At 36.1% G+C, this 72,089-nt stretch overlaps 2 protein-coding genes and 1 long non-coding RNA gene across 3 annotated transcripts; 2 read left to right on the forward strand and 1 right to left on the reverse strand.

Annotated features, from left to right (window-relative positions):
- Window positions 1-36,139: 36,139 nt before the first annotated feature.
- LOC131638680 (uncharacterized) lies at window positions 36,140-36,692 on the reverse strand. Its single transcript, XR_009294743.1, has 2 exons — window positions 36,543-36,692; window positions 36,140-36,435 (listed from the first exon to the last, which is right to left on the reverse strand). It is a non-coding gene; the product is annotated as an uncharacterized LOC131638680 (long non-coding RNA).
- A 4,143-nt stretch (window positions 36,693-40,835) lies between these two features.
- Window positions 40,836-41,513, forward strand: LOC131638677 (uncharacterized). Its single transcript, XM_058909236.1, has one exon. It carries the CDS (start codon window positions 40,836-40,838, stop codon window positions 41,511-41,513), a length of 678 nt encoding a protein of 225 aa, XP_058765219.1.
- A 9,140-nt stretch (window positions 41,514-50,653) lies between these two features.
- On the forward strand, window positions 50,654-51,532 carry LOC131638678 (uncharacterized mitochondrial protein AtMg00810-like). The gene has a single exon (XM_058909237.1). The coding sequence runs from the start codon at window positions 50,654-50,656 to the stop codon at window positions 51,530-51,532; it is 879 nt and encodes a 292-aa protein (XP_058765220.1).
- Window positions 51,533-72,089: the final 20,557 nt, after the last annotated feature.

The following is a 72,089-nucleotide window of genomic DNA, read 5'->3' on the forward strand; positions in this document are numbered from 1 at the left end:
TATATCAGAAAATAATATATTATTTTAGCAACCTAAAAATATTTTTTTTTGTATTTTTTGGATTTTTAAAACTATTTTTAATTAATTTAACCAAGAAATTAAAATAAAATAGAGAATAAAAGGATAATAATCAGGTGTGATGGTTTATGAGGGAACATGGTGTGGTTGCGTGTTGTGATGCGTTGGATTGAAAATTTAATGAGATCTGATGGCTCAGATTTTGAGGCACATGGCATAATGATAGGACTGCACGCACTGAATCAGAGATTTTTTTAAAAAATGCGCGCGCTATATCCAATGAGGTGAAGAAACCTCATCGTCTTCAACCTCCAGCCAGCATCTTTAACAGCGTTTTTGTAATAAAAGCGCTGTAATAGATACTTCCTAAACCTGCAAAATAGCGAATAGGGTCAAACGTGAAAATAAATTTGGCGCGACATGTCCATTTGATTCGTCTAGTCCATACGAATTCAATGGTACCACTTAGAACCTTTGATTTTGCCTATTTCAGAAAGCCCTAATTTTGAAATTATGAACCCTAAAATGGTGGTTCTTCGTATGAGTGTCCAAACTTCAATTAAGTTTCCAGAAATGACTAGGACCTCAATCTAAACACAAATATATGTCTACATCTTGCTAGATATGCGTGTGTTATGAGATATAAGTTGGTTTTAGTTTGAACAAACCGTGGCTTGTGTAGCTCGATTTGTGAGGTTTCAAGACTTAGAAATGATTGGAATATGTTCAGTGATGCTTGAGGAAGGTATTAGAATGTTTAGTTTGTATGGAAAGTGACTGGAATTCAAAATTCGAATTTGAGATTTCTTTGAAAAATTTAAGTGATTACAAGTGTTACAAGCAGAATTCTGGCTATGATTTCGTGTCTTTTTGATTGTGAAGTGTTATAGCCTTTATATAGACTATGTTGTGCTTAGAATTGAAGCCAAGAAGCCTTTAGTTGCCTTTGTTGAATTCTTGATTTTTTTTATATTAAAACCTTTGAATTGTTGACCAAGTCTTGCTTCCCTTCAATGCTCTTGCCTTGTACCTCAATCCTCTGCAGAAAATTGAAGATTCTTGGATGACTCATGCTTAGATTGTAAGCTATCCATTATCCATCCATTTTTCCTTTTTATTTAATCTTAAAATAAGATAAAATTAAGCCAAAAATGGATAAAAATGGTATGGGCTTAGTCTTGGTCGTGGGAGGCCCATAATATTATGGCAAACATGTTTGAACCATGAAAACTTGGCCCCATTTGGAAAAAATGCATTTTTGAGCAATGTTGGTTTTATGCACTTTCCCAAAATTTACCCAACTTCAACAAGGTGTAAATCTCTCAATTTTTTTCATATGAAGGAGATCTTGCACTTTTTGGAAACTAAAAAGAGTCCTCTAACCAATGCCTTTGGTCTCATGTCAAAATTATTTTTGATGCTCCTTGTGTGTCCTTTTGAAAAAAGTGTCTTTTTGTTGACTTTGAAAATGACCTGTAATGTCTTTGTTCATATTTTTCAAATGGTGAATGTGATGACCATGGGATCAATTGCATTTGAAATATAATTGAATTTCCTTCAAAATGAGCTTTGGTGTGAATTTTTTGGATGAAGGATGAGAGAGTTATGACCAGTCAAAGTTGAGTTGACTTTTCAGGCAAAAACCCTAATTTTGAATCTTAGGGTTTTGTTGATTTTTGATCTTTCCTTGATGAATTATGATCATCCAATGATCAAATGATGAATCCTTTGACAAAATATGGACTTTGACAAAAAATTTCATTTTTGACTGTCTGTTGACTTTTTTGGTCAAACGGGTCGTCTGTTGACTATTTGAGCTGCTGACGGTGCGTCTGAGTGAATTGAAGTCTGAAAATTTGTGTGATGGTACTTTGAGATATATGGATGTCCATGAAATCCATTTGAGGTCTCAAAAACTTGTTTCTTCTGTAAAAACAAGAAAACCCTAGTCAGGGACTGTTTGTGTAGGAGACTGTTAAGCGTACCTGATTTTTGTGCAGTGTTGAGTCTCTGCTAATCATGTGATATTCAGAAGACTTCTAGGACAAAAATCTTGGAATTTTTAATTGTGAAAGATTGATTTGATTGATGGTACAAAACACTGAGAATTGTACTGCCAGCAGTTTGACTGTCAACCGACTGTTCAGGTGTTGATGTAGCAGTTAGAGTGAAAAATCAACAGTCAAAGTTAATTTTCTTTTTGTTATTTTTGTTTTATGTGAAAAATGAAAGTTTATTTACATGACTTGTTAAAAAACACAGACATAATAAATAACTAATATTTACTATACGCGAGCAACATTACCGATAATAATCCTGAAAATCATTTAATGCACAGAAAAATGAATATTTAACTGGCAGAAAACACACAAAATATTATCTGAATAATTAAGCAACATTATGAAAAATAGTACAACAATTAATACTGACAGTACAAATATTACATACTATATTGAACAATACGACGAATAAACGGTACATTTAAGAAATAAGAAATACGACAAACTTTAAGAATGACGATTAATAACCCATGCTACAAATAAAAACATGTAGATGATTGGGAGTGCAAGCATCCCAGGTCCACAGTGTTCTGGGCTATGTAGACAGAAAAAAGACATGATCACCGTAGCAATGGTGATGACCATAAGAAAACATGTTTCCCACCACTTCGCCATTTTGTCGGGGAAGAAGAAAGGATGGATATGTAGTAAGAATTTGAGAGATGAATTAGAATTTGATGTGAGATTTTATGGAAAAATGAGAGGTATTTATAGAATGGAAAGAAGGATAGAGACGTTGGGGAATGAAGTGATTCCGTACAAAAGGAAAATTTGAGTGGAAGTAAGATTTGAAAGAAAGTGTATGATAGTGTTGGGAAAAAGGGAGATGTATAGAATAAAGTTAGGATTTGATTTTTGAAAAAGAGATTTGAAAAGATTTTTGAAAATAATGGAATATAGTACAAAAATTAGTGGGAAACAAAAGATAATAATAATCTACTTGTTACCAGTACAGTCTGAGTTTCCTGATTCTGCGCCTGCAAAAAGATTTAACTCTGTACCAATTGTGTCAGTACTATTTATCTGTAAATAAATAAATAGCATGTGTGAAGTAATAAACAGTATTTGGCGTTTGCGTAAGAATAAATTCAACTGCAAGCCAAAATACTGTATAAGAAAAATTCTAAAAACTAAGTATTTCACATGTCAGGATATTTATGAAATAAAAATCCATGATTATATGAGACTCTTAATTTTTAGATTGGAGTTTTCTTGAAAAAAGATGCGGGCAAATTTTGGGGTATAACAGTTGCCCCTATTCAATCTTCTTAAACCTGAAGAGATTGTCTGAAATCTGAAGGTAGAAGATGATTGAATATTTAGATGCCCTGAAAATTTGCACTTACCTTGATCAGAAGAGATGTTGGAAGTTGCATTTGAATGTCGTCTGCGAAATGTTGTTGGCAGATTGAAACATTACCTGAGATGGGCTTTCAGATGCCACCCGACAAATGTGTTGATGGTCTGTTCATCAGAATGAATCTATTGATTATATCTTGATGAAGGATTTGAAAGTCTTTGCGTTGATTGTTTCGGAACCGTCCAAGGTTACCGCTTTAAGTCTTGGAGGATAATCGTTACGGAACCTGTCCAAAGTTTTTTTCCGATCTAGATTTTGGAAGTTGATCATTGTGGAACTGTCTGAGGTATCAGCTTTAGATCTTCGATGTTAGATTGTTCTGGAACCGTCTGAGGTATCAACTTTTAGATCTTCGATGGTAGATCGTTCTGGAACCGTCTGAGGTATCCGCTTTTAGATCTTCTATGGTAGATCGTTCTGGAACCGTCTGAGGTATCGACTTTAGATCTTCGATGTTAGATCGTTCTGGAACCGTCTGAGGTATCAACTTTAGATCTTCGATGTTAGATCGTTCTGGAACCGTCTGAGGTATCAGCTTTTAGATCTTCGATGGTAGATCATTGTGGAACCGTCAGAGGTATCGACTTTAGATCTTCGATGTTAGATCGTTCTGGAACCGTCTGAGGTATCGACTTTAGATCTTCGATGTTAGATCGTTCTGGAACCGTCTGAGGTATCAGCTTTAGATCTTCGATGTTAGATCGTTCTGGAACCGTCTGAGGTATCAGCTTTAGATCTTCGATGCTAGATTGTTCTGGAACCGTCTGAGGTATCAGCTTTAGATCTTCGATGTTAGATCGTTTTGGAACCGTCTGAGGTATCGACTTTAGATCTTTGATGTTAGATCGTTCTGGAACCGTCCGAGGTATCAGCTTTAGATCTTCGATGTTAGATCGTTCTGGAACCGTCTGAGGTATCAGCTTTAGATCTTCGATGCTAGATCGTTCTGGAACCGTCTGAGGTATTAGCTTTAGATCTTCGATGTTAGATCGTTCTAGAACCGTCTGAGGTATTAGCTTTAGATCTTCGATGTTAGATCGTTCTGGAACCGTCTGAGGTATCAGCTTTAGATCTTCGATGCTAGATCGTTCTGGAACCGTCTGAGGTATCAGCTTTAGATCTTCGATGGTAGATCATTCTGTAACCGTCTAAGGTATCGACTTTAGATCTTCGATGTTAGATCGTTCTGGAACCGTCTGAGGTATCAACTTTAGATCTGTGATGTCTGTTTTTGAGTTGGTAAGTGATCAGAATGAATCTTCGGCTTGATTATATCTGAGAGAACCGTTCATGGAATTCAGGTGAACACTGCATGTGATTGAGAACATCTTTGTTGAAGATATCCGTCTGCCTAAAAAAATCAAGTTAGTGATATGCAATGTTTATGATGTATGTAATGTGAGATATTCTCGAGCTAAAGGAGAAATATGCATGTTATGCTGTGTATGAATATGTGTATGAATATGCGCATGATGCATGATGTGTGATATATGATGTATGAAGTGTGATGTATGACTTGTGAATATAATGTATGACTTAAGCGTGTCAAGCTTCTGGTTTGAAGGTAAATCTCCGCTAGCCATCTGGATATGACTATATTGTGATGATCTTTTGTCTTGTTTGAGTACCCTCGACTGGGGGATAAGACTTTTTTGAGGACCATGGTACTCTGTTGAAGGATCTTCGACTACTGCTTGGGAGTGAAAGGTAGTTGGAAGTTCTGATTTGATGCCCTTTTAAGTGGGAATGAGGAAGATGCATAATCCTCCGATGCACTATCTGACCAAGTCCCGGTGTGGAGATCACACCTTCTGAGGATAGTAATCTGGAACAACCCTGTTGGGGGATAAGACTTCTTTTGGAGAGAAAATCTTATTGAGGAATTTGCTGAGAAGTGTGTTTCTCTTAGGGATTTTTCTTCTGATGGGATGATGTCCAGATGATTGGGACATTACCTGAATGCTATTCCTGTTTTTCCTGGTAAACATCAATCATATTCAAATGCATATGTTCATTCAAAATTATCATTGGGACGTTTACGTATTCAAAACAGAAAAAGTGAAAATGGTGATTTTGAGCCTAAGCTGCATTGATTTTTGAAAAAGAGCCATGATAGGCTGATAAGCACAGGGAGACAACAATCCTAGAAGTAGGAAATTGCCATAAAGCTTTGAAAAATATTTATAAAGATGAATAGCTATGTGAAAACGATCCAGTCAAGTTTCAATTCTGCTATTGCCAATCTGTCTTCGAGCATCTCATCCCTCACTTGTTGGAAGAAAGTAATTAGACTGATCGGTATCTTTGATGTGTTGAATCTTGACGGTGAGTAGACAGCTGAACGGAACATAGTTGTACACTTTATTCCCTAACTTTTGCCTAGGCTGCCCTTTCAGGTTTTCAGCCTACCGGGATGATTTTATTTAGTCTCTAATTTTTGCCTGGACCGCCCTTTCGGGTTTTCAATCCACCGAGACGCTCATTTTTTTTCCTAAGTCGCCCTTTCAGGTTTTCAACTTAGCGAGCTGTTTTTTTTTATTTTTTAAGCGAAGTATTTTTTGACTATGTCCGCATTCACAGTGTGTAGGAAATCCTCGCCATCCATGGTAGTAAGCAACATGGCACCGCTGGAGAATATTTTCTTGATTTCGAATGGTCCCTCATAGGTGGGAGTCCATTTGCCTCTGGGATCACCTTGTTGTAAGATGATGCGTTTGACAACCAAGCCACTAGTTTGGTATGCTTGACTTTTGACTTTTTTGTTGAAGGCTTTGATCATACGCTTTTGGTATAGCTGACCATGACAAATAGCTGCGAGCCTCTTTTCATCAATCAAGTTTATCTGGTCCAACCGTGTTTGAATCCAATCGTCTTCGTCTAGATCGGCTTCTTTCATAATCCTTAGGGAAGGAATCTGAATTTCAATTGGAAGAACTGCCTCCATACCATAGACTAAGGAGAATGGAGTTGCCCCTGTTGAAGTACGCGCAGATGTGCGATAACCATGAAGAGCAAAAGGTAACATCTCATGCCAGTCTTTGTAGGTTACTGTCATTTTTTGTATGATTTTCTTGATGTTCTTGTTGGCAGCTTCCACCGCGCCGTTCATCTTTGGTCGATATGGAGAGGAATTATGATGTTTGATCTTGAACTGTGCGCAAAGTTCAGTAATCATTCTGTTGTTTAAATTTGTGCCGTTGTCCGTGATAATTCATTCAGGGATGCCATACCGACAAATGAGATTGTATTTGATGAATCGGGCCACCACATTCTTGGTGACAGAAGCAAATGAGGCTGCTTCTACCCACTTTGTGAAGTAGTCAATAGCGACCAGGATAAAGCGATGTCCGTTGGAAGCAGTGGGTTTGATTTCTGCAATCATATCAATACCCCACATTGCAAAAGGCCAAGGAGCCGTCAGGACGTTTAAAGGAACTGGAGGTACATGTACTTTGTCAGCATATATCTGGCATTTGTGACAGGTTCGGGAGTGGTGATGGCAGTCTGTTTCCATGGTAGACCAGTAATAACCTGCTCTTAGGATGTTTTTAGCCATTGTATGTCCACTTGAATGAGTACCGAAGGCACCATTATGTATGTCTCCCATGATCTGTTCTGCTTCCTTCTTGTTTACACAACAAAGTAAAGTCGAGTCATGGTTGCGTTTGTATAGGGTTCCATTACTTAGAAAGAATTTGGCTGCAAATCTCCTTAGAAATTTTCTGTCGTTAATGGATGCCCCTTCAGGGTAATCCTGAGCTTCGAGATATTTTTTTTACTTCATGGAACCATGGTTTTTCTTCTGTTCCTTCGGCATTGATCTCATTGCAATAGGATGGTTCATCTTGTCTGTAAATGGTGATCATCGGCGCCTCGTTGTCCCACCTGATTTTGAACATGGATGACATGGTAGCTAAGGCATCAGCTAGTGGATTTTCCTCGCGTGGGATGTGTTCAAAAGTGATTTCTTCGAAATAAGGAATCAGACTCAACACATATTCTTTGTAAGGAATTAAATTCGGGTGCTTCGTGTCCCATTCCTCTTTGACTTGGTAGATTACCAAGGCAGAGTCTCCGTAGACCTCGAGGAATTTGATTCTTAGATCGATTGCAGCTTTAAGACCCAGAATACATGCTTCGTATTCAGCTATATTGTTAGTGCAGTTGAAGCATAATCTGGCAGTGAATGGTGTATGACCTCCTGCGGGGGAAATGATCACAGCTCCGATGCCATTGCCAAGTGCATTAGAAGCTCCGTCAAAAACCATAGTCCACCGGGATCCTGGCTCGGGTCCTTCTTCTGGTCCCGGTTGTTTGTAGTCATTGACTAGCATAATGTCTTCGTCTGGGAAGTCAAAGTTCAATGCTTGATAATCATCCACTGCTTGATGAGCCAGATGATCAGCTACCACACTTCCTTTGATTGCTTTTTGTGAAGTGTATTGAATGTCATATTCTGTTAAGATCATTTGCCATATTGCTATTCTTCCAGAGAGAGCAGGTTTTTCAAACACGTATTTGATAGGATCCATCTTGGAGATTAGGAAAGTGGTGTGATTTAGCATGTACTGTCTTAGTCGGCGAGCCGCCCAAGCTAAGGCACATCAAGTTTTTTCGAGTAGTGAGTACCTTGTTTCAAAATCAGTAAACTTTTTGCTAAGATAGTAGATTGCGTGCTCCTTTCGACCGGATTCGTCATGCTGCCCTAGTACACACCCCATTGAGTCTTCTAACACAGTTAGGTACATTATCAGAGGTCTTCCTTCCATAGGTGGCAACAAGATTGGGGTTTTCTGGAGATATTCTTTGATTTTGTCAAAGGCTAACTGGCATTTTTCATTCCACCTTTCCATTTGATCTTTCTTCAACAATTTGAAGATCGGCACACAAGTAGTAGTTATGTGGGCAATAAATCGGGCGATGTAATTCAGACGTCCCAAGAATCCTCTGACTTGTTTCTCGGTACGAGGTATAGGCATTTCTTGAATGGCTTTGACCTTGGCGGGATCAACCTCAATACCTTTGCTGCTGACGATGAAACCTAAGAGTTTGCCGAATCTGACTCCAAAGGTACACTTATTTGGGTTCAGTCGCAGCTTGTATTTCTTGAGTCTGTCAAACAACTTGTGTAAATGACCCAGATGTTCTTCCTCGGTGTTGGATTTTGCAATCATGTCATCGACATACACCTCTATCTCTTGATGAATCATATCATGAAACAGAGCTACCATTGCACGTTGATAGGTTGCTCCTGCGTTCTTTAAACCAAAGGGCATTACTTTGTAACAAAAGGTTCCCCAGGGTGTTGTGAAGGTTGTTTTTTCCATGTCTTCGGGTGCCATCTTGATTTGATTGTACCCTGAGAATCCGTCCATAAAGGAGAATACCTTGCATTGTGCGGTATTGTCAACCAGTACATCGATGTGTGGTAAAGGGAAATCATCTTTGGGGCTTGCCCGGTTCAGATCTCTGTAGTCCACGCACATTCTGACTTTCCCGTCTTTTTTAGGTACATGCACGATGTTAGCTATCCAAGGAGGATAACTTACAACTTTTAGGAATCCGGCATTGAATTGCTTTTCAACCTCGTCTTTGATCTTTTTTGACATATCAGGCATACTCCTTCGTAGTTTCTGTTTGACTGGTGTGCTACCTTCTTTGATCGGCAGGCGATGAACTACAATGTCCGTGTCAAGGCCTGGCATATCTTCATAGGACCAGGCGAATATCTCGACGTAGTCTCGTAGCATTTGAATCAGTTTTTGCTTGATGCTGTGTTCTAAATCAGCCCCTATTTTGACTTCTTTCTTTTCTTCGTTGCTGCCCAAGTTGATAACCTCAATTGGTTCCTCATGAGGCTGTATGGCCTGGTCTTCATGTTCTAGCAACCTTGCGAGTTCTCTTGGTACTTCACAATCTTCCTCACTTTCGTCCTCAGTTTGGTAGATCGGATTTTCAAAGTCACGACGGGTGTAATACGGTGAACTGACTTTTATTTTTATAAGCAACAATGTTGCGGTGAGCAAGATTCGTCACCGACTTTTATTTTATCCAATTAGGAAAGGAATAAAAGAACAGGAAAGACCTTCTTTGAAAAGAGATTGAGTTCAGGGGGTAAATTATACAAAGGGAAGGTGTAAGGCACCCTTTGCATCCATGGTTATCCATGGGCTCTTAATTGCTTAGCTCACTTGTTTGTTTGTTTGAAAAGTTTGAAGTGTCGTGTGTGAATAGTAAAAATATTTCATTAAGGACTTTAGCTTGTAAATAAGCGTAGCCTTGTTTTGAAAGTATTTGAAAGGAGGTGTGAAAAGTATTTTGAAAGTTTGAATATGAGCAAGCAATTAAGAACTAACTACCCTAAGTTTGTCTTTCGTGTTCTTTAAACTTTTCGGGCGAAAGGGTCTATCCATACCATGAGAGGGTAGGAAGTCTTTCAATTGGATGTACGGGTCATCGAAGGGTCATCGTGGGTAATCTTTCTCCACAAGACTGTCCCTTGCCATAAAGAGGGCAGGTAGTCTCGGAGAAGGATATAATAGTCATTAATCTTTTTAGGCAACAGTAAGGATACCTTAGCAATCGAAGGGCCTATCATCATTTATCGAGGCAACATCGAGGGACGAGATCATTCTATCGTAGGCAACTCGACGGGACTATGATCTTTTATTCCGAGGGACTATGATGATTTGAATTTGTAGGCAGCATGTGCTAAGGTATCCCTACGCTCGAAGGGACTTGACTATTTGATCGAAATTGAAGGCAACATGCAACAAGAAGAGTGGTTACCTTAAAGGTGAGTGTGTGTAGCAATCACGTGATTGTATTCGATTATATTTATCTTGAATTAGGTGAGCTATCATTCAATTAATTAATCTTGCCACTCCCTATATTACTAACCACGCAGGCAGAAAAAAATAAGAGTTCCTACGCTATTACAATAAACACCTGCGGGGAAGGGGAAATAAAAAGCAGGAATTAAGGTAGAGAAAAATAAGAGGGAAGAATAATTAGTTTAAATATCTTGAGCCTTCATCGCTCCTTGACCAACCCTCATGGCTAAAAAACCTCAGGGGACCAACCCTGAAAAATAAAAAGGAAAAGAATTGGGCGCGGAAATAAAAGCGGGAAAAGTTGTGAAAAGGCGAATAAAATATAGTTAAGAAAAAGCATGGTTAAAAAACCTTATGGCTAAAAAACTAGCCAAACCCAAAGATTAAAACCCAAGGGTAAAAACTCATAGTTAATAGACAACTCCTGCATTGTTGATATTAGCCTACAGGAATAATTTACATAAAGGTTTCCCTTAGTTATCTAAGATTTGTGAATTCGAGGGTAATTACTAAGCCTATAATTAGGCTAAACTATCTAAACGATTAAAATTGTCGCAAATTAAAATTGATCCTAATTTATTTAACCTAAAGTTAATCTAAATCTTAATTATTAAAATAATTAATTAATTCAAGACTTGCTAAAATTAAAGGGGTTTAGTTATTTTAAATAATTAAATTAAAATTAACCTAAACCAAATGAGTTAACTTAATCCTAAAATTAATTAACTAATTATAATTGTGTTAATCTTAATTAATAAAAAGTTAGAAAAGTTTAATGTAAAAAAACAAAATAAAAGGGATAATAAACAAGAAGAAAAAAAGTCTGGAAAAGAAAAAGTAAAAAGAAGAGATAAAACCTGGATGGGGGCGCTGGATCTAGTATGGCACTCCATTGAGGGTGCATGGTTTACCTTCACATCTGTGTGCGTTGGATTTGGAATTGAGATAGATCTGATGGTGGTCAGTTGATGGCGCGTGGTATACAGGCGTGGGGAGATGCACTGGATTGGTGAGGAAATAATTTGCAAAAACCAAATGTCTGTGCCAGGGTTTGAACACAGGTCCTACACGTTACAAGGTTACACCTCTTTACCATTGCTTCTGCGAGTTTTCCTTGCCAATTAAACCAACAACAAATGATAAATATAAAACAAATCATTAAATAACTAATTCAAATTTTTAGTCAAAGTGGGACTCTCATATGTTGGCCAGCGAATCGGGAGAGGAGAGAAGGACAAGCTATGTTGACCGGCCAATTAAAGCAAACCACACGTGGTCCACCATGCCAAGACACTGTTCATCACCTCCTACCTCTGGACCTGCGAGTTTTATTACGAATTCTGCTTCCGATTTTGTTGCGGATTTCCCTGCAAATTCTGGACGAATCACAACCTGCAAAAACAAAAGCCAAACAACGAAAACAAGCGACCCAGTTCTACTAATTGGATGGCTACGGATGTAATGGTGCACTCGTTTTAGTCTGTAATTGCCTGGATCATGCAAACCGAAGTACAAGGGCTTCATGCCCTAGCCATGGCATCTATGTGTTTACACGTTCAAACCTTCATATGGCCATCAAAACCTTCCATAAACTATCTCAGGATCACGTTAGTAATATGGATATACATTAGAATGCAGTGATAATCAAGATAAAGAAATTTTTAATATGAATGCAAAGTATGATTACAGGATGCGTGTTCTGAGTGCCGTAAACTAAACCTCTCGATCCATACTTACTCTCTGATGTCTGGGGAAGAGAATGGCGTGATTGGTTTGGATTGAAAGTTCCTGCACTTGGAAATTTCGTATGCCCTAGCTTCTCCAAAATTTAGAAAGTTTGGTATCGGTTTATGAGGCAAGGGCTTCTTTTTCGTGCCAATCCTCCTCCCTTCATGCTGAATAAGTTCTGAATATATATGAGGATCAATTAGGTTAATCTTGGGCTTGGACTTTAAGCATTTAGAGAGAAAGATATTTTATTTAAAAAATTGTATTATTTCTTTTTTGTTTTTCCAAATATCTTTCTCTAACCTATAGAAACGTGATTTGGTCCCTCATGAAGTGTTATTTGGGCCATTAAATGGTTGAAAGTGAATCCATGCAATTTATTTCATATTTTTTGTATTTTTACTTAATTTATTTTGAATTTAAATGTATAAATTCCAAATAAATTAAATAAATATCCCAAAATTTTAAAAATGATTTTATGGACTCTTTATCAGGTCACCATTATGTTTAGAATCCAAAACTTAGGCCCATTTGCTTGAAAGTCAAAGATTGGTCAATTAGGGTTTTGAGTATTTCTTGAAGTTTGGCCAACTTGTACACCTCATATCTCTTTCAATTTTCATCATATGAGGGTGTTCTTATACTTTTTAGAAAGCTCAGAGAGTCCTTTAAAAGCTCCTTTTGGTTTCATCTCAATTGAATCTACCATGTTCAAGTTATGAGCTTTGAGAAAAAATGACTTTTTTGCGGTCCTTTAGAAGGACCTGTAATGTTTTGGCTCATATCTCTCAAATGAAGCATTTTTGGCCTTGGCATGTGAGAGATAAAATTGTGGAGAATTAAATTTCCTTCAAATTGAGCTTTGGATGAGAAATTTCTGATGTTCCATGTGGGAGTTATGGTTGGTCAAAGTTCAGTTGACTTTTTTCCTTAAAAACCCTAATTTAGAAACTCAGGTTCTTGATGATTTTGGAGCTTTTCTTGATGAATCATGATCAATCCTTGATCAAATGATGAATGATACTCCATAATGAGGATGTTGACCAAAAATCAGAAGTTTTGACTATAGTTTGTCCCTAGTTTGACTTTTAGGTCAACTAGTCGATTATTGATCGTTTGAGCAGTTGACTGAGTAATCTTTTGAATCAGGGCTTGAAACATGGCATGAGGGCACTTCGAATCATATGAGAGATCATGGAATCCACTTGGGGTATCAGAAGTTCAAATTCCTTTATTAAATCAGAAACCCTAATTCAGAGGCTGTTGTTTAGGAGAGTAAATATGTTGGGCAAATTTTGGGGTATGACAACGGGCAATAGCAGAATCGTTATTGACTGGATTTAAAGTGTATGTGAATCTGCATTTATTTATGTGAGTGTGTGTGAAAAAAAACATAGCTATTTGAAAGCAAAGAAAGAAAGAAAAAGGATCACAAAATTTAAATATGCAAGCGTCCCATGATTTTATTGAATGCACATGATCATGATATGATAAGCCCTTATAAAAGGACCAGTGCGCTTCGGGCAAGACACACGGCTTTCAAGCTTATGGTTCGATAGTTCAGGAACCATTTTTATCTTTGCACAATATACACAAAGAAAACAGGAAATGGCATTTACTCCTGGTCAAAGGAGACCACATCCTCAGCTTTCCAGTTGTTCAATCCATTGTTGTGAGTAGGGAGTATCCAGCTGTTCCATTTGCAGTTGTCTTCTTCATCTTCCACAGCATTGATTTCATTAGTGGGAAAATGAGCCGGTGATCTTTCAGGATAAGCGATATACTCTGCTGGATACGAGAGCCCAGGCTGAGATATCTCTGTTGGCTGAGCAAGATGCTCGATAAGGCCGTCCCATGCAGTCGGGATGATGTTTTGAATAGAGACTTGTGCATCCTGGTGAGGAGTGTATTCTGACAGAAAGCAACCCTCGTTATTTGGTATTTCCCTGGCCTCTTCAAGAGTGAAATTGTCATCGTAACGTTCATCCCATCCAGTTGGGACAATGTCCTTCATATCAATTTGTGAGCTCGGAGGAGCGGAATATTTCACCATATAGTCATATTTGCCGCTGGGTTCTCCTAGCATATCCCATACTTCTTTAGGTGGATTTTGATATTGCTCAGCGATGGGACTTGTGAAACTTTTGTCATTTTCAAATTGATCACCCCATCCAGTTGGGGTAATGTCTTCCATAGCAATATAAGAATTTTGAGGTGCGGTATACTGATAATTATACCCGCCCTTTGGTTCTCCCTCAGCATCCCACATTCCCATGGAAATGGGTGGAATTTCATCTGGATATGGCTGAATGATATGGTTCAAGAACACTCCTTCATCTTCAATGGCGTTTACTTCTTGGCTGACGAAGTGTGACATTAATCCTCCAGAACGAGGACTTTGACCATTCTTTTGATTTCCACTATCATAGCCCAGGCCTAGCTTGTCGGACTTGTAGGGTATATCGGGAAGCTGTCCCCATACTGTGCAATCACCTTGTTCAATCACAGCTTTGGCATCTTTGAGAGAAGCCATAGTTGTAGTTGGAGTAGCAGGAATATGCTTAGTGGTAGAGACATCTGGAGAGACCACCTCAAAAGATTGGCAGGGAGTTTCGATGAATTCGTCCTCCAACTCAACATACTTGGAATTGCTTAGGTGACTAACCACATATTCCTCTTCGCCATAGACTGTGACAATCTTTCCTTTTACTGGATATTTTAACTTCTGATGCAGGGTAGAAGTTACAGCGTTTGCCCCATGTATCCAAGGGCGTCCAAGTAAACAGGAATAGGCGGGGTGAATTTCCATTACGTAAAAGATAGAATCAAAGATCTGAGAACCCACTCTGATTGGGAGATTCACTTTTCCGTATACCGTTCTTGTTGACCCGTCAAAGGCTCTTATCACAACATCACTTGGTTGTAACACAATTCCTTCGAAGTCAAGCTTTTCTAGTACTGTTTTCGGTAACACGTTCAAAGAAGAACCGTTATCTACTAGCACATGAGATAGAGTGGTGCCATTACATTCAATGGAGATATGTAGGGCCTTGTTGTGATTTTTCCCAGCAGGGGTTAGATCCACATCAGAGAAACCGAGGCCATTGCTCACGGTTAAATTGGCAACACAATTCTCAAATTGGTCGACTGAGATCTCATGAGGCACATGCGCAGCTTTCAGGAACTTCATCAGAGCTTTGGCATGAGCTTCTGAATATTTTAGCAGAGATAGCATTGAGATTTTTGAAGCGGTGTGCCCTAGTTGCTCAACAATATTGTAATCACTCTTGCAGATGATTTTCAATATTTCCTCCATTTCTTGCTTTGATGGATCCTCCGCAGTGATCTCCACCTGGGTTTAAACTTGTTCAACTTGTGGCTCTTTGCCTTGAGCGCTGTCATCTTGATTAGGAACTGGGACCCGGACGGGACCAGCAGCAACATTTGGAGAAATTTCTGGTGAAAAGATTCTTCCACTTCTCGTGATCTTGCTGGTACCCACAATATTATCCATAGTTGGAGTAGTTAACTTTGCGGCCTCTTCAGTCGAGGTATTCTGCTTAACTCCATGGACATAAACATTAGTGTCGTAACCCCATGGGACAGCTTTGTCTGAGGAGTATGGAAATGGAGTTGGACTAGCAATGACTACTGATGCCACTTTGAGTGTAGCAGAAATTTTGAACGGAGCCTTGGCAGAGATTTTGAATGGTAAACTGGAGATCATTGAGACATCCTCTATTCTTATCCCGTTTGCAAAGACTTCGCATAGCACGTCCATAGAAGGGAGCCTCTCAAACATAATGGTACGGCGATCCATCCACTTTTGAATTCCCATTCTCAGATTTTCACAACCATTGGGCAGGTATGAGCAATAAAAGCAATCGGGGTCACATCCTGGAAAGTAACCAGCTTGGATTAGCTTTCCTTTGACTTTGTAGAGTGGAGTTGATAATTCGTTCACATCATAGATGTAATCAGTGTCCAGGATAGCGTTAACTTTGGCATAGGTGCAGTGATGACATTTGGAGTTTCTGGAGGATCGAACTCAATTTCCCCAGCATCTATCATATCTTGTATTTTATTTTTCAGGGCCCAGTAGTGATCTGCATCATGTCCTGGACAGTTTGAGTGATAGGCATATGTTGCATCAGGGCGATAACTCGGAGAGGAAGTGTTGACATTCTTTGGAGGATCTTTTAATGTGATCAGATATGCTTTTAGCAAATGTTGCAATGCCTGCGAGATTGGCATGTTGATTCTGGTGAAATTTCTTCCTGGCGCATCTGGTCGACGCGTATAGTTTAGCTGTTGATCTTTTTGAGGCGCAGATGCGGAGATCAGAACTGCCCCTACAGATTGGTGTTGCTCATTTTTGTGACCTTTCTGAATTTGCATTGTATTGACCTCATTTCTCCCGCTGATGGGCCTTTTTGTAGTACCAGAGGAGGAGCCTATTTGAATTTTTCCATTTTGAATGCCACTTTCGACACGTTCTCCGGTCAATATCAAGTCAGTGAAACCTGATGATGAGCTTCCCAGCAAATGACTATAGAAAGGGCCAGTTAAAGTGCCCATGAACATGTCGACTAGCTCGCGATCAGATAAGGGTGGTTGAACCCTTCCATCCATATCTCTCCACTTTTGTGCATATCCTTTGAAACTTTCTTTTGGTGCCATGGACATGCCCCTTAGTTGAGTACGGGTTGGTGCAAGATCAGCATTGTATTGGTACTGTTTGTAAAAAGCAGCAGCTAATTCTTCCCAAGTATGAACCTTGGTATTTTCCAACTGGTAGTACCACTCGAGTTGTGTACTCCATAGACTTTCTTGGAAGAAGTGAATCCACAATTTGCTATCTGCTGTATGAGGTTGTATCTTCCTCACATAGGATCTCAGATGTAGTTTTGGGCAAGACACTCCATCATATTTTGCAAAGACAGGAACTTTGAATTTTGGAGGGATAACAACATCCGAGATGAGTCCCAGATCACTGAAATCTAAGCCAGGTATTTTTTGTATCTCCATAGCTTTCATACGTTCTTCCAGCTGTTGGTACTTGTCATCATCCGGTTCGTCCCCAGAATGATCATCTTCTTCATTGGAAGAGAGAGAGGGTTTAGCAGAACCCTGGTTGCTGTGATTGTCTCCTTGTTCATCATCACGGACTGTTTCAGGGATCGGTGGCTTTTTGGACTTTTTGACTGGGATTTTGATCTTCCTTTTCAGGTGACTCAAGCCTACAGATCCTTTGGGCTTCTTTTTCTTCTTGATTATCAGGGCTTTCAGTTCTTGTTGCCCCTTTGCCAGTTCCAGAATTGCCACTTGAACTTGGGCATTCTGTGCTTCGAGATTCTTGATGCTCATTTCAGATTCCATCTCTTCTAACTGAAATAAACAGCGAGAAGATGAGAAATCCGTCATGTGAACCTTTTATGCAATGTGTATGAATGGATGCAATGTATATGCAATGTATATGAAATGCAATGTATGTGAATGCAATGTATCTGAAATGTTTTCAAGGATCTTAGAGTTTAGATTTGTTAAAACACAGAAGAAACAAACATTAGTTAAACAATTTATTTCTTTTTCTTGCTTTTTTTTTCTTTTTGCCTCATTTGGGCTTACAGAACAGAAATAAAGGAAATAAATGATCCCTCAGGTCTCCCATGGACGCTTTCTCTTTGCCCCCAGGAATGTGTTGATCTGCTGTTCTTCTTGAAGCTGTTCGGTGAGCTCCAATATCCTTCTCTCATAGTCTTGACAGTGTGCTTTGAAGGTGTCTCTTTCCTCTTTGAGTTGAACCCAAGATTTTTGCAACTCTTCTAGGTCAGTTGGCATATCCGGGTGTAGAATAACTTGAGGTTCGTCTCCTTCGACCTCTGGCTCAATAGTCACAGGTAGAACAGTGGGATATGGCATGATGAGTTTATGAGCATGAGTACGGACCCATCTGAGGTAAGATTCCATAGGAATAGAATTCCATTGCCCTAGAGTTTTGCTTTCTATTCTATAGACACTGCCCCATGCATGTATAAACCTTCGTCGGTGTCTATGGGAATCATTCTCGTAATCAAACACAATGCCACGGATAATCATGTCATGAGGACCGTTGCTCCTTGCATATCCGAATTGGCGTAAAGCTAAAGAGGGATTGTAGGTGATGCCCCCTTTGATGCCAAGGAGTGGCACATTAGGGTAGTTTCCACAATGATCAATGATAGTAATGTCTCTTTGAAAGAAGTTGTTCCACCGGATATCTGAATGAGACAAAGACATAATCCTGCGAGACCATTGCATTCTTTGTTTATTTCTCAACACTGATCGGGGAAGATGAAATGTAAACCACCTAGCCAGTAGTGGTATACAGCACATAAGAGTTCCTCGTTTCTTCATGGTACGAGTGTGTAGAGAATGTAAAATGTCTCCCAGCAATGTTGGTACCGGGTTACGGGTTAGGAAAAGGTTGATGATGTGTACACTTATGAACTGGTCGGGATTAGGGAATAAAACCAACCCATAGATCAAAAGGGCCATAACCTCCTCAAAAGCTGGATAACTTTTGTTTTCTAGCAGTAATCGAGCCTTTTCCAATAAGAACTTAGCAAGCAAACCCTTAACTCCACTTTTTGTTTCCCAATTGGACTCGATTTCTGATTTTCGCAAATGTAAAGCAGCAGCAATGACTTCAGGTTTTGGAATCCTTTCTAAACTAGTGAAAGGTAATTGATCTCGAATAGGTAATCCAATTAGCTCAGAGAACTCTTCCAAAGTGGGTACTAACTGGTAATCTGGAAAGGTAAAGCAATGATGTTCAGGGTCAAAGAACTGGAACAGGACCCGTATCATGTCTTCTTCAAATTTTGAGGTAACCAAATGGAGTAGGTGACCACGCCTTTCGGTGAATTGAACATTCCTGGGAAATTCTGATACTAAGTCTTTTAGTTCAGATGGTACCGTTGAGATGCTGATTCGGATGTAATCTCTGGTGGCGGGAGCCATTACTTGTAAAATAAACAAAGGTAAACTCTTTGATCCTTGAAGTGTTTAGTGTGAAAATGATATGCTTATGATGCAAACATGTGGCATACAAAAACAAATCAAACAATAGCCTTAGGTTTAAAGGCTTGCATGCAGCTGATAGGTGATACCCTTCCCACTGAAGTTTAGTTGGTTAAAACCTGTCCTGGAATAGCATTCGGGTTCTATGATCCTTGGAGGTAACATCTCAATACGGCGCTCGAACGGCCGATCAAAATATTCCTCGAGGATAACTAACTTCGATCAATTTCAAAGCTAGCCACTTAATAGGCCACAAGTCAAGTTCAACTAAAAAGGTTCTAAGAAAAATTAGTGTTTAATGACATTTCGGAAGCCTAATATACTCCTTGATCGTTTTCAAGGGATATCAGTATAAACCAAAGTATCGCACTAACGATGACTACCAGATCAACCGTATCGGTACATGCCGTACAGTTTCCTTGGTCTATTGTCATATACTTAAGGTATCTCGAGATTCGGGTTAGAATCTTTCACACAAGCAAAATACCTAAACAAACCTTTGAAAAATAGAGAAATCAAGTCAAACAATTGAAAACATCGAAGTGACCTATTCTCTTAAGGTAACCCCTTTTGAAAACATTTTGTTTTTTGAAAGTATTTGAATTCCCCAGCAGAGTCGCCAGTTCTGTGGACCTCCGTTTTCGGCCATACCTCTCGCGGAGAGATACGTGAACTGACTGTTTTTATTGTTTCTGCTTTCGCATTTTTGAAAATTCAGAGAGTCGCCACCGACCTTTTATTTTATCCAATTAAGGAAAGGTTTATAAAAGACACAGAAAAAAGACCTTTAAGAAATTCTGGGTAAGGGGGTAGGTTATACAAAGGGAAGGTGTTAGCACCCTTTGTATCCATGGTTATCCATGGGCTCTTAATTTGCTTAGCTCACTTGTTTTCAATTGCTCTGAAATACTTGCATGTGAATTGAAATACCTTTGTAAATTGAATTTGTAATGATCCTTGCGCGGATGTATACAAAGTGTTTTTTTTTATCTTTCGAAAGATGTTTTTTTGAAAAAAGAACGTTAACCCCGTAATGATCCTTGTTTGGATATATACAAAGTATTGTCTTTTTGGAAAGTTTATTTTGAAAAACAATAGTGTATGAGAATTTTGTTTGTTTTGATTTGAGCAAGCAAATTAGGAGGTCTACCCTGAGTTGTAAGGTCTTTATCCTATTTCCTTTAAAAATCTATCCTTTCACCGGATATAAACAAAAGGTTCGATTTTGTACTCGAAACAGCAGAATTTGATTTTGATTTCGAAAAGAATGAGAAAGGGGTTACCTTAAGAGGTGCAAGTGTGATTGTGTTTGAATTCAGATATTTTATCTTTTGAAGTTAGTGATCTAACGGTTCAATTTTATCTCTGACATACACGCAGTTTATATGTGCTGGAATTTAAAATGCGGAAATGTAAAATGCGGAAAGTAAATCTACGCTATTACATCGATTTGCAGGAAATGTAAACTATGCCTATTTACATGAATTTAGCAACCTATACATTTATCTAGGAATTTTAAATAGCAAGAAAATAAAGACATGTTTTTGGATTTTTTATGATTTATTTTAATTATGATTAATGCATGATTAATTAAAATAAAATGAGGAAAAAGGATGAAAATAAAATTTAAACCTAAAATTTAAGTTCAAAATATGTTCAAAATGTTTGTTAATTAATTTTAAAAAAACAAAACTAATTTTTTTTGAGTTTTTGAAATTGATTAGAAATTTATTAAGTTAATTAATATATAATTATACAAATAATTACACAAAAAATTAAAACTTGAAGAGAAAATTATTCAAAATATGTACAAAAATTAGTTTATAATATATAAACAATATTTAATATAAAGAACAATTTTTTTATGATTTTTTGATTGGTTGAAATAATTAAAAAGCAAATATATAAATATATACCAATTAATTATGCAAAATATTTAAATTATGAAGAAAAATAAAATATTTTTATATCAGAAAATAATATATTATTTTAGCAACCTAAAAATATTTTTTTGTATTTTTTGGATTTTTAAAACTATTTTTAATTAATTTAACCAAGAAATTAAAATAAAATAGAAAATAAAAGGATAATAATCAGGTGTGATGGTTTATGAGGGAACATGGTGTGGTTGCGTGTTGTGATGCGTTGGATTGAAAATTTAATGAGATCTGATGGCTCAGATTTTGAGGCACATGGCATAATGATAGGACTGCACGCACTGAATCAGAGATTTTTTTAAAAAACGCGCGCGCTATATCCAATGAGGTGAAGACACCTCATCGTCTTCAACCTCCAGCCAGCATCTTTAACAGCGTTTTTGTAATAAAAGCGCTGTAATAGATACTTCCTAAACCTGCAAAATAGCGAATAGGGTCAAACGTGAAAATAAATTTGGCGCGACATGTTCATTTGATTCGTCTAGTCCATACGAATTCAATGGTACCACTTAGAACCTTTGATTTTGCCTATTTCATAAAGCCCTAATTTTAAAATTATGAACCCTAAAATGGTGGTTCTTCGTATGAGTGTCCAAACTTCAATTAAGTTTCCAGAAATGACTAGGACCTCAATCTAAACACAAATATATGTCTACATCTTGCTAGATATGCGTGTGTTATGAGATATAAGTTGGTTTTAGTTTGAACAAACCGTGGCTTGTGTAGCTCGATTTGTGAGGTTTCAAGACTTAGAAATGATTGGAATATGTTCAGTGATGCTTGAGGAAGGTATTAGAATGTTTAGTTTGTATGGAAAGTGACTGGAATTCAAAATTCGAATTTGAGATTTCTTTGAAAAATTTAAGTGATTACAAGTGTGTTACAAGCAGAATTCTGGCTATGATTTCGTGTCTTTTTGATTGTGAAGTGTTATAGCCTTTATATAGACTATGTTATGCTTAGAATTGAAGCCAAGAAGCCTTTAGTTGCCTTTATTGAATTCTTGATTTTTTTATATTAAAACCTTTGAATTGTTGACCAAGTCTTGCTTCCCTTCAATGCTCTTGCCTTGTACCTCAATCCTCTGCAGAAAATTGAAGATTCTTGGATGACTCATGCTTAGATTGTAAGCTATCCATTATCCATCCATTTTTCCTTTTTATCTAATCTTAAAATAAGATAAAATTAAGCCAAAAATGGATAAAAATGGTATGGGCTTAGTCTTAGTCGTGGGAGGCCCATAATATTATGGCAAACATTTTTGAACCATGAAAACTTGGCCCCATTTGGAAAAAATGCATTTTTGAGCAATGTTGGTTTTATGCACTTTCCCAAAATTTACCCAACTTCAACAAGGTGTAAATCCCTCAATTTTTTTTTATATGAAGGAGATCTTGCACTTTTTGGAAACCAAAAAGAGTCCTCTAACCAATGCCTTTGGTCTCATGTCAAAATGATTTTTGATGCTCCTTGTGTGTCCTTTTGAAAAAAGTGTCTTTTTGTTGACTTTGAAAATGACCTGTAATGTCTTTGTTCATATTTTTCGAATGGTGAATGTGATGACCATGGGATCAATTGCATTTGAAAGATAATTGAATTTCCTTCAAAATGAGCTTTGGTTTGAATTTTTTGGATGAAGGATGAGAGAGTTATGACCAGTCAAAGTTGAGTTGACTTTTCAGGCAAAAACCCTAATTTTGAATCTTAGGGTTTTGTTGATTTTTGATCTTTCCTTGATGAATTATGATCATCCAATGATCAAATGATGAATCCTTTGACAAAATATGGACTTTGACAAAAAATTTCATTTTTGACTGTCTGTTGACTTTTTTGGTCAAACGGGTCGTCTGTTGACTATTTGAGCTGCTGACGGTGCGTCTGAGTGAATTGAAGTCTGAAAATTTGTGTGATGGTACTTTGAGATATATGGATGTCCATGAAATCCATTTGAGGTCTCAAAAACTTGTTTCTCCTGTAAAAACAAGAAAACCCTAGTCAGGGACTGTTTGTGTAGGAGACAGTTAAGCGTACCTGATTTTTGTGCAGTGTTGAGTCTCTGCTAATCATGTGATATTCAGAAGACTTCTAGGACAAAAATCTTGGAATTTTGAATTGTGAAAGATTGATTTGATTGATGGTACAAAACACTGAGAATTGTACTGCCAGCAGTTTGACTGTCAACCGACTGTTCAGGTGTTGATGTAGCAGTTAGAGTGAAAAATCAATAGTCAAAGTTAATTTTCTTTTTGTTTTTTTTGTTTTATGTGAAAAATGAAAGTTTATTTACATGACTTGTTAAAAAACACAGACATAATAAATAACTAATATTTACTATACGCGAGCAACATTACCGATAATAATCCTGAAAATCATTTAATGCACAGAAAAATGAATATTTAACTGGCAGAAAACACACAAAATATTATCTGAATAATTAAGCAACATTATGACAAATAGTAAAACATTTAATACTGACAGTACAAATATTACATACTATATTGAACAGTACGACGAATAAACGGTACATTTAAGAAAAAGAAATACGACAAACTTTAAGAATGACGATTAATAACCCATGCTACAAATAATAACATGTAGATGATTGGGAGTGCAAGCATCCCAGATCCATAGTGTTCCTGGCTATGTAGACAGAAAAAAGACATGATCACCGTAGCAATGGTGATGACCATAAGAAAACACGTTTCCCACCACTTTGCCATTTTGTCGGGGAAGAAGAAAGGATGGATATGTAGTAAGAATTTGAGAGATGAATTAGAATTTGATGTGAGATTTTATGGAAAAATGAGAGGTATTTATAGAATGGAAAGAAGGATAGAGACGTTGGGGAATGAAGTGATTCCGTACAAAAGGAAAATTTGAGTGGAAGTAAGATTTGAAAGAAAGTGTATGATAGTGTTGGGAAAAAGGGAGATGTATAGAATAAAGTTAGGATTTGATTTTTGAAAAAGAGATTTGAATTTTTTTTTGAAAATAATGGAATATAGTACAAAAATTAATGGGAAACAATAGATAATAATAATCTACTTGTTACCAGTACAGTCTGAGTTTCCTGATTCTGCGCCTGCAAAAGATTTAACTCTGTACCAATTGTGTCAGTACTATTTATCTGTAAATAAATAAATAACATGTGTGAAGTAATAAATAGTATTTGGCGTTTGCGTAAGAATAAATTCAACTGCAAGCCAAAATACTGTATAAGAAAAATTCTAAAAACTAAGTATTTCACATGTCAGGATATTTATGAAATAAAAATCCATGATTATATGAGACTCTTAATTTTTAGATTGGAGTTTTCTTGAAAAAAGATGCGGGCAAATTTTGGGGTATAACACGGTGACACCACTATTTTGCATAGTACTTTTATCATCTTGTTCTTTGGTATAAAATGTGTATCCATTTATTGCGTATGCGCTGTGAGAAAACACATGCAAACTTGAACCATATGCCAAACATCTCAACCTTTCTGTTATTGAAGTGGGATCTGAAGAACGCTTTGAATAAATATGATCCTTAAACCATTGTATAAAACTTTGATTGTGCTCTCGTACTATCCAATTTTCATTTCTGTTCTGATTTAACCCTCGGAGTACAACCTTGTGCATTTCAACATATGGCTCAACCTCACTGTCATTGTGCAGAACATACAGATGCACTTGCTCCCGTTCATCTCTTGATACTGTCACAATTTTATTTCCAATTAATTTTTTACCTTCCTTTTTTTCAAAAATATGAGTTTTGGGGAGCCCAACGGATTGAACCTTGAACAAATACTTAATACAAAACTCAACCGCTTCTCAACAATGTATCGTTCAACAATACAACCCTCTGGGCGACTCCGGTTTTTCACGTACCCTTTTAATATTTTCATATTACGTTCAGCAAGGTACATCCATCTCATATAAGCTGGTCCACAAAACTGTGTCTCTTTCACAAGATGAACAACTAGATGTACCATTATGTCAATAAAAGAGGGAGGAAAATACATCTCAAGCTAACATAAGGTAATAACTATTTCATTTTGCAGTGTTGGTAAGACCTCAGGATCGATCACCTTACTACAGATTGACCTAAATAAAAAACACAATTTAGTTATGGCGCTTATTACTTTTTCTGGCAAAATGGAACATATACCTATTGGTAGAAAATGCTCCATTATAACATGACAATCATGTGTCTTTAAACTCTTCAACTTGAGGTCTTTCATCGACACGAGTCTTCTAATATCTAAAGAGTATCCTTCTGGAACTTTTACTTCACTTAGAAACTTGCACAATATTTTTTTCTCCTTTCTAGATAGAGTAAAAGCAGCAGGTGGTAGATATGTTCGTCTTCCTTTCTTCATTGGTCCCAATTCAGTTCTTATTCCCATCTTTAACATGTCCTCTCTTGCATTAACACCATCCTTAGACTTTCCTTTTATATTGAGTAACGTACCAATAACACTTTCGAATACATTTTTTCAATATGCATAACATCGAGAAAATGTCTCACATACAAAGACTTCCAATATGGAAATTCAAAAAAAATCGACCTCTTCTTCCACCCACCTTTGACAACCTTATGTGCAAAAGGCTTGCCAAACTGAGTACTCACATCTTTCACCTTTTCAAAAATTTGATCACCTGTCAATATAGGTGGAGCTCTATGTTGTTCTTCCTTTCCATTGAATGCTTGTCTCCACCCACGGTAGTAATGTTTAGAATGTAAGAATCTACGATGATCGAGAAACAAATTCTTCTGACAAAGGTCCAGTTGCGTCGTATCGGTTCCATCTTCACAAATAGGACACGCTTTTTTACCTTTAATGATGTACCCTGATAGATTTCCGTATGTTGGAAAATCATTAATTGTGCCAAATAACATCGCCCTCAAATTAAAACATTCTTTCCTATATCCATCATAAACCTCCACACCGTTCTCCCACAAAATCTTTAAATCTTCGATCAAAGGTGTCAAGTATACGTCTATGTCATTCCCTAGTTGTTTAGGCCCAAAAATTAACATAGATAACATCATGTACTTACGCTTCATACATAGCCATGGGGGTAGGTTATAAATCATAAGAATCACAGGCCACGTGGTATGTGAGATACTTTGAAGACCATGTGGGTTCATTCCATCAGTAGATAATGCCAATCGAAGGTTTCTTGCTTCTTCTCCAAATTCAAGATAATCACCATCAATTTTCAACCACTATTGTGAATCTTCCGGATGTCGATACTTTCCATCAATAATTATTTCATCTGCATGCCAAGTCAAATGTCTTGCATCGGTTTCACTACGAAACATGCGCCTAAATCTCGGAGTTATAGGAAAATACCATAAGACTTTTGCTGGAGACAATTTTTTCTTATATCGAGATAAACCGCATTTAGGGCACTCATTTAACGATGCATATTTGTTTCGAAACAAAATGCAATCATTTGGACAAGCATGTATCTTATCATAGCTCATGCCAATAGAGCACAACATTTTTTTGGCCTCATAGGTACGATTAGGAAGAACATTACCCTCCGGAAGCATATCTCTCATGAGGGCTAATAACTCTGTGAAACTTTTATCCGACCATCCATTGCTCGCTTTTAAGTTGTACAACTTTAATACCGCAGACAGATTTGTGAATTTACTGCAACCTTTATACACCGATTTCTCTGCATCGCTTACCAACCTCTCAAACATTTTGGGACACTCCTTAAGATCTTTTTAAGTGCTTCTGCAATCTCTTCGACTCGATCACAATCATATGTATCTGTGTCATTATCGTCTGGAGCATAGGTCGTCGTATTACTTTTCTCCCCCGGTTCAACATTCTCGCTAATTTCCTTACCATGATATATCCAACACTTATAACTTTGATCAATCCCATGCGTCAGTAAATGCGATTTCAATCCATCTGCGTCAACCCGACCCCCATAACAACAACCCAAACAAGGACATTTCATTTGACCGGCGTCTTTGACGTGTTCAACAGCAAACTTAACAATTTCCAATACCCCATTCTCGTACTCTTTTGAAAATCGATCGACATTCATCCATTTTTTATCCATGGAATTATCACTAATTAAGGTAAACAAAAACACTAATTAGTACATGCATAAACACATGAAATTTCTATAAACACATGCACATTTGTATGCATGGATAATTAGTACTCACATAATACATGAACAAGACTTTAGCTAACTAGGAAGTGTAGAATACCATAATAGCTAATGCTAACTAACTATACCATAATAGCTAACTAACTATGCCATAATAGCTAACTAGGAAGTGTAGAATCTTTTCAAAGCATCTAGACAATTGTACCAGCTGAATGCTCTACTAGAAGCCTAGACCAAAAGTTTGACAGGTTTCTCATAAACATACTTTTCTCCCCCGTTTCAACATTCTCGCTAATTTCCTCACCATGATATATCCGACACTTATAACTTTGATCAATCCCATGCGTCAATAAATGCGATTTCAATCCATCTGCGTCAACCCGACCCCCATAACAACAACCCAAACAAGGACATTTCATTCGACCGGCGTCTTTGACGTGTTCAACAGCAAACTTAACGAATTCCAATACCCCATTCTCGTACTCTTTTGACAATCGATCGACATTCATCCATTTTTTATCCATGGAATTATCACTAATTAAGGTAAACAAAAATACTAATTAGTACATGCATAAACACATGCATATTTGTATGCATGGATAATTAGTACTCACATAATACATGAACATGACTTTAGCTAACTAGGAAGTGTAGAATACCATAATAGCTAATGCTAACTAACTATACCATAATAGCTAACTAACTATGCCATAATAGCTAACTAGGAAGTGTAGAATCTTTTCAAAGCATCTAGACAACTGTACCAGCTGAATGCTCTACTAGAAGCCTAGACCAAAAGTTTGACAGGTTTCTCATAAACATACTTTTTTCTAACATACTATCAGTGAGAGTTGCCATTTTTGCTAGTCAACCATTGTTTAGCTTTTAATGATTATCATGTGGTGAGGGCTTCCATATAACATAGTCCTTAAGTTTGTCTTTAACATCTTAATATCATGATTGTCAGAAAATTAATCCGAAAATAAATTTAGGGGAGAAAACATATGCTAAAGAATTTTTATTTAGGGGTAAAATGTATATGAGACAAGTTAAAGCAACCAAAATAGAACTAACACATGTTTTTTTTAAGTCATTTGAAAAGAATGAATGAGAAATAATCAAGTCTGTAGAAACAGAGAGGATCGTATATATGTTCATTTCTTCAATTAAGGCCTTGTACCCCAAACATTTGAAACTGAATATTGATTCTAAAGACAAAAAGAGGACCAAAACAAGCCTTTTCACATATGCTGTCTTCAGTAACCATCATTCTTCGAACTCAAACCTTCGAAGGTTAACTTCTTAAACGAAATCTCCAGCCAACACAGTGCTAACAGTGCCAACATAATCAAACCATATAACTAACCTAACAGAATTTCAACTGTTTCCAACTCACTCTTAACAGTCCTAAACTTTTTTTTATTGTTTTGAGAGAGTTTATAAAACAATTTTCATTTTATTTCTACAAAATTTCAAGAATAGTTTATGAATGAACCTGTTCGTAAGGCAATGCAACAACAGAGAGATTCTTCAAAGAAACACCAAAAATACCGGACGAGGAGAATGGAGAACGATAGTAGGAGGAGGACAGCCGGAGGAGGGCGATGGTGGAGGAAGCGAAAAGTTAAATGAAAAAAAACTGAAAATAGAGAAGTTGAAGTTAGCTTCAATATATAAATTTAGTCATTATTTAAAAACCCATAGTCATTGCAAACTAAATATTTTAATATTCATGTTCTTGTAAGTGCTGATGGAGAAGTTAATCCCAACCAGCTCTTACCCTTTTTTGGGTTATAAAAACTTAGAAAGCCCTGGAGCACTTTCAGGAGACCGTATCTTTTATTTAGAACTAACACGCAAAGAATAACAAGAATTTTGAAACGCTGAATAAACAAATTATAATAAGTAAATATAAATGCAAGAGATACTTGTGAAACTCCAATAATAAGTACTGTTATTTTACAAAACAAGTTTGCTTCAACCTAGAGTCAATAAAAGACTTTAGTGTTTGTGTATAAAAAAAATGACTTACTTGAGTATCAATGTAGAGTAGGACAACTGCAATTTTTTTTGTAGATGAACTACAGCTTGAGAAGGCATCAAGAATATGCAACTTAGACAAAGCACAAGTAAATGACCAAACTCCACCACCTGAATTAACCAAAAAGAGATGGAAAAATTCAATTCATATAAACACACAAAAAATCCAAGGATCAAGCGGAACTGAAAAACAAACAGCTAATAACCGAACTGAAAATTCAAAATAAATTAATAGAAGGAAGAGAGAACATTTAATTGTTTAGTGTATTGGATTCTTATGAGGAAATCACATTAAGACAGAACACTAACTTAACAAAAGTGATAAAATTAATGTTGCTTAATGCCTATTTTGAGTCTTAAATAAAAGTGATAAAAATTCGGAAAAAATTGCTATATATACTTGCCTGTCACTACTATGATGCACTAAAATAAGATAAGCAGGATCCTGATAAGGGCGGAAACAGAGATGCAGGGTCATATATTCATATACGAATATGATGCGACAGTGACCTATTAACATTCAATTTCATCATAAATTCAAATTATTAAACCACAACAAACATTCAATCGAAAAAACAGATAAACACTTTCTAACCATGACAATAACAATAAGATTAGAACAAGAACAAAACTCAAAACTCAGAAAAGAACAAAGATAAAACTCAGAACAAGAACAAAACTCAAAACTCAGAAAAGAACACAGATAAAACTCAAAACTCTATGTATCTATGACAATAACAATAAGCAGAAAAGAACAAGAACAAAACTCAAAACAAAGATACCTCTAATGCCGAAGAAGAAGTGAGGGGAGAACGAAGCCAAGCCAAGTCATGTATGAATTTGGGGTTTTTCAAGGATTCAAAAGCTATTTCGTGAGATTCAGAAGGGTTTTTCAATGCTTCGGAACTGGGGTTTATCGTTTGGGAGAAGAAACGGCGAAATCAATGGGAGAACTGTTGAAAGGGTTTTTCGTTTTGGGAGAAGATGAAGATGAAGAACAAAAATGCTTTCTCAGGAGATTTTTGGTTGTGGAGAAGGGGTTTCATTTTGGGAGAAAGGGTTTTTCGTTTTGGAAGAAAGGGTTTCGTTTTGGGAGAATAAAGAAAGAACGAGAAAGGGTTTGGTTTCTGAGATATAATTTTCAATTTCAATTTTAAAAAACCTAGGGCAACACTTTTTTAGTAAGCGCTTTCTAATGTTACACTAAGGCAGCGCTTCTCAAAAGCGATTTTTAAGGTGAACCTAAGGCAACGCTTTCAAATTATTATTTTTTAATTTATTTGAGTTTACACAACGCTTACATAAAAAGTGCTGGCTAATGTTACCCTTTTGGCAGCGTTTTCAGAAGCGCTGTCTAAAGTCGACCTATACCAGCGCTTTTTTCATATAATTTCCGTGTTTTTTTATTTAACCTATAGCAGCGCTTTTGTACAAAAGCGCTGTCTAAAGTGCGCTGTCTAAAATGCTTTTTGCCGTAGTGAATTAACTCTTTTGATTTTCTAGTCGAAATGAATTCTAATCTAATTGTAATTTATTATAATAATGAGATTCTCAATTTGCTTTGATCAATATCAATGATATACAATGTGATTTAAAAGACTAATCGGACAAGGTATATGGTCATTTCAACTATGGCTAAGTAAGAAGGGTGACAATGTTGAGTATGGTCGTCCTTGAATAAGCTCGAGGGGATGTGTTTTATTTACCAACACACAATTTTAAAACAACGATTATATGATAACCTTCTTCTAAATATTTGGTCAATATAGTTCCAAGGACTAATTGAACTAGGTGCTATCTTGGTCGTATTTGTTATGATATCTATCCAAAGAAATCAGTTTGTTTCATCAATAATCATGTCTGTGGTTCATTGATATTTTAATTTATATTGATGCATTTTTATTGTTGTAAATACGCAAATTTTAATTTATTTTATTTAACATCACAAAAAAATAATTAAATACACATATCACATTCTTATATTTCATAATCTATAGAACATGAAGCATAAAAAACTTAAGCAGGGCAACTAATTGAAATAATTCAAAAATAGCTAACAAGTAATCATTATATTCAAACTCTATAATATAAGTAAGGTTAATAATCAGAAAGTTGTTTTGCTATGATTAATGGAAAATAAAATAGAGCATGCAATCTTATATAAAAACACATGGTTGCAAATATACTTAAAACAACTTGGAAATATGCTATAAAAATTATCCTTAGTAACTTTTACAATAATTCAAAGTTTATATTAAAAGGAAAGAAAAAAAACATGTATACAAAATATTCATATGACACATTTGTCTTATTTTAAAAACTTATAAGATATACACACATAATAGATTAGTTGATTCAATCACATTCAACATTCACTTAAAATCTAGACAACAACCCCTAACCAAGGGCCAAACCCTAAGATTGTGCTCTAGGCTAGAACAAATGTTAAAACTCCAAATTTTGGGAATAAGAACGAGAGACAGTGACATAAATTATGATAAAATCCAATCCAAAAACGCATACTTTATATACTTGCATTGCATGTAATGATCAATACTTTGTACATGGGAAAATTATTTAATTATGCATTCAAGAACATGTTTGATGGCAACTTTAGCAAATGTACTAAATTTATTGTAACTAATATTTAAATGGTAAAACGAGTATTAAACACGAGAAATGTATCATATAATTAAATTATATTTTTATAACTTAACTGAACAAATGGGCATTGGTTTTGAGTGATAGCAACAATAAATGATAACTCATTTATCGTGGATACTTAAACCCAAATGCTTGAATTATTTATTAAAGTTTTTCTTAATTAGGTTTACATCAGTAGATTTTATAGTCATATGGCTTACTTAGTATGAGAATATTTGGTGATCTTTCTTTTAGTTTTTATGTTGATTTTGATACGCAAAAGTTGACATGTTACAAGTTCTTTCACGTACGTAAGAGTTATAAGACCTATACCTAGAAGGCTTTAAGTTCTATCACACCAATAAATTTTATAGTAAATATATTCTAAAACAAGAGTAAATAAATAACTTTAATTATGGCAAACTGTGGGTCTTATAGTTATCATTAAAAGATTAAAGGTACTTATTTCACTTGTCTTGATAAGTCGGCAATTTTGTTGGTGGGATAGTATTACTCATTTCATACCCAAAAAATTTAGTAGCAACATATTAGCCACATTCTACTACAAGTTTCACTGATTTAATTTTTGAGTTTTGTTTAAATTCTCTAATTTTTATTAATATATTTTTTATGGTATTAAAAACAATTTTTTCACATTGATGTTTTTGCATTTTCAGTCTTTTAGTCTAATAAGCCCTAGTTCAAATAAATTTTAATACACCCTCGCTAAATTTGTCTTGTGTAGTTTGTTCATTTTCACTTTATCTTTTTATAAAGCTCCGGTGAAGATATAGAGGGATATTGATAGAATTCAAAGTAGGTTTCTTTGGGGTGGTTCGGAGGAGAAAGTGTGCATCCATTTATTAGGGTGGAGTCAGGTTTGTAAACCCTTTCGAGCTAGAGGTTTAGGGGTGAGAAGTATCGAGAAATTCAACTTAGCTATTCTTCAAAAATGGAAGTGGTGGATTCTGGAGGGAAAATAGGCTTTATGGTTGGTGATTCTGAAGGCTCGATACGGAAACGTTAACAATATAATTATGTTTGGAAAGGAGAGCATTATAGCAGGTACCACGCTTTTTCATGGTGGAAGGATTTAATAAATTTGGACAAGAAGAATGACGTTGATTTTTTTATTTTCGCAGGTAACATTTCTTTCATTCACTACAACGCGCAAGGCTTTTAAAAGCGCTTTTTTTGGCCTTTAACAGCGCTGCCAAAGCCAGCGCTGGCATAGGCTACGAAAGCGCTTTTAAAAGCGCTCTGGTAGGCCCCCCCTATAAGAGCGCTTTTCTGGAAAAAGCGCTCTTGTAGGCCCCCCTTTAAGAGCGCTTTTCAGGAAAAAGCGCTCTGGTAGGCACCCCTATAAGAGCGCTTTTTTCAAAAGCGCTTTCGTATGTTGCGTTTTTTTTTTATGCTTTTTATTATTTCTAAACCTGCATTTTTGGCAGCAATATTTTAGAACCTGTAATTTACTATTTTTTGGCAGTATTTTTTCATGAACCTATAATTTATCATTTCAAATCGATATATACCATTATAATCGATATCGATTATATACAAAAAAAGTATTATATTATATACCATTAATGTAAATCAAAATACATATATACATATTTCTAAACCAAAACAACTAAACCAATTCACATATTTCTAAACCAAAACAACTAAATGGGAAACAACTTCCGAGTTCTTATGCAACCAATGTACGCTTCCTGTATTATCTGGAGCTATGTTGTATTGATGCTTTAGTGGAGAACCAGTAGTCACCTGAGCTATGTTGTATTGTGTCACAGAATATGAATCAAATAACTGTACCCCGAACGATCCTGCCACAGAAGACTTCGGGGTACATTACTTGATTCATATTCTGTGGAACATAATCGGCAGGGGCACATTGTGTTCTATCCTTTACCAGTCCATCCACTGTTTGAAGCTCAACCTACAATAGAAAAACGTGATTATTTACACAACATTCACATTCTCAATATTTTCTCTATCAACCAAAAATTTCCTCATCTCCGAACAAAAGACAAAATAGTTAATAAAAATAGTGCTATACCAGAACAGAAACCAATTTATAAGAAATCAATTAACAACCACATGCACATAAAAATAGTTTTTGATAAAAGAACAAGTCAATTGAGCCAACAACCAAAAACCCTAAAAAAAATCAGCCGTAGAGCCGTAGAGCCAACAACCAAAAACCCTAAAAAAAATTTTGTTCATCATCTTCGAAAAACCTCTCCAGAAACTGTAAATACATTGTTCATATTCATCCAACAACAATCACAATACACAGCCGCAAACACTAACCAAAACCCTAATTGTTCATCTTTCTCATACACGCAAACCATTCATCAGAAACAAAACCATTCACAAATCATCATCAAACATAACCAGACAAACATTCATCAAACCCAAACATTTGTTCATCACTTTCCTAATCAAACAAACCCTTCAGAAATTTGAGAGAGGAAGAGAGAATAAGAAATAAACTCAGAAAGGTCTCACCCGGTTTTGGTTTGTAGATTCAGAATCGAAACCGAACTCAGCAACAACACGAACCTCAACTCACCATAAACTCGTGTGTTTTGGATCTGAAAGGAAGAAGAACGGCGGAGGTTGCTAGGGTTTCGGAGAGAGGACGGCGGAGCAACGAAGGAAGAAGAAAGATCTGAAACAAAACGCGTGTGTTTGTAAAATATATAATTTTTTAAATGGGCTACCAGAGCGCTTTTCAAAAGCGCTTTAATAACACCCCCTACCAGAGCGCTTTTATCCCAAAAGCGCTTTCGTAGCACCCACCCTATAAGAGCGCTTTTAAAAGCGCTTTCATAACCCCCCTACCAGAGCGCTTTTTAAAAGCGCTCTCATACCCCCCCTACCAGAGCGCTTTTTAAAAGCGCTCTCATAACTCCCCCTACCAGAGCGCTTTTTTTGCATCATTTTTCCTTGTTTATTAATTTTGTTTTTAGCGAGCCCTACGAGAGCGCTTTTGCTAAAAGCGCTTTAGTAGCTGCGCTGCTACAGCTTAAATTTGGCGTAGTGATTATTGGAAGTGGGAAACTGTTATGTTTTGGATGGAAACATGGCATCGTGATTCATGTCTGTGCGACTTGTTTCCAGATCTTGTTAGCATCAATTTGGGTAAGAAGGCGATGGTGGAACATATGAGAAGGTTCAATAACAATGTTTGGCAATGGGGAAATTTTGGTATCTAGTTTCCTTTAGGAGGTTTGTTGCAAAGTAAGTTGAATCTTTTATTGGATTTTTTATAGCGGTAGGTCTGGCTATTGAAGCCTTAGACAGAGTTGTGTGGAAGTCGGACCTGGCTTATGGCTACACAATTAGTATAGCTTAGAGCTTCTTGCAGCTGATCAGCGTTCTGGGAGATTTCAATGAGGCAAAGTCTGATTTTTTCTTCTTCTTTGGAAAGTTCAGGCTTCTTTCAAAGTTAGAGCTTTCAGGCGTAGGTGTTTCCATCATAGAATTTAAAGTAAGGATCAATTGCGTAAGAGAGGTATCCTTAATTCTCCTCTCAAACTCTCTTGTAATTTCTGTTTTCAAGAAGAGAAGCGTTTGGACCATAGTTTTTTTGGTGTAAATTGATTGAGTTGTTTGGTAGAAAGTGGAGATGAATCGGTTTCAACAAGGGAGGTGGGAGGGTTAATAAACTGGAGGAAGGTGTTATTTGGTTGACTGTTGTTTGGAGTATTTGGAAGCTCAGGACTGATATTTTGTTTAATAGAGCTTGTTTCAACGTAGAGGATTTAATTTGGTTGATCAATTTGTTAGCATGGAAGTGGTCTTTTGTAGGAGATATTACTCATTTCAAATATAACTTTTACGAGTTTTGTAAGAATCCTATTTCATGTTTAAAATAAGGTACAGTAGGTGTGGAATCTCTCTTTTGTAATGGAAAGAGTACCCCTAGTACTCTTTTTATAAAATACTTGTTTCAAAAGAAGAAAAAACATGCAAGGTGAATTTAAGCCGTTAAATTACTTGTAAAAAAAATCTAACACAACTTAATTGTCTATATGATTCACTCAAACATTAATGTTATTTATGTGACATGAGCTATAGCTCATGATTAGTAAATAGGCTTTTAAGTGTGTAATAACATTGTTCATAACTTTAAAGGATGAGCTAGTGTTACAATACTTGTATAATATTATAAGGGTAATGCTAACGAGTGCCCCAGGGGCACTGGTTAAGAGATTAAAAAGGTAAGTTGAACATTATTTAATAAAGTAAAAAGATATGTTTTTACCTAAAATATATGTATTAAATGAACTGAAAATATAAATAACTAGCTATTTTAAAGAAGATTAGGTGTATTCAATGCATTGAATCTAAAATATTTTCTTAATTTGAAATGCTTAACCAGTGCCCCTGGGGCACCCGTTAGCATGACCCATATTATAATATACATTTGATTAAACTGTGAGAGAAATTATAACTTTAAATACAAACATAATCTTAAAAAACACATAAAATTATTTTTCAAACAACTTTTCTATCCATCCACACAATGACAAATCATCCTTACACATTTTGTGACTTCATTTGGAAGACAAATAGTTTTAGGGCAATCTTTATCCTCATCGCAAAAATTAGCTAAATAAGCTCCTGCGATGTCAAAAAATAAAAGAAAAAAAATGAATTCTTATAATATGGAATGAAAACTTGTGAATAAGGTAAAATAAAAATTATATTTAAAAAATAAATAAACATACCATCCATCAGATCGATACATATGAAAAGAAAAATAACCATAATATAAACAAATTTTAAAATTCCAGACATTGTTTTCTCTTGAATGAGGATACAAAATTCTACGATTACTTTTATAGAATGAAAAATCTGATTTTTAAATTAAAATTACTTTGAAATGTCTTCTAGGTAAATTTATGTGTTATATGTCTTTAAAGCTCTTCGACTTGATTACTTGACCTTATTTAAAATCAAATATAAAAATATTGATGGTCATTAGTAATTATTTTTATTTTTACTAATCTTTTAATTTTACGATTTATTTATAGTTTATCTTTTTATGATGGATATGAGAAAAGTTACAAATAAAAACTTAATATTCAATGATAACAAAACTAGATGTAGGAATAATGCATAAAAATATGTAAACATATATTTATTTATTAATTAAAATTTTCAGGGCATCATATTAGTCAAGTAATATATTTAAAAATTGTATACGTTTAACAAAAGGTTTTTTTTTTTAAATAAAAAATAAAGTAAATTAGTTGTGGGAAATAGAATGTGACCCTGTTTTGGCATATAAGATGAAATTTGGAGTAGAATTCAATGAGATTTATTAACAAGTCATGTTCTTGAAAAAAAAAATTTAGAATTCATGTCATAAATTTTTAAAGATTTAAATCAAATCAATTTATTGTAAATTAGTATACTAAAAATTTCTTATGTCGTCCTTAGTACTTTATATAAATTTATTTAAATACTTGACTACGTAAAAACAACTTTCTATTATAGAAAATGGTATGTTTATTTTATTTGGAATTATAGAATTTGAGGGAGAATGGAGTGTATTTTCTTCCTCGTGTGCATCAGTTGACTGTATGTATGAAGGTTGAAAAAGCAACATTATTGTCTAGAGTGGCAGTTTTGACATAATGTGGATGAGAATGGGTAGATTCCAATCTAGGTGTTAGTGGTATGTTCTGGCAATACGTTACTACTATCATGGGAAAGTCTTCAACTAATGCTGATGAATGTCTGAACAAAAGTTTAAGGCCAAGTGATCACCTACATTGTTTGATCATATCAAGGGAAGATGGGTTGATCTAAATGTGAGGAGCTTACGTGTCTTGTCAGATTCCTCAGGAGGGTGTGAAGAGCATCTATGGTTAATAGGGGCAGTTATTAGTTTTTTGGCGATCATTTATTTGGATAGTTCTCTCAAGGGTAGTTGAAGAAGCTTGGCTTGTGTGCATATAAAAGGTGACAATGTCTGACAGGATGTCATGACATGTTTAAATACATAGTATCTGCTGAGTCAAACTAGAAATTTTTCTTGATACTATCTATACACATCAATGGACGGTGTAAAGTGTAATTGCTGACTATGCATGCGTTGGTTTTAAAAGATAACTCCTTCAGAACAAACTGTCAAAAATCGACCTAGAAAAAGTAATTGCTTTTGGGAATGTTTTCTAATTTCGTCTTTGACCATGGACCAAGACCAAGACCAGCGTTAATTTATAAGAATTCAAGTGGCTACATAATAGTATCATCTCTGCTCTTCAGTCTCAGCATATCTCGATTAATATCCGATCAGTATGAGTTTCATTTGTCTCCAAATAGGTTGTGTCTGGGTTTGGTATTGTCATGGGTTACTATGCCAAATTTTGTCCAGAACAAGAGATAAGAGGGTTGGGGATACTGTGTGTTTCTATCATGAATTCTTGTGTGAGACATCCAAAAAGTGTTCGTTCCCTGTATGGTCATACCTACTAAAAGGATTTTGTTATCTGTGTTCTGAGTTACAGGAAGTAAGAGATTCCTCCCCTGTCTTCTTCCTCATGTACACCACAGTGTGTGTACTTCACAGAGGAAGTTGGTGGTGATGTTCAACTGGGTGTTATGACATTGATCTTCTTTTTTATATTATGGCTAAAAAGGGGGAGAGTTATCCAAACGTCTTCTAAAGTCCACTACTATCAAAAGAAACAAAGGATTTTGTAGACACAGTATGGACCTAAAGATGTTATGATGTGGTTCAAAACTTGAAGAACAGAAGAGCCCAATTCTGAGAATGTAAAAATTTGTTCTTCTTTGTTGTCTTGAAAGTTGAAGCTTTTATGTTTTGCTGCATTTTAATGTATGTATAGTTTTAGCCAAAATAAGCCAAAGGGGGAGATTGTTGATGTTTTTATTGGCTGATTGGCATCTATGTTTGGCTAAAATATAATAGCAGCAAAATGTAATACAATGTATAAGTCTTGCAAATATAAAAGAACAAAACAGGTACAAACAAGAGGTTATACGGAATGTCATGACATCAACTCATAACATCACGCCTATAGAACTGGAATGAAGATTCAGTATAATACTCAACAGATATAGAATATTCTATGGAATATTATGTAATCATATGTGGCGCAGATTTAAAGGTCAATAGAATCAACTCAGAATATTGAAGAATCAAATCAGAGAATTGAAGATTCAACAATTTCTAATTTAGGAGATAAATTAGGAAACTTGTGATTGAAGGCCTTTCTTTTTGCAGAAGATATCTGCATATTTGTAACAGCCAATAGTGCTGCAATTTGTAAGCCCAAGTCCAATTGGGAATACGTTATAAATAGAAACCTTTCTAACCTAGTTTTAATATAGAAAACCGTGTTTAGAAAAGATGTAGTCATTAGGATTTCTATAGGTAGACCACCCAGGTTGTGGGATGGCGGCTATGTCCTTCTCGAAACCTGTAGGTAAGAGAAGTTATTGTTCTCACTCGAAACCTGTAGGTAAGAGTTGAGTATTATGTTCTTGATTGAAGTTGTGAAGCAAGATCAAGTTAGTGTGTATTGTTAATTGTTTAAATAGTTGTTGCAGAATTTGTAGCAGTTAGGTATCACTAGGGAGCGAGCAGAGGTTCTCTTGTCTTAGATGGAGTTCTAAGATAAAGGTTGCATTGGGTAGTGACTAGGTAAACTAGAGGTTGTTTATCTGTAAATCAGAGGTTGTTTACATAAAATAGTACTACTGATAGTGAAATCTTCTTCCTGGCTTGATAGCCCCCATAGTAGGTAGTTAAACTGAATTAGGTTAACAATTCACTGTGTTATTTATCTTCTGCATTGTATTGTTTGTGTTGTCTTGGATGTTGTAACATCATGTATAACATCAGGTTTAGGTTTGATAGCTTGTCCAATTACAGAACCAATAAAGTTGACAATCTGGTTATGTTGACTAAACTAACACGATCCCAGTACTCAATGGACTCCGTCTTCTTAGGGGTAATAAAAAATTGGGGATCTTTCTGTTCTGCCTTTACTAAACTGATAACAGATCAGATGTATTGACATCATGAGTAACATCCTGAGTCTGTCATACCAGAATTTCAAATTCAAACTTGACAAATGAGAGTGAAAAGCGTGTAATCTGAATCTAGACGGGACTCGTGCAATAGCACGACTTTTTTAAAATCACACGAGTTTTTTACTAATACTTGTATAATGCAATAGTATATTTTTGAGTAAAAAATAAAATTAACGACGTCACAAACAAAAATTAAACTATAAGAGAAATTATAATAATACCACCATTATAATTTTAAATACAAACGTAATTTCAGAATAAAAATACATAAAAATATTTTTCAAACACTTTTTCTATCCTACCACGCAATGACAAATCATCCTTACACACTTTGAAACTTCATTTGGAAGACAAACAGTTCTAGGGAAAACTTTATCCTCTTCACAAATAGCTCCTGAAATGTCAAAAAATAAAAGAAAAAATAAATGTTAATAATATGGAATGGAAACTTGTGAATAAGGTAAAATAAAATATTAGTTAAAAAAAATGAGCATACCATCGGTCACAAAGATATGAGAAGAAAAATAACTATAATGTAAACTGTTATAAACATTTATACTAGTGGATGTCCATCCCTCTTCTTATTCTTCATCTTCCTATTCCACTTTAATGTACTTAATTTTCTACCTTCCTTGGGTCCTATAAATAAGACTCATGTTACAATGTAAAGTTCACCCTTGAGAAGAATATAATACTATGTTGCTTGTTCTCTTCTCTTCCTATCTTTTAATCTCTATATAGTTTCAATTAGTTTATAACACGTTATCAGCACGACGCTCTCAGAACTACTAAGTATGTCAAATCTTACAAAATTGGATTTTGGGGCTCTTGATATTTCGAGAAAGAACTATTTGACATGGGCCCTAGACGCCCAAATTCATTTAAGCGCATAAGGTCACAGTGACACTATTAAAGAAGGAACTAAATCATCTGATCAACAAAAGGCAAAAGCCATGATATTCCTTCGTCGTCACCTTCACGAGGATCTTAAAAATGATTATCTTACCGTAACTGACCCACATGTCTTGTGGAAAAATTTTAAAGATAGATATGATCATCAAAAAACGGTTATCCTACCAAAAGCTCGATATGAATGGATGCATTTACGTTTGCAGGATTTTAAAAGTGTAAGTGATTATAATTCTGCAATGTTTAGAATAACTTCTAAGTTATTATTATGTGGAGAAAAAGTAACTGATGAAGATATGCTAGAAAAAACATTTTCCACTTTTCATGCATCCAATGTGCTCCTGCAGCAGCAGTATCGAGAAAAGGGGTTTATTAAATATTCTGACCTAATATCTTGTCTTCTTGTGGCTGAGCAAAATAATGAACTATTGATGAAAAATCACGAGGCCTGTCCCACTGGTACAACTCCATTCCCAGAAGTGAATGTGGCAAGGCACGACCACTATAGGAAAAATCGTGGTCGCGGTCGTGCATACGCACGTGGTCGTGGTCGTGGTCGTAATTATGCTCATGGTCTTGGTTTTGATCGTGGTCGCAATGGGAATCATAAAAACACATATTTCCACCCGAAGTGGAAAAATGTTGAAAAGAATGAAAAAGAGGGTCAGAGTAGCAAAACAAATGAAAATATTTGCTATCGTTGTGGAGGAAAAGGTCATTGAAGTCGCACTTGTCGTACTCCAAAACACCTTGTTGATCTTTATCAAAAATCACTGAAAAATAAAAAGGAAAGGATCGAGACTCACTTTGCTAATGAAGATGATGATTCAGATTAGGGTAATATGGATGTTACCCATTTAGATATTGGTGACTTCTTTGCTGATCAAGAAGGAAAAATTGATCACCTTATTGGAGATGGAAGCGTCAAGAAATAAAATTTGTGGAAATTTTCTTTTTATGTTTTATGGATGTTTTGAATTTTATTTTCTAATAATAATAGAGTGTGTTTTCTACTTGTTTGTTTACATAATTTACTATTTAAATAATTTGTGTTTTAAATGTGCGCTTATAACTTATTGTTAAAAAATATTATTATTGTTCTTAGAATGAATATGGACGCTAGCTCCAGTAATGAAGATATATGCCTTGCTGACAGTGCAACAACCCACACAATTCTCAAGCATAAAACATATTTTTCTAATTTAGTGAATCGAAAAACTGATGTCAGTACTATTTCTGGCACCTCAAAAATAATTGAAGGCTCTGGAAGAGCCCATATGTTGTTACGTGGTGGAACAATATTGCACATTGATAATGCATTATATTCCCCCAAGTCCCATAGAAATTTATTAAGTTTCAAAGATATCCGCCTAAATGGATACCATATTGAAACAGGAGATGATGGAGGGATTGAACATCTGTGTATTACAAAACACAATTCAGACACAAAATGTGTAATGGAAAAGCTATCAGCTTTATCCTCTGGCCTGTACTACACTTATATTAGTACAACTGAAGCACATGCAACTGTAAACCAGAAGTTTACAAATAATGATAAATTTCTAATTTGGCATGACCGGTTGGGCCATCCCGGTTATATAATGATGCGAAAAATAATTGAAAATTCATGTAGTCATCAATTAATGAGTAGGGAAATTATTCAATCGAATAAGTTCTCATGCAGCTCTTGCTCACAGGGGAAGTTGATAATTCGGCCATCACCAACAAAAATTGGAAATGAATCTATCAATTTTTTAGAGCGTATACATGGTGATATTTGTGGGCCAATACACCCATCATGTGGACTATTTAGATATTTTATGGTTTTAATTGATGCATCAACTAGATGGTCACATGTTTGTTTGTTGTCAACTCGTAACCAGGCGTTTGCGAGATTGCTAGCTCAATTGATTCGAATAAGAGCTCATTTCCCTGATTATCCTGTCAAGAAAATTCGTCTTGATAATGCTGCAGAATTTTCATCTCAAGCATTTAATGAGTATTGTATGTCTATTGGGATTGACATTGAACACCCAGTGGCACATGTTCATACACAAAATGGACTTGCAGAATCATTTATTAAACGAATAAAATTAATTGCAAGACCACTGATTATGAGATGCAAGCTCCCAGTTTCTGCTTGGGGACATGCAATTATGCATGCTGCAACATTAATTCGCATCAGGCCAACGAGTTACCACACCTCTTCCCCTTTACAATTAGTTTTTGGTAAAGAACCTAATATTTCCCATCTAAGAATTTTTGGATGTGCGGTGTATGTTCCAATTTCTCTACCACATCGCAATAAGATGGGTCCTCAAAGGAGGATGGGAATATATGTTGGATATGAATCTCCGTCTATTATAAAGTACCTTGAACCAACAATAGGAGATTTATTCACTGCTCGTTTTGCTGATTGTCATTTTGATGAATCAAATTTTCCAGCATTAGGGGGAGAGAATAAGAAGCTGGAAAAAGATATCAGTTGGAATGAATTATCATTATCTCATCTTGATCCTCGAACAAAACAATGTGAACTAGAAGTTCAAAAGATAATTCACCTGCAAAACTTAGCAAATCAATTGCCAAATGCGTTCACTGATCCAAAAGGTGTGACCAAATCATATATACCAGCTACAAATGCTCCAATAAAAATTGATATCCCTGTTGGACAATCTAATGAGTCTCAACCACGCCTGAAACGTGGTAGACCAATCGGTTCCAAAGATAAAAATCCTCGAACAAGAAAGGGAGCTAAGAATAAAGATGGCCCAAGTGAGGATATAGAAAATCTAAAAGAATCGTCAGACATAATAGACATTTCATCTCTAGAAGAGATTGATCAGGTACCTGAAACTCATGAAAATAAAGAGATCTCAATAAATTATGTCCAAAATGGAATACAATGGAACCGAAACGAAGTCGACATTGATGATGTTTTTGCATAAAATATAGCGCTAAATGAGATAAATGGCAAAGAGGATGAGGAACCAACGTCTATCAAAATTTGTAGACAAAGTGAGGACTGGCCAAAATGGAAGGATGCAATTGAAGCAGAATTAAACTCACTCTACAAAAGACAAGTTTTTGGACTTATAGTCCGAACACCTGAAGGTGTGAAGCCAGTTGGATACAGGTGGGTTTTCGTACGAAAACGAAATGAAAAAGGTGAAATCGTGAGATACAAAGCTCGACTTGTCGCTCAAGGATTTTCCCAAAGACCTGGAATCGATTTTGATAAGACATATTCACCTGTAATGGATGCAAGCACTTTTCGATATCTAATAAGCCTAGTAGCACATGAAGGTCTTAATTTACACATGATGGATGTTGTAACAGCTTATCTGTATGGTTCACTTGATAGTGAAATTTACATGAAACTCCCTGAAGGGTTCAATGTACCAGATGCACACAACTCCGAATCTCGAGAACGCTACTCCATAAGATTGAACAAGTCTCTCTATGGGCTGAAACAATCTGGACGAATGTGGTATAATCGCCTCAGTGAATATTTGCTTAGAGAAGGATATACAAATAACTCCATTTGTCCTTGTATTTTTATAAAAAGATCAGGAAAGGAATTCGCAATAATAGCTGTCTATGTGGATGACATAAATATCATTGGAACTCCTGAAGAGCTCCCAAAAGCTATGAGTTGTTTAAAGAAAGAGTTTGAGATGAAGGACCTAGGAAAGACAAAATTATGTCTAGGTTTGCAAATTGAACATTTGGACAAAGGAATATTTGTACATCAAGAAGGCTATATAGAAAAAGTGTTAAAACGCTTCTATATGGACAAAAGTCACCCGTTGTCTACTCCAATGGTTGTTAGATCAATAGATGTGGAGAAAGATCCTTTCAGACCTCGAGAAAAGGATGAAGAATTGCTTGGTCCTGAAGTACCATATCTCAGTGCAATTGGAGCACTAATGTACCTTGCTAATTATACACGTCCTGATATATCATTTGCGGTAAATCTATTAGCAAGATACAGTTCTTCACCTACACGAAGACATTGGAACGGAGTCAAACATATACTTCGTTACCTTAGAGGTACAATAGACATGGGTTTGTTTTATACAAAGGTATCCCAATTCGAATTAACAGGTTATGCAGATGCAGGTTACTTGTCAAATCCTCAGAATGGTAGATCACAAACTGGTTATTTGTTTACATGTGGAGGTACAGCTATTTCATGGAGATCGGTGAAACAAACCATAGCAGCAACATCCTCTAATCATGCAGAACTTTTAGCATTACATGAGGCAAGTCGAGAATGCGTTTGGTTGAGATCCTTAATTCAGCACATCAAGAATACTTGTGGTTTATCTTTTGAAAAATTAAATACAACGATCATATATGAAGATAATACCGCATGTATCGCTCAATTGAAAGATGGTTACATTAAAGGAGACCGGACAAAACACATTTCCCCAAAGTTCTTCTTTACTTATGATCTCCAAAAGAACGGTGATATAAGCATCCAACAAATCTGTTCATGTGATAACCTTGCAGACCTTTTCACAAAGTCACTCCCAAGCAGAATTTTTAATCAACTAGTACACAAGATTGGTCTTCATCGAAGAAATGACTGTTCAACTGAGGGGGAGAAATGAAAGGATATTGTACTCTTTTTCCTTCACTAGATTTTTTCCCACTGGGTTTTTTCTAGTAAGGTTTTAACGAGGCATATCCTCAATGGACATCTAAGGGGGAGTGTTATAAACATTTATACTAGTGGATGTCCATCCCTCTTCTTATTCTTCATCTTCCTATTCCACTTTAATGTACTTAATTTTCTACCTTCCTTGAGTCCTATAAATAAGACTCATGTTACAATGTAAAGTTCACCCTTGAGAAGAATATAATACTATGTTGCTTGTTCTCTTCTCTTCCTATCTTTTAATCTCTATATAGTTTCATTTAGTTTATAACATAAACAAAATTTAACATTTTTTCTCCTGAATATTAGTTTATAGATTGAAAAATCTTATTTTTAAAATAGATTTACTATTAAATGTCACTTAGGTAATTGTATGTGTTATAAGTCTTTATAGCTCATCGATTTAATCAATTGACCTTATTTAAAATCAAATATAAAATATTGATGATCATTAGAGATTATTCTCATTTTTACCAATCTTTTAATATTATGATTTATTTATGGTTTATCTACTTATGATAGATATGAGAAAATATTAAATAAAAATTATAAAGTTGAATGATCACAAAATTAGATGTAGGAATATGTAAATATATTTTTACGTAGGAATACATAAAAATATGAAATATATATTTATTAATTAATTAAAATTTTCATTTCATTGTACTAATTTACAAATATATTTAAAAAATTTATGCCGTTTAACAAGACATATTTTGCAGAAAAATAAAGTAAATTAGTTATGGGAAATAGAACGTGACTTTGTTTGGGCCCATAAGGTGAAATTTGGAGTAGAATTCAATGAGATTTATTAACAATTATGTTCTTATTTTTTTTTTAAAGTTAATTTTTAAATTCATGTCATAAATCTCTAAAGATTTTAATCAAATTAATTTATTATAAATTAGTATACTATAAATTTCTTAAGTCATTCTTACAATTTAGTACTTTATATAATTTTTTTAAAGATATTTTACTACGATAAAAAAAATGTTTCTATTATAAAATCCAAAAACAGAGGAAATGGTATGTTTGTTTTATTTCAAATTATAAAATATAAATATATAAATTATGTTAATTATACATTTTAATTATAGAATCTGCCCTCTTCAACATAATAATATCTAATGAATGGTTGTATTGATAATTTCTTATACTACAATGCATAAGAATTTACAGAAATTGTTGTGTATAGTTTTTTAGTTTACAACACATAACAATTTACTCTTATTAAACGTACCCAGCTATCCTTTGACAGCAATTGCATTAATTATGGGACACAAACAATAGTCAAAGAGAATCCCTATAATTATGGCACAACAAATGGAGAGACGTTGGAGGATTAATGCTAGTAAATCAATGTAGCAAAATAACCAGATTATGTCTCTACATAATAGGAAATTTAGCTATGTTTTAGGGATTCATCAAACTGCAATTATGTATAACCGTTACACACTGCTGGCTGCTACTATATATTTGCTCCACCTCTATTGTATTATGTAGTGTTCACATTTCACAATTCTAATAAAATAACATCAATCCATTCTTGTCCTTATTTTCTTCTTGGTATCTAGAGCCTTTGTGAACACTACCTACAAAATCATGACTTCTTTATCCCTCAATGTCAGCAACTTTATCAACCTAAAACTAAGCCCTACAAATTATCCACTATGGCGTGAACAAGCCTTAGCGCTTGCAGAGAGCCAAGACTTGGTCGGTCATCTTACAAATAAAGACCCATCACCCACTCAATACACCACCAATACCACAAACTCAGAACAATTTGTTCCAAAATTAACCGGTGAATTCGTCACTTGGCGCAAGTCCGATCGTCTTCTTCGAGGTTGGATAATCGGAACCCTCTCTGAGGAAGCACTTGGATTGGTCGTCGGCATCGATACTGCCCACGCCGTTTGGGTCGCACTCAAAGATGCATATGTAGAAGATTCACAAAAACGTGAATTCACAATCCGTCAACAAATCACATACCTCCGCAAAGAAGAGGACCAAACTATTGGTGAACATATTCGCATTTTCAAAAGTTTAGGCGACAACCTTGCTGCAATTGGGAAACCTGTCCCTGACAAAGAAAAGGTATTTTACCTCGTCACAAGCCTCGGACCTGAATATGAAACATTCGCAACAACCATGCTAAAACCTCCAAGACCATCATACTCTGAGGTAATCTCGCAACTCCAGAGCCTTGATCAACGACGCAATTGGTTTTCCAACTGTGCTAAAATGCAAAACACCTTTGCTCCTCAAATGGCTTTCTATGGCCAACAACAAAAAACTCATCAATCTTTCTCTAGAAACCGTGGGAACTCTCAAACCTTCACATCGACAGGGCGAGGGTTCTAGGCTCAACAACCAAGTAGCCAAAGTAAGAATCAACACATCTTGACCACCCGACAAAGACGCCCTCCACCACCGGGACAACGTCGTATGACTCCTGCAGAACGGGATCTCTATCGGGATGAAAAATGTCAATACTGCGGCACAGAAGGACATATAGCAAAGATATGTTGGTGGGTGCTTAATAAACCAACTCAATCTGATGATATACCTCAAGCACTTGCAACACTTACCTTGGATAATACAATTGCTGAAACAGAATGGATCTCGGACACCGGAGCTTCCAATCACATGACAGGTAAAACTAATATGTTAAGCAACATTCGACAATGTTCAGGTGTAGATTCTGTGCTTATTGGTGATGGTTCTCCTCTACCAATTCATGGTATTGATGATTCCTTCATTAAGCAAAATAATATCACACTGCCCCTCCAGGATGTCTTACTTGTTCCTGATTTAACAAAAAATTTGCTCTCTGTAAGTCAACTAACCAAACATTTTCCTGTTAATTGTGAGTTTTCTAATGTTGATTTTTGTGTAAAAGAACGAGAAACTGGGGAACCAATGATCACAGGGAAACGCAAGGGTGATCTATATATTCTTTCTTCTTTTCCTGAATTGTATTTCTCACATCGCTTCAAATCTGGCTCAGCAGATATTTGGCATCAGCGACTAGGACATCCTCAAACTGCGGCTTTACAATTACTAAAGAATAAACAGTTAATTGATGTAGTTGGAACTGTTAAACCTGAACATCTTTGTGATAGTTGTCAATTAGGAAAGCTTAATAAATTACCTTTCCCTTCTTCTGAGCATTCTAGCTCTATTATATTTGAAAAAATACATTGCGATTTATGGGGACCTTCTCCCGTTTTATCTATATCTAAATTCAAATATTATGCATGTTTGGTTGATGATTTCTCCAAGTATACATGGATTATTCCTTTACAACACAAATCTGATTTTGTTAATGCTTACTTATCCTTTGAGCAGTATGTTAAAAAACAATTTAACAAAGAAATTAAGATCTTTCATTCTGACGGAGGAGGTGAGTTCATCAACTCCAAACTTTCAACTCATTTTCGTTTAACAGGTACTGTACATCAGGTATCATGTCCATATACACCAGAACAAACAGGTATGGTCGAAAGACGACATAGAATAATACGAGAACTAGGTATGACTATGTTATTCCATAGCGGTGCCCCTTTATTTCTATGAGTAGAAGCTTTTACTACAGCTGTTTATCTTATTAATAGACTCCCATCCTCTTCTCTTAAATTTGAAACTCCTTATTTTTTCGTGCATGGGACACATCCTAACTATTCTTCAATGCGAGTCTTTGGCTCTAAATGCTTCCCTTACACATGGGACACACGACGCAACAAATTTGATCCAAAAACTCTTCCATGTGTCTTTGTTGGATATAGTGATACACATAAAGGATATAAATGCTTTCATCCTTCTACTAAGAAATTTTTTATCTCACGGCATGTTGTTTTCGATGAATTATTTTTTCCATATAAAACTAATCATCATAATATAATTCCCCCTCCTACACAACATGTAGTTAGCATATTTGATTCTTGGCTACCCCATACTAATTCTAAATCTTGTGCAGATTTGACAACAACAACTTCCACTTCATCACCATGCTCCAGTCCGCTACCCACAAATTTAGCGCACTCTCTTGCCTTACAACTCCCTATTCCACCTATTGATCAACCATAACAATCCTCACATATTGAAACTGAGCAGCCTGAACACTCCTCACGCTATTTACATACTGAAAATGAGGTTGATCCTGTGACTCCTACTCCGCCTATTGATCAACCAGACCAATCCTCACAAATTGAACCTCAACAATCTAGCATCTCACCACACCATTTACATACTGAAAATGAGTTTGAGATCGTGACTCCTACTTCGAATTAGCAATCTGAGCCTATTATTACTGTACCGGTTCAACTACCACATGATGTCCCTGTACATTCAATGGTTACTCGCTCACAACACGGGATTATAAAGCCTAATCCTAAGTATGCCTTGATTACCATGTCTTGTTCCGACATTCCACGTAACCCGCATAACATTCGTTCGGCATTATCTCACCCCGGATGGAAAGCCGCAATGGGCGAAGAAATCGAAGCCTTGCATAAGAATCAAACTTGGGAGCTTGTTCCTCGCACCCCTAGCTTGCATGTTATTGGCTCTAAATGGGTATTCAAATCAAAACTCAAACCTGATGGGACTCTAGCTCGCCTTGTTGCAAAGGGATATCACCAAGTTGATGGAGTGGACTATACTGAAACCTTCTCTCCTGTAATCAAGCCGGGAACTATACGGTTAATTATCACTATAGCTCTTGTTAAAAAATGGTCCATTCGACAACTTGACGTAAAAAATGCCTTCTTGCATGGTGTGCTGGCTGAAAACATATACATGGAGCAACCTCCCGGCATGACTGATCCTCAATATCCAAACCATGTTTGCAAACTACAAAAGGCTCTCTATGGTCTTAAACAAGCGCCTCGAGCATGGTTTGACCGTTTTAGTTCTTATCTTATTAACTATGGTTTTTTCTGTAGCTTGGCTGACCCATCTTTATTTATTTTGCACTCTGATGTAGGATCCTTAATTCTTCTTCTTTATGTAGATGATATACTCCTTACAGGATCCACTTCCTCTCTAGTCGCTGACTTCATTCAACTGTTGTAATCTGAATTTTCCATGAAGGACTTAGGACCTCTCCACCATTTTCTTGGAATTGAGATACTCCCGACAATTGATGGCCTCCATCTATCTCAAACACATTATGCCATTACTATCCTCGAACGAGCTAACATGACTGATTGTAAGCCAATGAGCACACCACTCGAAGCCAAGACCAAGATTGAGTCAAATGACACTCCCCTTGATGATCCAAGTTACTATCGTGGAATTGTTGGAGCCTTACAATACCTTACTCTTACTCGTCCCGATCTTTCTTATAGTGTTAACTATGTCTCCCAATTCATGCATTCTCCCACAATTATCCATTTAAAAATGGTTCGACGTATCTTACGATATGTTAAAGGAACTATTGATGTAGGCCTCCATTTTACTTCCAACACTACCCTTGATCTTTTTGCCTTTTCTGATGCAGATTGGGCAGGTTGTCCTACCACTCGACGCTCTACCACTGGCTATTGTACCTTCCTTGGAGGAAATCTCATCTCATGGTGCGCAAAGAAACAACACACAGTCTCCCGCTCTAGCACTGAAGCGGAATATAGGGCCATGGCAAACACTACAGCTGAACTCACATGGTTGACATTCATCTTAAAAGACCTTCGCATTTCCCTTCCATCCCCTCCAATACTCTATTGTGACAACATTAGTGCTCTTCACATGACCATCAATCCAGTGTTTCATGCTCGCAGCAAACACATTGAATTGGATTATCATTTTGTTCGCGAACGAGTTTCACTTGGGCTTCTGATTACTCACTACATCCCCACTAATGATCAAGTTGCCGACCTCTTCACTAAACCAGTGTCAAAGTCTATTCTCATGCACTTCCAGGACAAACTCTGCCTTCAACCTCGGCCTCGTTTGAGGGAGGGTATTAAACGTACCCAGCTGTCCTTTGACAGCAATTGCATTAATTATGGGACACAAACAATAGTCAAAGAGAATCCCTATAATTATGGCACAACAAATGGAGAGACGTTGGAGGATTAATGCTAGTAAATCAATGCAGCAAAATAACCTTTTTGGCGTAGATCTACATAATAGGAAATTTAGCTATGTTTTAGGGATTCCTCAAACTGCAATTATGTATAACCGTTACACACTGCTGGCTGTTACTATATATTTGCTCCACCTTTATTGTATTATGTAATGTTCACGTTTCACAATTCTAATAAAATAACATCAATCCATTCTTGTCCTTATTTTCTTCTACTCTTAGGCATACTAAGTCGAAATGGACTTTAACATACTTGTAATTTACTATAAGAAAGTCAGATATCCAATTTATTTAATATCAATATCAATGTTACATGGTGTGATTTGAAAGTCCGAGGTGGATCTGTTTTGTTCACCAACACAGAATTTAAAAGTAATGATGATGTGAAAATCTTCTTCTCAATATTTGGTCAATATTTAATGAAAAAAATTTAATTTGTCTCACCATTTACTAAAATTTGTATAGTTTTTAACCTGGGATGGTTTAAATGTAAATAGAAATCAAGTTTTTAGTTTTTATTTATTTTTAGAGAAAAATATTATAATAGTTTAAACATGTTTTCATTAAAAAAAACAATTCAAAAATCCACAATGTGTATGAAATTTTATAGAACTAATACGCAATAAATTTAAATAAGAGTTAAACTTAATAAGTTCTTATTTTAATGAGATGATAACAAGATTAAATTTTATATTTTCTTTCTTATAATAAGTATAATATTATAAATATTATTCGTATCTTTAAATGCATTTTTAAATAATGTATTACTGCAATGAATTAAACCAAGAGCTATTGAAAGAAACGTTATTAAATATCAATGATATTTTTCCTAGTTTTGAAATAAAAATTAGATAATTGTTAGATCACTAAATAATGTATAACGACCATGCTCTATTATCTCCAATAACATTAATTTGATCCTTATAGTATTAGAATAAATCATTTCATAAAACAAAAATGATTATTAATGTCTCTTGTACCAATGTGTTGAATTCCTCTCTTTAGTTCACCTAATTGATCTTCAGGAAAGTTCAAACATAAAAATTTTAATGGTTAATTATCTCTCTGATTCCTTTAAATATCTCAAATTTTATTTTTAATTTTTTACAAATTTTCCGTCAAAGAATGATATTCTTAATATTTTTCGTCCACACTTTTGATCCCTCATATCAATGTCCGTTAACAGAATCTGACGTGGCACGCTACGTGGCAGTGCCAACATGGCAAGATGCTGACGTGTCATGCCACATGGCTAAAATTAACATCATACATGAATCCATCAAATTTCGTAGCTGATTGGTATCTAAAATCGTAGCTAATCTATAACAAATTTATTGTACGAATTCTGTTTCTAGAAAAATACAGTCTGTTCATGTTAATGCAGAGAACTTAAGTGCAAAGAATTTTCCAGTCTCTATCGCATGGGTGTTTAACATGGATGATACTTGGGTGTTTACCTCTGCAGGAAATCATGTTGTATGATAGTCTGTGAAACAATTTTGATGCCGAATTTATTTGTACTTTAAATGATAATTAATGTTTTTCCAAAGATGGGTACATGGATCTTAGAAGACATCAACTGTACGGTTATTATTGTTGCAAAAATAAAAGTAGCAGTATTTTTGTTTCTTGACTTGTTTTTTAGTTGTCTTTTTATTTTATTTTTAAGAGTTAAGAAATTTTAAATAAGTTGATCATTTGGAAGTTCCTATTTTTGTTGGAAGGCCTAAACCTTGCCATTTTATGTTTATTGCAGATAATATCAAGATTAGGCTTGCTGCTTGGAAGACAAAAATTCTATCCATGGCTGGCAGGGTGCAATTGGTGAAGTCAGTGATTCTCAGCATGTTAATACACTGCCTTTCCATCTATAACTGGCCTGGAAGTTTACTTAAGAGGTTGGAGAGTTGGTTGAGAAACTTCATTTGGAGTGGTAGTATTGACAAGAAGAAACTTGTTACCATTGCTTGGAAATCTTATTGCAAGAAAACTAATGAAGGAGGCCTGGGCATTCCCTCTCTTAAAGTGTACAACTCTGCCACCAATCTGCATTTGTGTTGGAAGTTTATGAACAACAATCAATGCTGGTCCAATGTTCTTAAAGCAAGAGTTGACAGGAATGGAAAACTCATAAAATATCATCTCAAGTCTTCCATTTGGCATGGCATAAAAGAGGCATATGGTACTGTTTTAGAGAATTGTGTGTGGAGCATTGGTAATGGTTGCAAGGTGAACTTTTGGCTTGATAATTGGATTGGTGAGTCTTTGGCTAGCAAGTTCAATATCCCTGATAAATTCCACTATGCTCTAACTTCAAAAGTGAAATATTGGTGGATTAATAACTCTTGGTCCATAAATCAGAATATTCAAACAGCCTTGCCAAGCCTTTTGAATGAGATCTCCACCGTGCACATTTCTGAATCTCTTGTGGAGGATCTTTTCGTGTGGAAGGATGCTGATGATGGAAAATTAACTCTCAAATTAGCTTATGAATATATTCAAAAACCTTGTCCTTCTGGTTTGTGGAAATCTTTCCCTTGGGACATTGATTCTCTTCCTTCACACTCTATGTTAGCTTGGAAACTGTTGCACAATAAAGTCCCTACTGATGATCAACTTTGCTTGCGTGGCTTTTTATTCCCTTCCATGTGCAGTCCTTGTCTGTGTGGCAATGAAACCTCCAAGCACTTATTCTTTGACTGCGTGTTTGCGAAGAAAATCTGGAATTGGTTCGTTGCTACTACTAATCTAAACTTGGTAGTTACTAACATCGAGGATTGCTTTTGGATCATCAACCAAAACTGGTCTGCCCAAGCTAAGTCTGTTATCCAGTCCAGCATTGTTTGCATCCTTTTTCAAATTTGGACTGCTAGGAATAAAGCCCGTTTTGAAGACAAGATTTGGAGCTGGAAAACCTGTACCTCTGCTGTCTCTGCCCATGCTAAGTTAGTTGGCAACAACTCTAAAAAGGCCTCCAATTCTGACATAAACAACTTCAACTTCCTGAAAAAGTTTGACATCAATATGAATCCTAGAAGGCAGTTAGCTACTTTGGATATATATTGGTCCCCTCCTCTTGATGGGTGGATCAAATGCAACACCGATGGTGTTGCTATTGGCAACCCGAGTGTAGCTGCGTATGGTGGCATCTTCCGGAACCATTTGGCGGAGCATGTCTTGAGTTTTTGTGATTTTGTTGGCATTGAGTCTTCTAAGAATGCTGAGTTTTTGGCTGCATTAAAAGCCATTGAGTTAGCTAAGCAACATAACTTCTCGAAATTATGGATAGAAACCGATTGTACCTTTGTTGTTAACGTTTTTAAGAATCATGACTTGGTGCCTTGGAAATTCCGATCTCGTTGGCTCTCGTGTTGGAACTACACGCTTGGTATGGATTTTATGATCTCTCACCACTATAGAGAGGCCAATTTTTGTGCGGATTCTTTGGCTACTCTTGGATTCAAAAGCAAGAATTTTAAGTTGTTTCATTTTGTTCATGAGAATATCAAGAGAGATTACTTATTAGACAAGGAAGGCTCTCCTAGACATAGAATTTGTAATTAAGGGGTTTTTGGCTTGGTCCCCCTTGTGCTTTGTAATCTCTTTTTTATTTATTGATATCTTCTTTTGTTTAAAAAAAAAGAAGGTAATAAATTAGCAATAAATATATCCTTGTAATTGTAATTATTTGCAAACAAAGTTTAAAATTTGACGTCACCAATTATTTCCTTTATTTCTTCAAAAAATGTAAGAACTGTAATGAAACATGCATTAAACCATGAGTTTTTATATTGTTGTTTCATTGGGTACCACACATCAGAGGCAGGAGCTTTAAGGCTTTTAACATTTATGTAACTACTTAATCATACAGTTCAGAAATCTCTTCCTCAGGCCGTCAAGGTACCTAATTTTCAAGCATGAAAATTAATGAAAATACAATGGAGGTGTTAATAGTGCCATTTAGTATATTTATGTATACTAGAAAAATTCAAGAACCACATAATACATAAATTCATCCTATACAATTTATAGAAAACACTAGTGTTCAACGGATTAGCTGGTTCTTGAAGTAAATAAAACGGGATAAATTTTTTGAATCTTCATTTTGCTACAGATTAGCTACAATTTTGACTAACAATTAGTTATTATATTTTGTAGATTCAAGTATGATGTTGAATTTAGTCATGTGACATGACACATCAGCATCTTGCCAAACTAGCACTGCCACGTGGCGTGCCATGTTAGTTTTGGTTAACGGTTGTTGACATCAGAGACCAAAGTGTTGACGGAAAATATTAAGAGGTTCATTACTTAAAGAAAATTTTGTAAGGTACTAAAAACGAAGTCTAAGATATTTAAAGGGATCATAAACATATTTAACCTAAATTTTAATGGTCAAGTTTTTAAAAAAAATTAATGGTCATTAGTTTTTTTTTTTACTAATTTTAATTTTAAGTTTAGTTTATTGAAAATTGAAAGGGAAAATCTCAAATGAGAAATTTGGTATTGAATGATGATATATTCAATGTTATATACGGGGTTCCCACTAGTAGACGGTGTGATTGGTCTCTCTTAAATTAGTTGGTCCCAAAATTGGATAGTAAGATTTATAAAAAAAAATGTTATATGCAATGTGTCATACCTCAAAATTTTCCCATACTATTTCTCTTGTTCAAATTCAAATCAAGGTACAAAGCTCAAAGACACCTCTCCTAAACAAGGCTCAAAGATTTAGGGTTTTGTTGTTCTGAAGGAAAATCAATGAACCAAAGGCTCCAAAGCATCCCATATGGTCTATGATACCCCACATTATCTCCATGACAAATTTCAGGTCTCAATTCAAAAGACCGATCACTCAATTTCTCAGAAAATCAACAGTCGACTAGGTTGACCTAAAAGTCAACTGTGGTCAAAGTACAGTCAAAACTCCTGATATTTTGTCAAAATCCTCATATTGAAGTATCATTCACCATTTGATCAAGAATTGATCATGGTTCATCAAGGGAAGATCGGAAATCAACAATTCCAAAAGTTTCTAAATTAGGGTTTTCATAGGAGAAAGTCAACTGAACTTTGATCAGCCATAACTCCTACATGGAACATCAGATATTTTCCATCAAAAGCTCATTTTGAAGGAAATTGGATTCTCTACAAGAAATCTCAAACTCCAAGAAATCTCAAACTTCAATTCTTTGTTACAATGTGATTCAAGGCATTTGATTGATACCAATTCATTCCCTGGACGATCTTGAAGGTGTCCCAATCATTCACACTGCATCATACACTCAGAATACTCCCTAATTGTTCAAGGTTTGTCTAACTTTAATTGGAATCGATTCCATAAATTCATGCATCAATACTCAAAACCAATTGCATATTTATGTTTAGTATATTGTATTGATCGATTCTGGAAAGTTTTGGATGTTATGATGCTGTTATAAACATATTGCCACGCTAGGGTTCGAAGCTCCAAATTGGGGTTTTTTACTACAGGTAAAATCAGGGCATATGGTTGCCATGGATAGATTCGTGAGGTCAAGGCGAATTTTACCATGGCCTCGCGAAAAATTTCTTTGCTCTCTAGGTGCTATTCGCTATTTTTCAGGTGTGGAAAGATAGGCCTTTTGTAGCGCTTCACAAAAAAAAAGCGTTGTAAAAGCGCGTATGCAGAAATCCAGAGGTTGAAGATGATGCGTGTCACCTCCCCATTCGTCCAATTTGCGCGCGCGTTTGTTTTTCAAACAGACGAATACGGTGCATTAAGACGTACATCCTTGTGGTGTTCCTTCTCACATCCAACCATCAAATCATGCTAGCAACAAATTCAACGCACCTAGGAACGAGGGTGCATCATGGACCATCAGGGATGAGCTGCACAGGATCGAAAGTTAAGTTTTTCACAAATTTTTTTATTTTTAATTATACAACCTTTTATTTTATTTTTATTATATATATATATATATATATATATATATATATATATATATATATATATGTTTTAATAATAGTTTTTAGTAATAAACTTGTTTTTTTTTATTGAATTCTTGTTTTCATAAGTGTAAATTTTTTTTTATTATTATTATTTTCTATTTTTATTTAATTATTTGTTTTAAATTATTTTTTTATTGAAATAATCCTATGAAATCATAATTAATTTCTTTTAATTAATAAAAATTATGGAAAGGTCGTATATTTAATCGACATTTATTTTTCCATCGATTTAATTAATTAGGTTGGAAAACCAATAATTAATTAAATCGATTATTATTCTGTTAATTATATTTGATTCGTGCCCAAATCAGGGTTAAGAAGATCACGCCTACACTAAAATTTTGCCCTTTTTTTGTGCAGTTTCAGAGTTACCATCAGGTTTTGTCCGACTATGCGCCATGCCTACTACGAAGCTAAGTCCCAGTTTACCCTTATTTAAATATTTGTTATTTTATTTAAAATCAGGGTTTGCCTTCAAGTATAATGAACTCCGCCTACGCTCACCTTCTTTTTCTATTTGGCTTTGCCAATTTTTTAGGGTTAACCTCGAGGCTACTCCCGACTACAAACCATATCAGATCAAATCAAAAAGCTAAGTCTTACTTCCTATTTATTAAAATGTTCATTCTATTTTATTTTTGCTCTTTTTTTCAAAATTAGGGTTAGCCCTGGCAGTCATTGAATTAGCCATACACTCACTACTCTCTGTTTATTTATGTTTTCCTAATTTTGAGGGTTTGCCAACCGCGAAAGCTCGATAGTCGGTAACCCTAAAACTTATATGATTTATTTTCTTTAATTATTACTTGTTCAGACCTATTTTGCATTATTCCTCCGCTAGTTTCTTTTCCCCTCCCCATATTTTGTAACTGTTTCGAGGCTGTATTGTTTGGCCTTGAAGGCACTTAATATTATTAATATTATTGTGTGGTTAGTAATCCTAGGGAGTGCAAGCCTCTAAAATAATTTAGAATCACCTAAAATTACAAGATAATATATTCGAATACAATCACGTGATTGATGCACCCACACACCTTTGGGGTAACCTCTCTTGTTGCCTGGTGCCTGTTGCCTGTTGCCTTGTGTTTTTTGCAGAATAGCCTTTCCCCTCGAATACGAGGATACCTCAGCAATGTTGCCCTCGATTCATTCAAAGGTCATAAGTACCTAATGATGCTGCCTTCGATTCGCCAAATATGACCTCGTCCCTCGAAGTTGCCTACGAAGTGCTGAGGTATTCTCTGGTTGCCTAAACGAAAAAGGCTGTTCTGATCCTTCCCTTAGACTACCTGCCTCCTGTATGGCAAGGGACAGTCTTATGGCGAACAAACTCTCGATGACCCTTCAACCTCCAAATGAAAGGACTTCCTTACCCTCTTATGGTAGGGATAGCCCTGAAAGGCCAAAAGAACTCTTCTACAAACATTAAGGTAATTGCTCCTAATTGCCTTGCTCTGGCTAAAATCTTTTTCAACTCCATTTTCTTAAAACATTCTCAAGGCTACACTCATTTACGAGCTAAAGTCCTTGTTTTCTTCTTCTTCTACATTTCTTCAAAGAGCAAAGCAATTAAGAGCCCATGGAAAACCATGGATGCAAAGGGTGCCTTACACCTTCCCTTTGCATAATTACCCCCCGAACTGAGTTTTCTTTAAAAGGTTCTTTTCTGTTCTTTTAGCCTTTTTGATATTTGGATAAAATAAAAGTTGGTGGCGACTCTTGCTATCCGCAACATTTCAAATAAAGTCATTTCACCGTATTACAGAACTGGCGACTCTGCTGGGGATTTTTTGATTAAAAGAGGTGTTACCTTAAAAGTTTAGGATTCACTTTAAAAATGTTTTCTATTGTTTTCTTTGCTTGTTTTATTTTTCAGGGTTGTTTTGGGAAATAAATGAAGGAAGAATCCTACTCCCGGATTCAAGAACACTTAAGATTAGGAGCGACATAGTCATGGAGACCCCCCTTGTGCACGCTTGGGGTTAGTCAAAATGAAGTTCGCGCTTGAGTTAGGCCTCCATTGGTTATTGTGTACCTCTTTTGCATGAGAGAGGTTTATGCATGTATCTTTGGGTGCGTCGGAGCTCAGGGACCTTTAGTCACCTTCAACCCATCTTAACTTTTAGGAACGCAGTGGGAGGGCTATTCTTGGTGCATGCCAAGTTATGGTCGCGACCCGATACTACAACTAATATATGTTTCTTCCTAAAGTATCATTGCGTGGTATGCATGTATCACGTTCGAGGGTGCTTTAGAGGGGGCTGACAATTTTGGGTCACTAGTATAACCCGTTGCTAAAATCTCTTTATCCATAGAAGTACCTTTGGGAAGGGTATCTCCCTCGGTCAAACTCCATGTAAGCCAAGCCTAAGGAAATTGTGTGATTTGCATGGACTTATCCGTGTTTGTGGCTCATGCATCCATGCATCATTCATACATATTATGACTAACTCTTTCCAAGGAGTTAAAGGATTGTTAACCATAATTTGTTTTGTAGGTCATGGAAATCAAAATTCGTAAACCTTTCTGCCTCAATTTCAAGGGGGTACCTACATCTCTGAAGATTCTTTGTGATAATGTTTCTGGTGCTTTTGTGCTTTCCGAGTCTCTTAACAGATTAATCAGCCTGGTACGAACTAAAGTGGATGAAACTCTCCTCAACATAATGATCTGGTTTTATGATCCTCTCCTTCATTGCTTTACTTATAGGGACTTTTAGTTGGTTCCCACATTAGAGGAATTTTCCTCCATCCTAGGATTACCCGTGATTGATCAGATGCCCCACACTAGCGAAGAAGAGATTCCTAAGCTGGAAGATGATGCTGCTGCATTGCATTTGCCTCGATCAGAAATAAAAAAGGTTTGGTTGAATAGAGGAGACTACACTGGTTTGCCTATTGACTCCTTGTATAGTCAAGCTGAAATCTTGATTAATGCTGCAAGCATGGATGATCTTGAGAAAGTCCTCTCTCTCCTGATCTATGGGCAAGTCTTGTTTCCTCGTTATGACAAAATTATAGATGTGATTGCCATTAAGATCTTCATCAGCAATAATCTGGTTCCTACCTTATTGGGTGACTTGTCGCATTCCATCCATCAGCGATCGTCTAAAGGGAAATGCTGCCTTCTTGGGTGTGCACCTCTTCTTCATAAGTGGTTTATTTCTCACATACTCCCGTTCTGTCATAAAGAATGAAGAAGGTGGGACTTGGGTTCATAGAGTCATGAGGCTTTCATACGACGATATCATTTGTGAAGGATAGAAAAACACTTAGAAAGGGGGGGTTTGAATAAGTGTAGTTTAAAAACTTGAACGATAAAAACAATTTTCACAGTTATTTTTATCCTGGTTCGTTGTTAACTAAACTACTCCAGTCCACCCCCACAGAGTGATTTACCTCACCTGAGGATTTAATCCACTAATCGCAACAGATTACAATGGTTTTCCACTTAGCCCACGACTAAGTCTTCTAGAGTATTCTGATCACAACTTGATCACTCTAGGAACAAATGCTTAGACACACTCTAAGACTTTCTAGAGTATCCTGACCACCACGTGATCACTCTAGTTACAACTGCTTAGACACAAGCTAAGACTTCCTAGAGTTTCCTGATCAACACGATCACTCTAGTTCCTTACAAATTAATGTAATCAATTCTAAGAGTATTACAATGCTTCTTAAAAGCGATAATCACAACTGTGATATTTCTCTTACAGTTTGTAGCTTAATCTCACTAATATATTACAACAGCAATGTAGTGAGCTTTGATGAAGATGAAGTCTGTGAGCTTTGATTTGAATAGCGTTTCAGCAAGTTTGTATTCACAGAAATTAGTCAGAATTTCGCTAACCTTGCTTCTCATCAGAACTTCATATTTATAGGCGTTTGAGAAGATGACCGTTGGGAGCATTTAATGCTTTGCGTATTCCGTACATCATTGCATTTAATGTTTCCCTTTTTTGTCAACTACCTCGAGCCTTGTTCACGCTGTGTCTACTGACGTTGCCTTTAATAGTTTCTAACGTTTCTTTTGTCAGTCAGTGTAGCCTGCCATCTTGTACTTGCTTCTGATCTGATGTTTGTGTATACAATGTTTGAATATCATCATAGTCAAACAGCTTGGTGCAGAGCATCTTCTTGTCTTCTGACCTTGAAGTGCTTCTGAGCATGATACCATGACTTCGGCAACTTCTGCTTCTGATCTCTAGTTCCTTCTGATGTTTCCATAGACCCATGTTCTGATTCTGCTTGACCATCTTCTGATGTCTTGCTAGACCATGTTCTGATGTTGCATGCTGAACCTTCTGAGTCAAAGCTTCTGAGAGCTGATTTGTGCATACTCTTTATATATTTCCTGAAAGGGAAATTGCAATGTATTAGAGTACCACATTATCTTATGCAAAATTCATATCCTTGTTATCATCAAAACTAAGAATATTGATCAGAACAAATCTTGTTCTAACACTCTCCCCCTTTTTGATGATGATAAAAACATACATAAATGATATGAATTTGCAATCAGAAAAGAACAGACGGCAAAGGACAATTACACAGCTATAGCATAAGCATATAGACAACGTATGAATATGTCTCACCCTGAGATTGATAATCTCCCCCTGAGATAGATAATCTCCCCCTGATATAGATACTCGAAGAATTTTAATAATAAAAGACTTCCCTGATTATTTCAGTAGAGACGTTCACATAAGCTTATGTCTTCAGAACATTCATAGCTTCTGATTCTTGCTTCCGTAGGACAGCTTCAGAACTTGAATTTCTTTAGATCCCTAGAACACTCACAGCTTCTGATTCCTGCTTCCATCGGACAGCTTCAGAACTTGAATTTCTTTGATCTTCAGAACATTCACAGCTTCTGATTTCTGCTTCCATTAGGACAGCTTCAGAACTTGAACTTCTTTGATCTTCAAAACATTCACAGCTTCTGATTCCTGCTTCCATCGGACAGCTTCAGAACTTGAATTTCCTAGATCTTTTAGAACATTCACAGCTTCTGATTTCTGCTTCCCTCAGATAGCTTTAGAGCTTGAATTTCTTCTTGTCTTCACTTCATGCTAGATTGTATCAGAACATCGTTGAATGTACCAGAGCATCATCAGAGCATCTCTACATCCTGAAATGTTACAGAACAAATCTATACGACAAAAGTCAGCATGAATGAATCAGAACATGAAATATGAATCAGAGCATATGGACTGCTTCTGATCATATACAACGTGTTTCATTAAATATATCAATTTTTCAGAACACACATAAAATGTTTTCAGAGCATATAAAAATATTCATCAAAACATATAAAGCGTTAGAGAGGAAGGAATATTCTAGCATCAGAATATCATAGCATTCTTCCTTCTTGCTTCTTGCTTCTGATTCTGAAGCTTCTTAGCACTCAGCTTGCTTCAAGAATCCAAAAGCTTGATTCTTTAGAGTTGCTTCTCCTCATGATTTTGCTTCTGGTGTTGAGCCTTTGAGATTGTCTTCAATCCTGCAAAACACTTAGAAACACAAATCTTGCAAATTATGTTAGTGGTGTAGGGACTTTCTTCCCGGTAACTGATAATATTAATCAGATCATTTATCACCATTTTCTCCCCCTTTTTGTCATAACATCAAAAAGAATATAAAAGATTCAGATGTAAAGCAAGAGACAAAAGGAATAAAACAGAATTAAACTTTTCATTGATTTGAAGGAGAATTACAAGAGAGGTATGCAGGTAAAACATTTATGCAACAAGCAAAGAAAACTACAAGGACTCAAGGACTACAACCCTAGCTTAGACATAATCTTAGCTAACATATCATGAATCCCTGCATTGTTCTCAGTTTGTCTAGCCATGAAAGCCTGAAACTCTGCATGCCTGTCCAGACGAGAAGCTCTACGGGAAGAGGATACATGAATACAAGGAGGATCTGAAAAACCGTTCCCAGGAAGAGAGCTAATGTCTCAAACGGGGCTTTCCCTTAACATAGAAGTTAAGAACATCATGCTTAACTTCATCCAATATCTCAAGAAAGTCTTCTTCCTTTGGGTTAATGTTGATAACATCATCAAAGAAGAGATCTGACTTGAGACTTCTTGGAATCTTGAGAGATCCGTCTTGAAATCAATGTCGGCAACCCCTGATATTTGTTTCTCAACCTGGAACCAAACAGCTCTTCCAACCGTCTTGTTCAAAAAGTTCGACCACCCTTGAGCTTTAGACTTCGCATCTGGTTTGAAACCAAAAGCGCCCAAGTCATCAACGTCCACCGGATTCATGATGAATGCTAGGTTGAAGATGAGTAAACTAGGGTTTATGCGAAATGCAGATAATGAGAGAGAGAGAGAGAGAGAGAGAGAGAGAGATAGAGAGAGAGAGAGATAGAAGAGGAGATGAAACGTATGAAGAATATAAAGGAAAGGAAATAAAAAGAAATGATGGATAGCATTTAATGTTACGTGACGTGAGGAGAGATAATTATGACAAAGGAAGGGATTAGCCCAGTTACCTAAGTAAGCGTCCCCTCAACTGCACGCACGCTTGTCCAAAAAAGTGAACACGTGTTTACCATCTGGAAAGCCAGTTACAGCTGTTTTGCTTTAACGAGATTCTGAATCAACTTAGATAATGAAATGTTAGTAATAACAGAGTCACTACTTCTAATTGATTAGTATCAGAACTTCTTATGGCTGCCTAGTCTTAACCCATATAAGAAGATACTCATACAAAGATCTTCTCATCTTCTCATTCTGGGCACAAGTCCATACTGATATTCTTCAGAATTAACTTAAACCTATCTTCAGCAAGGGGTTTTGTAAATATATCAGCCCATTGATGGTCTGTATCCACAAAGTTTAAAGATATAACACCCTTCTGAACATAGTCCCTTATGAAGTGATGTTTAATCTTAATATGTTTAGCTTTTGAGTGTAGGATAGGATTCTTTGATAAACATATAGCAGAAGTATTGTCACAGAAGATAGGAATGTTACTCTCATATATCTGATAATCTTCTAACTGACTTCTCATCCAGAGCATTTGTGTGCTACAACCAGCAGCAGCAACATATTCTACTTCTGTTGTTGAGAGGGCAATAGTAGCTTGCTTCTTGTTGTACCATGAGATCAGATGACTTCCAAGAAATTGACAACTTCCAGAAGTGCTCTTTCTTTCAAAATTAGGGTTAGCCCTGGCTGTCATTGAATTAGCCATACACTCACTACTCTCTGTTTATTTCTGTTTTCCTAATTTTGAGGATTTCCCAACCGCGAAAGCTCGATAGTCGGTAACCCTAAAACTTATATGATTTATTTTCTTTAATTATTACTTGTTAAGACCTATTTTGCATTATTCCTCCGCTAGTTTCTTTTCCCCTCCCCATATTTTGTAACTATTTCGAGGCTGCATTGTTTGGCCTTGAAGGCACTTAATCTTATTCATATTATTGTGTGGTTAGTAATCCTAGGGAGTGCAAGCCTCTAAAATAATTTAGAATCACCTAAAATTACAAGATAATATGTTCGAATACAATCACGTGATTGATGCACCCACACACCTTTGGGGTAACCTCTCTTGTTGCCTGGTTCCTGTTGCCTGTTGCCTTGTGTTTTTTTGCAGAATAGCCTTTCCCCTCGAATACGAGGATACCTCATCAATGTTGCCCTCGATTCATTCAAAGGTCATAAGTCCCTAATGATGCTGCCTTCGATTCGCTAAATATGACCTCGTCCCTCGAAGTTGCCTACGAAGTGCTGAGGTATTCTCTGGTTGCCTAAACGAAAAAGGCTGTTCTGATCCTTCCCTTAGACTACTTGCCTCCTCTATGGCAAGGGACAGTCTCATGGCGAACAAACTCTCGATGACCCTTCAACCTCCAAATGAAAGGACTTCCTTACCCTCTTATGGTAGGGATAGCCCTGAAAGGCTAAAAGAACTCTTCTACAAACATTAAGGTAATTGCCCCTAATTGCCTTGCTCTGGCTAAAATCTTTTTCAACTCCATTTTCTTAAAACATTCTCAAGGCTACGCTCATTTACGAGCTAAAGTCCTTGTTTTCTTCTTCTTCTTCTACATTTCTTCAAAGAGCAAAGCAATTAAGAGCCCATGGAAAACCATGGATGCAAAGGGTGCCTTACACCTTCCCTTTGCATAATTACCCCCCGAACTGAGTTTTCTTTAAAAGGTTCTTTTCTGTTCTTTTAGCCTTTTTGATATTTGGATAAAATAAAAGTTGGTGGCGACTCTTGCTATCCGCAACATTTCAAATAAAGTCAGTTCACCGTATTACATAACTGGCGACTCTGCTGGGGATTTTTTGATTAAAAGATGGGTTACCTTAAAAGTTTAGGATTCACTTTAAAAATGTTTTCTATTGTTTGCTTTGCTTGTTTTATTTTTCAGGGCTGTTTTGGGAAATAAATGAAGGAAGAATCCTACTCCCGGATTCAAGAACACTTAAGATTAGGAGCGGCATAGTCATGGAGACCCCCCTTGTGCATGCTTGGGGTTGGTCAAAATGAAGTTCGCGCTTGAGTTAGGCCTCCATTGGTTATTGTGTACCTCTTTTGCATGAGAGAGGTTTATGCATGTATCTTTGGGTGCGTCGGAGCTCAGGGACCTTTAGCCACCTTTAACCCATCTTAACTTTTAGGAACGCAGTGGGAGGGATATTCTTGGTGCATGCCAAGTTATGGTCGCGACCCTTTACTACAGCTAAGATATGTTTCTTCCTAAAGTATCATTGCGTGGTATGCATGTATCAAAATCGAGGGTGCTTTAGAGGGGGCTGACAATTTTGGGTCACTGGTAGAACCCGTTGCTGAAATCTCTTTATCCATAGAAGTACCTTTGGGAAGGGTATCTCCCTCGGTCAAACTCCATGTAAACCAAGCCTAAGGAAATTGTGTGATTTGCATGGACTTATCCGTGTTTGTGGCTCATGCATCCATGCATCATTTATACATATTATGACTAACTCATTCCAAGGAGTTAAAGGATTGTTAACCATAATTTGTTTTGTAGGTCATGGAAATCAAATTTCATAAACCTTTCAGCCTCAATTTCAAGGGGGTACCTACATCTCTGAAGATTCTTTGTGATAATGTTTCTGGTGCTTTTGTGCTTTCCGAGTATCTTAACAGATTAATCTTCCTGGTTCGAACTAAAGTGGATGAAACTCTCCTCAACACAATGATCCGGTTTTATGATCCTCTCCTTCAATGTTTTACTTATAGGGACTTTTAGTTGGTTCCCACATTAGATGAATTTTCCTCCATCCTAGGATTACCCGTTCTTGATCAGATGCCCTACACTAGCGAAGAAGAGATTCCTAAGCTGGAAGATGATGCTGCTGCATTGCATTTGCCTCGATCAGAAATAAAAAAGGTTTGGTCGAATAAAGGAGACTACACTGGTTAGCCTATTGACTCCTTGTATAGTCAAGCTAAAATCTTGATTAATGCTGCAAGCATGGATGCTCTTGAGAAAGTCCTCTCTCTCCTGATCTATGGGCAAGTCTTGTTTCCTCATTATGACAAAATTATAGATGTGATTGCCATTAAGATCTTCATCAGCAATAATTCGGTTCCTACCTTATTGGGTGACTTGTTGCATTCCATCCATCAGCGATCGTCTAAAGGGAAAGGTTGCGTTCTTTGGTGTGCACCTCTTCTTCATAAGTGGTTTATTTCTCACTTACCCCGTTCTGTCATAAAGAATGAAGAAGGTGGGACTTGGGTTCAAAGAGTCATGAGGCTTTCATACGACGATATCATTTGTGAAGGATAGAAAAACACTTAGAAAGGGGGGGTTTGAATAAGTGTAGTTTAAAAACTTGAACGATAAAAACAATTTGCACAGTTATTTTTATCCTGGTTCGTTGTTAACTAAACTACTCCAGTCCACCCCCACGGAGTGATTTACCTCACCTGAGGATTTGATCCACTAATCGCAACAGATTACAATGGTTTTCCACTTAGCCCATGACTAAGTCTTCTAGAGTACTCTGATCACAACTTGATCACTCTAGGAACAAATGCTTAGACACACTCTAAGACTTTCTAGAGTATCCTGACCACCACGTGATCACTCTAGTTACAACTGCTTAGACACAAGCTAAGACTTCCTAGAGTTTCCTGATCAACACGATCACTCTAGTTCCTTACAAATTAATGTAATCAATTCTAAGAGTATTACAGTGCTTCTTAAAAGCGATAATCACAACTGTGATATTTCTCTTACAGTTTGTAGCTTAATCTCACTAATATATTACAACAGCAATGTAGTGAGCTTTGATGAAGATGAAGTCTGTGAGCTTTGATTTGAACAGCATTTCAGCAAGTTTGTATTCACAGAAATTAGTCAGAATTTCGTTAACCTTGCTTCTCATCAGAACTTCATATTTATAGGCGTTTGAGAAGATGACCGTTGGGAGCATTTAATGCTTTGCGTATTCCGTACAGCATTGCATTTAATGTTTCACTCTTTTGTCAACTACCTCGAGCCTTGTTCACGCTGTGTCTACTGACGTTTCCTTTAATAGCTTCTAACGTTCCTTTTGTCAGTCAGTGTAGCCTGCCATCTTGTACTTGCTTCTGATCTGATATTTGTGTATACAACGTTTGAATATCATCAGAGTCAAACAGCTTGGTGTAGAGCATCTTCCTGTCTTCTGACCTTAAAGTGCTTCTGAGCATGATACCATGACATCAGCAACTTCTGCTTCTGATCTCTAGTTCCTTCTGATGCTTCCATAGACCCATGTTCTGATTCTGCTTGACCATCTTCTGATGTCTTGCCAGACCATGTTCTGATGTTGCATGCTGAACCTTCTGAGTCAAAGCTTCTGAGAGCTGATTTGTGCATACTCTTTATATATTTTCTGAAAGGGAAATTGCAATGTATTAGAGTACCACATTATCTTATGCAAAACTCATATCCTTGTTGTCATCAAAACTAAGAATATTGATCAGAACAAATCTTGTTCTAACAATCTCCCCCTTTTTGATGATGACAAAAACATACATAAATGATATGAATTTGCAATCAGAAAAGAACAGACGGCAAAGGACAATTACACAGCTATAGCATAAGCATATAGACAACGTATGAATATGTCTCCCCCTGAGATTGATAATCTCCCCCATAGATAGATAATTTCCCCTGAAATAGATACTCGAAGAATTTTAATAATAAAAGACTTCCCTGATTATTTCAGTAGAGACATTCACATAAGCTTATGTCTTCAGAACATTCATAGCTTCTGATTCTTGCTTCCGTAGGACAGCTTCAGAACTTGAATTTCTTTAGATCCCTAGAACACTCACAGCTTCTGATTTCTGCTTCCATCGGACAGCTTCAGAACTTGAATTTCTTTGATCTTCAGAATATTCACAGCTTCTGATTTCTGCTTCCATTATGACAGCTTCAGAACTTGAATTTCTTTGATCTTCAGAACATTCATAGCTTCTGATTCCTGCTTCCATCGGACAACTTCAGAACTTGAATTTCTTTGATCTTCAGAACATTCACAGCTTCTGATTTCTGCTTCCCTCGGATAGCTTCAGAGCTTGAATTTCTTCTTGTCTTCACTTCATGCTAGATTGTATCAGAACATTGTTGAATGTACCAGAGCATCTCTACATCCTGAAATGTTACAGAACAAACTATACGACAAAAGTCAGTATGAACGAGTCAGAACAAGAAATATGTATCAGAGCATATGGACTGCTTCTGATCATATACAATGTGTTTCATTAAATATATCAATTTGTTAGAACACACATAAATAGATTTCAGAGCATATAAAAATATGCATCAGAACATATAAAGCATTAGAGAGGAAGGAATATTCTAGCATCAGAATATTATAGCATTCTTCCTTCTTGCTTCTTGCTTCTGATTCTGAAGCTTCATAGCACTCAGCCTACTTCAAGAATCCAACGCTTGATTCTTTAGAGTTGCTTCTCTTCATGATCCTCATGATTTTGCTTCTGGTGTTGAGCCTTTTAGATTGTCTTCAATCCTGCAAAAACACTTAGAAACACAAATCTTGCAAATTCTGTTAGTGGTGTAGGGACTTTCTTCCCGGTAACTGATAATATTAATCAGATCATTTATCACCATTTTCTCCCCCTTTTTGTCATAACATCAAAAAGAATATAAAAGATTCAGATGTAAAGCAAAAGACAAAAGGAATGAAACAGAAAAAACTTTTTCATTGATTTGAACAACAGGATTACAAGAGAGGTATGCAGATAAAACAAAATGCAACAAGAAAAGAAAACTACAAGGACTCAAAGACTATAACCTTAGCTTAGACATAATCTTAGCTAACATATCATGAATCCCTGCGATGGCCTCAGATTGTCTAGCCATGAAAGCTTGAAACTCTGCATGCCTGTTGTCATACCCCAATTTTTGACCCTAAGATCCAATATCATTCATATCCCAATCACTAATCAAGAGCTTCACTTGAAAGTTTGTTTATGGTGTTGCACTCACCTCATCAATGAGAGGGACCATCAAGCACCAATGATTGTTTACCTTGTATGCATATTATACTAACCCAAATACCAAAAATATTTTTTGTTTCTTTGTAGGCTTTTGTTTTGTAGGTACCAAGCCAAGACATGCAATAAACAAGGCATTTTTCACATTTTTGACTGATGAAATCGATTTCCCTACTGGGTAAATCGATTTCCCTGCAGCAATCTTCACCAAAATCACATTCTGGACAGCATGAAATCGATTTCCCTCCTGGGTAAATCGATTTCCCTAGTGTATTTTGCGCCAATTTATCTTCTGGAACAGAGTGAAATCGATTTCACTCCTGGGGAAATCGATTTCCTTAAGGCGAAATTCAAAAAATATAAGGAGGGAAGCTTGACATCATTTTGGCACCTTTTTATTTGATCATTTTACCAATTTTCCACCTCATCAAAATTAACCCCTTCATTAATCCCATTTTAACCTCATTTTACCATTTCTTACCATTTAAATGCCACTTTAATCACCAATTAAACACAAGCTAATTACCAAATGCAAAAAGACCAAACTACCACTACTCTTGCTCTCACCCTATAAATAGAGCCCTCTACTCTCTCATTTCTCAAGCTTTTGAGAGCCAAAAAACCTCTTGCAATTTCTCTCCTCATTCCTACCAAATTCACCAAAGCTCTTCATTCTTTCATAAAGTTTGTGAGTTACATCTTGAACCTCACAAACTTTGAGCTAAACCACCATCCATTTCACTTTTTTTCTTCAATTGTTGAGAGATCAAGATTTGTGTTGGTGATTCTTGAAGTAGATCCAAGTTTTGTTCAAGATTTGGTAAATTTTCTTCATCCTTTTTGTATATCATGATGTAGATCTTTGTTGCTTGTGTGTGATGCATCTTTGATGCTATATTGGTGCTATTTGATGGTGATTTGATGGAAAATTCGTGCTCCAATTGATGTTTGATCATAAGGTGTTTGTACATTTGTTCAAGTCAAGTTTTATGCCTCTAAATGCTGTTTTTGCTGATTTTTACACTGGGGAAATCGATTTCCTTAAGGCTGAAATCGATTTCCTGCTGAGCGTGACTTGTTTTTTTTTGAAAACTGCACTATGGAAATCGATTTCCCTCTGCATGAAATCGATTTCCTGCTGGCAGAATGTGGTTTTTTGCCTTTTTTATGCTTGTTTTGGTTTCCTACTTCCTCCACTTCATTAATATCATTGGATCTAGGATGTTGATAGGTTTGAAATGACCTAATCCATAATATTAGATGAATGATATTAATGATAGTGTGAGTTGATTATCTTTTTGTGAATTTTATTCTTCTTCCTCCATTTCATTAATATCATTGGATCTAGGATGTTGATATGTTTGAAAGAACCAAATCCATAATATTAGATGAATGATATTAATGATAGTGTGAGTTGATTATCTTTATGCATTTTATCTTCTTCTTCTCTTTTTTTTTCTTTTGATCGATGAAAGTCTTAATACTTTGAGAATTCTTATGGATTCTTAGTGAAGACTAGATCGTTACCTATTTTCTTTTCGTGCGGTATTGCTTTCGGAAGGCGATCTACATATCGTTCTTCTCGCATACATTAGCACATAAAGTTTTGACCGGCCTCGTTGTAGGGTGATTTCTACATAAATCACTTGGCGATCTGCTTAACATAGCGCAATATTTCGTGTCCCGAATCAAAAAGATCAAACATGGAAGAGAATTGTATGCGGTTGATTTAAGACTTGTGGAGGTTTTTATCGTGTAGTCGCTATGATTTTATCAAGCTTCTGATAAGCCCCATTGACTTTAAATCCGAGTACATCATTCACTCACCATAGATCTTCCTACTAACTTTGATAACATACTTGACAAGTTTCAAGATGGTTATCTTTAACATTTAACAACTAACTTTAATTTCCGCACCTTTTATATTACCGCTCTTTATATTACCGCTCTTTATATTTCTCGCCTTATCGCTTTACTTTATCATTTCATCATATTTACTTTCCGCCATTTTTCCTTTGTCCACTTGGACCATACTTTATCTTTTCTTG

Source organism: Vicia villosa, unplaced genomic scaffold, assembly GCF_029867415.1.
Source record: "Vicia villosa cultivar HV-30 ecotype Madison, WI unplaced genomic scaffold, Vvil1.0 ctg.002370F_1_1, whole genome shotgun sequence".
NCBI classification, from domain to species: domain Eukaryota; kingdom Viridiplantae; phylum Streptophyta; class Magnoliopsida; order Fabales; family Fabaceae; genus Vicia; species Vicia villosa.

Excerpts from the sequence above, each read along its gene's own strand:
- LOC131638677 (XM_058909236.1), top strand. The coding sequence starts at position 40,836 with ATGATATTCCTTCGTCGTCACCTTCACGAGGATCTTAAAAATGATTAT.
- LOC131638678 (XM_058909237.1), top strand. The coding sequence starts at position 50,654 with ATGACTGATTGTAAGCCAATGAGCACACCACTCGAAGCCAAGACCAAG.